This window comes from Dermacentor silvarum, chromosome 7 (genome assembly GCF_013339745.2).
Source record: "Dermacentor silvarum isolate Dsil-2018 chromosome 7, BIME_Dsil_1.4, whole genome shotgun sequence".
Classification (NCBI taxonomy): Eukaryota; Metazoa; Arthropoda; class Arachnida; order Ixodida; family Ixodidae; genus Dermacentor; species Dermacentor silvarum.
The window spans coordinates 92,007,616-92,075,538 of NC_051160.1; the positions used below are offsets into that span (position 1 = coordinate 92,007,616).

Sequence of the window (67,923 nt, forward strand, 5' to 3'; positions counted from 1 at the left end):
GTATTCTCGTCACGTTTCACACGGAATGGCTCGCCGTTTACAAAATAGCTCAAAGCTAATTCCAGACTCGTGCCGTTGGTCTGGGCTTGCGCTGGACCAATCGCGTGCCCCCGCCTCGCAGTCGCGTAGACACACGCCACGGCTACGGCGCGAAACAGGAGCCGCAAGTGACGGCCAACGTGCACAGTAAAATACACCTGCAATGTTCGCGCGCGGAGAGCCTCGGCAACACCAAGGTCGCTAAGGTGAAACTACCAAAGCGCGCGCGCACACAACCTCCCCGCACGGTATGTGCTCAGAAGCAACGTGGCACCACGTTCTCCGCGGATTAATTCACTTAACAGATATAAATTCAGCGCAAGGACCAACAGAGCCCGTAAACACCGCAGCCATTCGAAATGCTATACGCACGCGCATGCAGTTTTAACAAAAAGCACTCACCAAGCTCGAGTTCTCTTCCCGTGCACGCCGGGGCAATGGTCACAATACTCGCATTTGATCGTTGATGGACCAGACACCGTATATTGCTTGCAGTCACACTGTTGCTCATTGCAACGGCCGTGTACAATCCCAAACAAATCCTTGTTGGTACGCAGCTAATATATCCAAATGGCAAAAAAGTAATGAACAAGGCGGGAAACGTGCAACCGTCAAGGCGCCAAATCAACCCATCTCCCATCAAGCGCAAAAGCAACGCAGCAAGAAATATGAAACAACGACGCTGGAAAAATGGCGTCTGCTCTACAATCTTCAAGAGGGAACTCGCATGTCCCTCTAGCGCTCTCCTAGCACGGAAACTTCGCGCCGCCGCGTATAGGTTACTACGTAAGGGTTACGCACTGGTTTTTTTTTTTACGCAACCCATAAAGGGGGTTCGTAACCTATATTGCCTTAGTATGTCGGGTCTTGTAACCTCTAAACTTATCGAAAAAAATCAAAACACCAAAATGAGCACGTTGTATCCTTTATTTTATGAGTTAAAACCGCGTATAAGTTACAATATGTGCTACCGGGCTTAGAGTGTTGCTAGGCAACAGCGCCGAATTTTCTACGGACTTCAGACGTTTCTTCTCCAGCTTTAGCAGCTTCGCTTTTAAAAATACAGAAGGCGCACGTACAGCAGCACCTGCTATGTTCAGCACTTCTCCAAATTTGGCAATGAGTAGCTCAAATATATCAGGCAGCTGACAAAAAAAATGTGGTTGATCCCTCTTATATAGGAATCGGTATAGAACACGAAAGTGAAACGTGTCTTCACAGAAGTAGTGTAATGTTTATTGCACATTTATATATAATGTCTATTGGTGTTTTGTGGCTAAAGCGCCCTTAGGCGTTGATGCACCCACGCTGACGCCTGGTGGCACGTCTCCTCCATCACGACTACCAAAGTCGATGACCATGAGCAACCGTCGTGCATATGGAAGCTGCACTACGCTGCACACGCTAGCACAACGCGAAAGACGAAGCACGTAACTGACACACTAATACAACGCGCAAGACAAAGCACGTAACTGAATCGTCACCGAGTCAAATCAGCGCGTACAGCGCGTCGTAATTGCAGCCTCCGCGATCAACTTCAGAAACATTTTCAGAGCTAATTGCGGAGGCCACGCTCCGCTGTGCTGAGTACGGTGAACGCCACCTAGTAGTGCTTCTGCGAGAACGCGTTGGTAGTGCTTCTTGATGCCAGCGCCCCTTCGAATGCTGGCATCGAGGCGTCGTAGTGCTGAGACCACCGAAGCGTTCACTGTCGGTGCGCGTTAGTGTCATAATGCAGTACTTCTCTTTTCTGCTCGTAGGCGGCGGCACCGCCCCGGTGCCGCCGGTACCGGTGCCGCCGCCAAGAGCGCGGGTACACGGAGGAGTGTTAGATATATAAGGCGCGTCTGTGTAGCTCTCTGCAAATGCGCTTGTGGCGCAATGGGTTAAACGCTCGGCGATCTATCGTCGCGGACCGAGAGGTCGTTGGTTCGATTTCCAAATTTTGCATGTTTGTGGAACTTTTTCTTCTGGTTTCTTTCTTTGTATTATGTTCGTGTATGTTCGTGTGACGTATTTCCGTGACGGAAATACGTCAGTGAAGTCTTGGTGGACCCCGGCATAAAACACTTTCGTGTTAAAAAACTACTGACGTGTGGTCGTCGATAGGCAGGACCCTTCTTAGCGGAATGTCATACAAAGGAACACATTGTGTTTCTTTAATTATTTACAAATGAAAATGGTCCTTAATGGGTTAATTAGGCATTGGCACGTAAAAAAATCCAAAAATTACAGTACCAGTTCTGGAAAATATAGATCTACCCGGCTTTCTTATGGTAGACCTATAGCCACCAACTGAGCCAGAGCACCTGCCCCATGCGCGTGAAGCAGTGGGTTCGACTCTACAGGCCGCATAAAACCCACCGGTTGTTATAATTATTACAGGTGTCCCCACGCCTGGTGCTTCTTATTTTTCTGACCGCAGGGTTCGAAGGAATTTGCATGGTGCGCGCTCATTTTTCACAAACTGTTCAGTCTTATAGGAAGCCGAGTGTCGGGTCCGTGAAAGCAGTGCCTATTCAGTTAAGCGATGCGTAAACGACGACAGCGCGGGTTTGAACCAACGTCTTCCCAGCCACGAGGTGTACAATTAACCACGCGGCCAGGACTGCAATGAAGCTCACGTAGGGCCCCATTCATTATATCCTCGTGAATATGTGTACCCAGGATCCAAAAAAAAATTCATGGTGTATTTCCCTATCTGAAAGATCGTCTAGATTGGAAAGGGCGTTCATTCGTAAAATAAGGTATCATGACTGGTTATAGTGCTCTTGTGTCCATGTCTTGTCTAAACCACCCCTGTGGTCGAAAAAGAAAACATGATCATAAACCGCATTCAAGGACGCAGTTACGGCACCCCGTTGTAAATTCTGGCTATTTGGTACGAATAGCTCATCTTTATTCTCGACTGAAAGCGATCTTCAAGCGCAGTGTCTTTATAGTTTCGCGGTACTTCACCATTTGTTTCATTCCCTCCGGAAGAAGATCCTATAGGCAGGATTTATTACGCATTGTCATAACGTGAAGCACTTGCATGGACGGCTTGTCAAAAACTTCACGGCATTTTTCCTGTGGCACTCAGAAAGTTATAAGTGGCCGAATTAAAGAAAACAAGTACGTCTTTAACACTAATTATAAAATGGCGATATAGCCGAAGGAGGCAAAGTAAGGAGTTATCGCCTAATGTTACTTCAAATCTGTGAAACCTCGCTCTCGTTAGATGTTAATGATAATGGCATAATGGAGTACCTTCCGCGTAGCTTTTCTGCTGATATCCAAAGGACCACTTGCGCAGGTTATTGTGGGGACCCTAATTATGTGACTGCTCCGGCATCACCGCTGGCCTCGTGCGGACTGCAATGGGATCGAGCGTCCCAGCCGTAGTTGCATTCGCGGCCGCTTGGCTGGCCCGAACGGCGTTACTTGCGGGTGATGGGACGTGTCGGCTCCCACGGGCGACGGCGTTCCTGGGGCGTTGCGCACGTTTTTCTACACCGTTCCCAGACTACAGTCTTTGACTGGTGGCGCCACGACGGATCACGCCATTTTTGAGGCACATGGCAGGCCGCACCCTGTCTTTTTATTCCCCGCCGGGGTAGTAATTACCATCACTGGTGGTGTTTTTCGAAAACGCAGGGCAGTGGGCTTCTGCGTGGCCGCCAGGTTTGCTGTCAATATCCGGACTTCCAATTCCCGCACAAGAGTGGGTGAAGGAAGTTGGACATGTAGTGAAGGGGGGGGGGGGGAGGGGGAGTTGATTGCGCTGGCGGTTCACCCAGCAAGTGTCTGGCCACACGTTCCACATTTCGGTTCAGTACATCTGTGGTGCGTGGTGCGGCTGGCGCTTTCAAGCCATTGTCTAAGTGGAAGAGGTTACCGGTGGGTTAGCAGTGCCTTCTCCACAACTCGATTAACTTACCGGCCCCTTTCTTGCAGTGTTACAACCCTTTGAAATGTAGCATCAACGCTGGCGATTAACTTATCGCGGAACAGTCAGCGTGACATAAGCGCTCCTAATATCGGGCTGTTGCCACGAGATTTCTTCATTTTTAACCCTCTTCTATATTTTTATGTATTCCTTCATTACTATTTCTTTTATTTACTCGTGTCTAGAAAGAAAACGTTTCCTACCGAAACCGGTCTAATTCCCAGATCAGAATGACAAAACATACTTTTTTATCTCTTTCAGACTCATACAGCTGTCCAAATAAAAATGACGACTGTCTATATGAATGCATGCAGCTGGGATTCAATGGATCATTCTGTGGGCACCGTCAACCGCACAACTGTTTCTGTAGAGCACATGTTTTATCAGGTGAGTTAAGTACATAAATGGAATGTTTACTGTTCGGTGCAAAAATGTAGGATCCTCTCATACAAAACGCTCAATGATGAGAGAGCTCGTGCGTGCAGTCTGAATCAATGAAACATCTAAAAATGGGCGATGTATTTTGTAATCTGTACGAGTATTTTAGGCACGATTTCCATGTTGTCATGATGTAGTGACTGTGAAAACACACAATCCTCAAAAGAACGGCAAGGAAAGAAACTACTTAGACAACTCACTTCCCACCGGAATAAAAAGTCATGCTTAAGTGCCAACCACAGCGGCAACCGCACTAGACAGTCATGAAGTATAAAGCCAGTGCGAAGTCTGTAGGTAAATTAAAGCTGCGCCGTCAAAATTTTCTGAGCAATCGCTGGCCCACCTACATATCTTACAATGCACGATACAAATGGTATCGTGCACCCTATCTGATTTTAAACACGTGCGTTTTCATTTATATGGTACAGCGTTCACAAAATTTGCGGTACAACATGCTTGACTTTGGTTAGCTGTAACCCTATAGCAAAGAAAAGTTATTTCAATTTGAGCGAGTTTAAATATATATCTTACATTTACTAACTTGTGTGTAATTTTGACTTCGCATTTTCACAAGATCTGTGCCAACCACTCAAACAATATAAGTGAAGAGAAAACTTTAGGAATCTGTAAAGATGCTTTGCGCAAGTTGTCTGAGCATCTGTCAAAATAAAGTAGAAAGCACTTCCGGCTGTAAATTGCATGTTATGTATCCTTTATAATGATATCTTCGTTAACGCGAGAAGCTCGCACTTTAGCCAACTAACTTGTCAACGCGTTACACTGCCCGATTCTATGTCATTTGAGATTATTGATGTCTGCTTTAATTTGTACAAAGACTAGTGAAGAGTATTCGTCCATTCTATAGATATCTGGAATGCCAAGGAAGGAAACCTTACCCCAATCAAAGCACGAGTAAGTCATGTATCAGCAGGCTCAAATATTGTTATAGTATATAAGTACATTTATTTAAAGAGCTACAGGGGCTGTTTTCTCTATTTGTGTATTTATTTTGCGGTCCTCTCTTTCAATCAACGTTCTTGTGATTCACTGTTATGGGCCAGTCAGCTTAGAAACATTTTACCATCGTGCATCTTGCCCTACTTCTCATTATACCAACTGCTGCCGTCTTCGTTACTTCTTGCCGTCAGGATTGGGACCTTATAGACTCTTTACACTTTGACGAATTTGTTACACCACCTCTGTACAGGTGAACATTAGAACAATTGCATAAAACTTGAGAGAACCAAAAGCGAAGAGGGCCGTTCGTACGTCCGTAAATTTCGTGAGGCGCAAAGAGCTCTGTCTTGAACCCCATGTGCTCCTCCTCAACTACCTCACAAATCTCAAAACTCCAGCAACGTGATTGTATCAGCGGTATTATGACATGTACACTTTTCTTTATCTCTTTTCAAGTTATGCAATATGGCACAAGAAAAAAAAACATTATGCAGAAGGGACCAATCTTTTTGAATCTATGGGAAGCGAAGCTTTGTTTACTCATCTTATTAAAAATGAAACCAGTAAAATGCCTAGCAGATTTAACTGCGCCAGTACGCATTCATATCTACAATCTAGCTGTCGCGACCGAAAGCTTCCGACAAAAAATGCAAATATATGAGGGTATTCTAATTTTTGAAGGCTGAGAAAAAAATGACCTCGGCAATTATCTAAAGTCTGCTCAAACTGTTATATTCTAAGATTATTTGTTACCTAGATAAATTAGGTTTTGCAGGAACGAGAGAAAGTTTGGTTTTCTCAAGAGTCCGTCAACGGAGCATGCTGTCTTAAGGGGAAAATAATTTTCAACGATCGTGTGTTAATGTTATATGTATAAATCGTCGAAAAGCATTCCACAGTTTACACAATGATACGTTATTACAAAAACTTGAACTCTGTGGGATAAAGGGGGTACCTGAAAGCTTTTAGAATCCTACTTTAAGTACCGAATCAATAAATATCTATCAACGGCACCTATCCCCTCTGAAATTGATATATGCTGGTAGTCCTCAATTTAGCATCGTTGGACCTCTCTTGTTTAATTTCATATCAATAATGTCACTAACATTAGCCAAAAAACAACTTACCTGCTCTACGCGGAGAACACGATTTTTCTACTTTGCGGGCCCAACATTGAAACAATTCAGTTGAACAGCAATGTTCCAAGGCCCGTTGATACGAATTGATTTAATATCATTCAAGATCCATAGAAGGAAAACTAAAGAAACAATTTTTACTGCTATACAGTCGCCACTAGTTTTCACAGGAAATCCTATGCTGGCTCAAACGCCTTTAGAGATTGTTCAATCCAAGACACTTGGTGCACTTCCATAAGTATATGTCCCGGTACACACACGTTAAACACATTCTCACCAAAGTTTTAAGCACTGTCAGCATTTGGGCTAGATTTTTTAAGCTACCAAATTTCGAAATACTGATTTACAACGAGTTATCTTAGCCCAACATAAATTATCGCTTTCTAGTATGCGGCAGACATCATGCAATTACCAATACTTGTGTGCGCTTGAAAAAAACGGCTATAGGCACATAGCTGGTGTCACTGTTAATATAGCTACAGAGCAACTTTTCAGGTGACTTCATCTAATACCAATTCGTAATTTTTATTCATATAATATGGCTATATGATGTAACCATAGCTTTAGAATCGATAAACATCGATATAACAACTCTCAGCAAAAGCACACTACTCTCTATTTTTGAGACGCGTTCATTATACCATTTCCTCTGTGCGGATGTGGTTGTCTGAAAACTAATACGCATTTCATTATATGCATGTTGTTTTTGTACCCCTCCAATTCCTTGTATTTTCTACATTTTTTTCTAACTACCAATGTCGAAAGAATCACTCGTAGGTTAAATTTTAATGCGAAATGTATCATGTTTTTTCATTCTTTTATGCTCACATAATATTTGTAATGTTGGCAGGTGTACTAATGGTTTCTCCTATTCTATGTCTTGTAAAGGGGACCCGAACCTGTGTCAATTAAATATATTTTAACTTTTACTTCGAGCTTTACTACACTTCAACATGGAAATAAATTCCAATAAATTTCTGCAGCGGGCAATAAATTTTATAAATTTGCCGATTTTATTTTACGCTCACCCGTGCTACACAAAGTGATGAGTCTTACTTGGCTTGTATTCAATAATCGTTTTTTATTTTAAATGTACGAAGCGCTTCATGGCCGATCGTTCGCTGCGAGTGTGTGCCATAGTATATAAATTATAATCACCATCCACCCACGGAAATTATGTAAAAAAGTTAGCAATGGTGTCAGAAAGGCTCTTACGTGACTCGGTTGCAGATCTCTCAAAAACCACACTAGTGTACGAAGTGCTTATGGTAAAATGTGCATCCTATGTTTTGGCTGTTTTATCGACTATCTGATGGTAGTAGTGAAAGCTTTTGTACCTTTTTAGAACCATTACTATGTTATGAGTGCCAGAATAGACTGTGTATAAATATAGGAGGATACTGTAATATAATCTTAATTCAATGGAATACAATTTCCCGCAATCTGATTTTACTCCTCGATTCTATTGATTGTGCAAACATGATGGAAACACCCACTCGTGTCACGTGCCCTTCTGAATTCCTTATGGACTTATGTATTAGGAACAGCCCCATGCAAGATATCAACGCTCGTATCATTGTTGCCGATCTAGGTAATAACTTGCCGATATACGTGTTCTCTATACGAAATAGAACAGGTAAAGCGAGGCTAAGGGAATGTAAATCTTTCGTCATCGAGGAAATAAATCGAAGAGCCATGAGTGACTTTTGAAACCAACTTCAAAGTGTCGACTGGACACCCGTATTTGAGTGTAGCGATGCTGATACGGCCTAAGGTCCGCTCATGCGTATAATAAAAAATACGTACACTAGCTGTTTAAAAGAAACAAAGTAGATAAATCTAGAAAGATACGTAAGCCTTGGTTAACAAATGAGTCTTTAAAGTTAGTCCGTAAAAAAAAAAACAATTATGCTCTGACTTTGTGCAGTCCAGAAGCCGAGATGATCTTTTGCATTTAGGAAATACCCAAACTTTGTAACTAATTTTCTTAGAGATTAAAAAAAAGCGTACCTGGAAAAACTGTTTAGTGATGCGAATACTAAATGCAACTTAGTTTGGCGCGCGCTTATTAAGCTCTTAAATCGTGACACAAATCGTTATGAAGAGCTCGAGAGTACAGAGAATGGGAAGCCGCTAAAGGGTATATAATTAGCAAATCGGCTGAGCGAACACTTTACAAATTTAGTGTCTAGCGCTCACAATATAGATACTCTTATTTGTTTGGTGCGCCCAGTGTAAATACAGCGTTTCGTGAGCCTATGAAACCTGACGCGGTGTCTGACTGATGACACCTGACTGCTTTTATATCACTGAAAAACTGTAAGGCACGTGAGATTGATGGTCTCTAGATTAAAGCAATATAAATTTGCAATACACTTGTTATTGTGCGCTTTCACCCACGTATTCAATATTTTCTTGTCTACTGGCGTTTTCCGGACAAAAATGCAACAAGCAAAGATAACTGCTCCATTCAAATCAGGCGACAGAGGCAAAATGTCAAATTATCGGCCGATGCCAGTGCTCTATGTCAATTCTAAAGGATTTGAGAACATTATCTGTAAAAGGGTTGTGTTGTTCTGTGAAAAATATCAATTATTATCTCCGCATCAATTTGGGTTTCGTAGGGGTCGATCCAATGAATTAGCTGTATTAACACAGAATGATTTAACCGTGAACGGCTATGAAGAAAAATAAATTATCATTAGCCGTATTTATCGATTTTTCGGAAGCCTTTGACAGGATCAATCATATTACTTAACAAAAAAAAACTCGAGCATTACGGATTCCGTGGCATACCCCTGCAACCAAGTGAGAATGCGAAGACATGCGATGTACAAAATAATACATGAAGACAATATTCCTAACTACACAAATATTTCAACCGACAGTAGAATTTAACTAATTAGGCGAACCGGCCATATTTGAAAGTTGAATTACAATTCACATTGTGAAGGCCGACAGTCAAACCGCCTACGTTTGATTTTATTTAGGCCAAGGTTTAAAGGCTTAGTTAATTAAGATAAGGTAATTAAAGCACTGAAATCCACGAACTTTGGTGAGAGGTGAACCCTCAACCTTTGGTGGGAGTTGAGCCCGCGACCTTTGCTTATAATGAGGACGAAGGTAATTAAGCAATGACGAATTAAGGTAGAGTTATTAAGGCACTCCGAGACTAACGACCTTTGTTGGAAGAAAACAAGTAATGGCAAGTAACGCATTCGAATGAAAATGTCATGTAATGAATTTCTCGTGAGAGCGTAGGTTTTCGCCATCATCCTCTTTAGAATATGCTAAAGGGAATCTTTGTCTCATCCGTCCTTCCTCCTCTTCATCTTCAATGCTGCTTTGGCACTCGGTTGTTTCCCTCGGTGCTGACGGCACGGCCGAATCATGTTCACACCCCAACCTAACCTACCCATATGGACCCGATTTCCTATAGACCTATTTCCATGAATTCGATTTTCGCCAAAAATCTGGAGCGTCTTCTAATTGCCGACTTTATTACTTCTTGCACTCCCATAACTTTCTTCATCCCAATTACTACGGCTTTACGAGTGGCCGTACATCGGTCCTTGCATTACTCCCAAAATACTCCCAACTGTGTGGGCGGCCATGCTTCATCTGTGATCTTGGAAGACTCTCCCAACTAAGAGATTGTGTTTTGCGTTTCCGAGGATACAGTTTTGCCTGCTTTATCCGCGTTGGGTGTTTCTGTTTTTACTACTCGCAACCCGTTTGATGCTGCAGTGGACCGTGTACATGTGAACTGCCTAAAAAATGTGATGCTTCCTCATTGCATGGTATCGGTGATGATTAGATGCAGAAGCCTGTAGGTGATGAATTGTTCTACTGAAGAGGTGGTGCTGCCTCAAGGCTTAAAGCTTGCCACATTTCAAGAAGACCCGCCGATACTATTGGCAGTGCTTACAGAACTTTCGGAAACAGCAGAGGCCAGTAACATGTGCTCTGTGGACTCAAAGATCCTTTACATGGTTGCCAAATCACTCATTGACCATAGGCATGACGCGTTCGTGGTGGTCCTTGATATACACTCTTCGGTATTCGACTTCACACAGCACCACGGCCGGCCACCAATCCCTGTGTGTAGAACTCGCCACCGCAACAACACAGAAACAACGCAAACGGTTCGACAAAAACCCTATCGCGTGTAGCCCGCATAGCACAAGATAATCAGTGATCAAGTCGAAGATGCGCTAAACAAAGAAGTGACTCAAGAGTTATCTAACCCTTGGGCAACAGCAGTGATATTAGTGAAAAAGAAAGACGACGGCACGTGGCATTTCTGTGTTGATTACCGACGCGTAAACACCGCTACGAAAAAAAAAAACGTGTGCCCGCTTCCGCGAATTGACGACGCGATCGATTGCCTTTTTGCATCCTCTCATTTCTCCTCAGTTGATCTGAGGTCAGGTTACTGGCAAATTACTATGCACATTGAAAATAAGAAAAAACAGCATTTTAACGCCCAATGGACAATTTCAATTTAACTTCATACCTTTCAGGCTGTGCAACTCGCCCGCAACGTTCGAACGGTTGATCGACACTATACTATATGGCTTGAAGTAGGAAGTTTGCATGTGCTTCCTGGACAAGGTTGTGATCTTCGGGCGACCATTTAGGGAGCATAACAAGCGTCTAGAGTTGGTGCTGGACTGCTTGGAGAAGGTTCGTCTCACAAACCTAGAAGGCTAACACGATCACGTGCTCGGGACGTCTGCAGCAGAAAGGATGTTCCACATCTGCTGCCTAGGTTTGTGAGTGGTTGCACTGGCTAACAATCTCAGGATTAGTTATCTTTGTAAGGTATAAATGTCCCAGAAAGTAGATGGGAAGACGGCGCCGCGATAGATCAATGGTGAGAGCATCGCGCGCGTAATGTATAGACGTGGGTTCATTCCCCACCGGCGGCCAGTTGTTGTTTCATCCATTTTCAGTTTCATTATTTATCATTTCTTTAATTCAAATACTAAGTACAAATAATTTCCCCCTATGTTGTCCTTGATGTCATTGTTTGTTGGCTTCTTATGATATGATTAATAAAAAAATGGGCCAGTCGGTTCTCTTTCTGCTGGTTCAATACAAACCGAGGGCTCGAAACCGGCAACATTAAAGCCTTTAGGTAGCATATGTGGGTTTATTAACCAGCTACCTTCACCCAAAAAGATCACGTGCTCGTGAAGCCTGCGGCAGAAAGGATGTTCCCTATACGCTGCCAAGGTTTGTGAATGGTGGCACTGGCTAACAATCCCAGGTTTAGTTTTAGTTGTAATGCATAAATGTCGCCGAAAGTGGATGGGAAAACGGCGACGTGGTAGCTCAATGGGGAGAGCATCGCACGCGTAATGCGAAGATTTGGGTTCGGTCCCCACCTGCCACCAGTTTTAAATGCGAAGCATTTCTTGGCGAACATTTACTACTTTGACAGTATCTATTTGTCTATCTATCTATCTATCTATCTATCTATCTATCTATCTATCTATCTATCTATCTAGCTGCCTATGTCTTTGAGTTCTCATGGTTGTTTCGTTAACTTGGTATGCACCAAAATTCGCGTACTATGACAAGAATATATGACGAACATAAATGAGATGTCATGACATGAATGTAATGACATTAGTGTCATGTAGGTCATGAAACAGCTGACTACGTCTTGGTGATCTCATGGTCTGCTACCTACTTAGTAGGTAGCAGAATTTACGTCATGGCTGTGTGTCATCTAGGATATGACAATGACACAGCTAACAATATTAACACTCAAAAACTGCTGAAATGGGTTCAGATGTGGGTACTAAGTGAAGGAAACACTAAAGAATGATGGTAGAAAGAAAGTGGTAGAATGATGGTAGTCATGAGCATGCCTCAGCAAAAATGACAATGACACAGTGCAAAAGATCAACACTCAAAAACCATGGAAATGGATTCGGACGTGGGCACTTAGTGAAGGAAACACTTAAAGGATCCTTGTAGAAGTCATAGTCATTAGCATGACTCAGAAGAAATTAAAATAACTGAGTGAAAAAACAACACTCAAAAACTGCTGAAATTGGTTCAGATATGGGTACTAAGTGAAGGAAACACTAGAGTATGGTGGTAGAAGTCGTAGTCATGAGCATGACTCAGCAAAAATGAGAATGACTCAACAAAAAAAGAATAACGTTCAAAAAAAGTGGAATGGGTTCGGATGTGGCCACTAAGTGAAGGAAACACTAAAGGATGCTGGTAGAAGTCAGTCATGACCATGACTTAGCAAAAATGACAATGACACATTGCAAAAGATGAACACTCAAAAGCCACTGAAATGGGTTCGAACTTGGGCACTAAGTGAAGGAAACACCTAAAGGATCCTGGTAGAAGTCATAGTCATTAGCATGACTCAGCAGAAATTAAAATAACTGAGTGAAAAAATTTACACTCAAAAAATGCTGAAATGGGTTAAGATGTGGGTACTAAGTGAAGGAAATGATAGAGTATGGTGGTAGAAGTCATAGTCATGAGCATGACTCAGCAAAAATGACAACGACACAGTGCAAAAGATGAACGCAAGATTAACATTCAAAAACTAGTGGATTGGGTTCAGACGTGGGCACTAAGTGAAGGAAACACTTAAAGGATCCTGGTAGAAGTCATAGTCATTAGCAAGACTCAGCAGAAATTAAAATAACTGAGTGAAAAAAATTACAGTCAGAAACTGCTGAAATTGGTTCAGATATGGGTACTAAGTGAAGGAAACACTAGAGTATGGTGGTAGAAGTCATAGTCACGAGCATGACTCAGCAAAAATGACAATGACACAGTGCACAAGATGATGATCACTCAAAAGCCATGGAAATGGGTTCGAAGGTGGGCACTAAGTGAAGGAAACACTAAAGGGTGCTGGTAGAAGTCATAGTCATGAGCATGACTCAGAAAAATGGCCATGACTCAGCAAAAGAAATTACACTGAAAAACCACTGAAAACGGTTTGGACGTGGACACTAAGGGAAAGAAACACTTAGAGGATCCTGGTAGAAATCATAGTTATTAGCATGACTCAGCAGAAATTAAAATAACTGAGTGAAAAAAATAACGCTCAAAAAATGCTGAAATGGGTTCAGATGTGGGTACTAAGGGAAGGAAATGCTAGAGTATGGTGGTAGAAGTCAAAGTCATGAGCATGACTCAGCAAAAGTGACAACGACACAGTGCAAAAGATGAACGCAAGATTAAGATAGTCATGACCATGAATCAGAAAAAATGAGAATGACTCAGCAAAAAAGATTAACGTTCACAAACAAGTGGAATGGGTTTGGACGTGGGCACTAAGTGAAGGAAACACTAAAGGATACTGGTAGAAGTCAGTCATGAGCATGACTTAGCAAAAATGACAATGACACATTGCAAAAGATGAACACTCAAAAGCCACTGAAATGGGTTCGAATTTGGGCACTAAGTGAAGGAAACGCTAGAGTATGGTGGTAGAAGTCATAGCCATGAGCATTACTCAGCAAAAATGACAATGACACAGTGCAAAAGATGAACACTCAAAAGCCACTCAAATGGGTTGGGATGTGGGAACTAAGTGAAGGAAACACTAAAGTATGCTGGTAGAAGTTATAGTTATAGTGCGTGACTCAGTAGAAATTAAAATACCTGAGAGAAAAAATAACGCTAAAAAACCACTGAAATTGGTTCGGATGTGGGTAATAAGTGAAGGAAACGCTAGAGATGCTGGTAGAAGTAATAGACATGAGCATGACTCACCAAAAATGACAATGAAACAGTGCAAAATGAACACTCAAAAGCCACTGAAATGGGTTGGGATGTGGGCACTAAGTGAAGGATGATGATGAAATAAATTTTTTGGGCCCAAAATATATTGGTGGTGCATGCAGGCACCAGACGGGGCTGTTCCCTAGTTACGGGAACCATATGTTCCCAGCAGCTCCTGGCCCCTGTCCGTCAGTGCGAGCTGAATCGATAGGGTGGGGCTGGATAACAAGGTCTCCCATCGCTCAAGGGCTTGGGGATTGGGGGTGCTGGCAGGAAGGGGAGGAGGGGGGGGGTCTTGAGTTCTGTGCACTACACCAAGATTTGCGGCAGGGTGCCCTTTTCCCTTTCGCAAAAAGAACAGAGCGTATCATGTTCCGCAGGATACATGCGGTTCATCAGTACGGGATGTGCAAGCGATCCCACCGGCGCTCGACGCAGGATGGTCTGTTGTTGCCTGGTGAGTTTGGGGTGCGGGGCTGGCAGTCTGCACCTTTCCTCTCGGTACATCCGGGTAATGTGCCGAAAGCTGGAAACTGGGTGCGGTAGCTCTTCCGGCTCGTGCACTGCCCGGATTGACATTTCTCGGGCATGGTAGTCAGTGATGGTGTTGCCTGCTACCTGCAAGTGAGCCGGGACCCACACAAGCTCTATGGCTCTAAGTGAAGGACACAGTAAAGGATGCTGGTAGAATAAAGCACTGCACGGGCTCGGGCTTACCCGAAAGCCCTGGCCGGGCCGGGTAGGGCAGTTTCTTCATGGGCTCAGGCCAGGCTCGGGCACGTCATCTGCTTTGTTACCCGGGCCCGGGCTGGGCTCGGACTTTCTGGTGGTGTGCATGTAACATGCATCGAGTTATCCTCGCGCATCTCGACTCTGAAAAACATGTTTTTTTCGGTCTCGGGCCGGGTTCGGGCTGGTTTCGAGCCGAGCTCGGGCCGGGCTGGGGCCTAAGATAAAGGGGTGGCGGGCCGGGCCGGGCAGGTAACGTAGATAATTTCCGGTCGGGCTCGGGCGGGCAGCCCAACATGAAAACGGGCCCGGGCTGGACCCGGGCTCAAAAAATCGGCCCGTGCAGTACTCTATGGTAGAAGTCAGTCGTGTGCATGATCAACAACAATGGCACTGACTCACCGAAGAAAAGTAGCACTCAAACACCACTGAAATAGGTTTGGACGTCGGTACTAAATGAAGGAAACACCAGAGGATGGTGCTCGAAATCATAGTCATGACCATGACTCAGAAAAAATGAGAATGACTCAGCGAAAAAAGATTAACATTCAAAAACTAGTTGAATGGGGTCAGATGTGGTGCTAAGTGAAGGAAAAGGCTAAAGGTTGATAGTCGAAGCCAGTCATGAGCATGATTAAGGCTTTCGCCTTAAGGTATCTAAGGTGTAGCTAAAGGGACTCCTGAGGACTCATGACATGAATGCCATGACATGCGTGTCAGGTAGGTCATGAAACAGCCGCTTATGTCTTGGTGCTCTCATGGTCGTGTTGTTAACTTGGTAGGCTCCCCGCAACCTGCTTCGCATAACATCGATTCCCACAGGGCGTGGGATCTGCCGGCCTTTTTTTCATCAGTTTTCACTTGCATGAATTTATAATTTCTTTATTTCAGTTAGTAAGTACAAGTAATTTCCCCTATGTTGTTCTTGGTGTCATTGTTTGCTGGTTTCTTATAATGTGATTATATATATATTGTCACGGGTCAACGCGTGACCCGTGACATATCTGCAACACCAGAAGAGATACAGAAAAGCACAATTTTTGGTAGTCATTTCCATGTAATGTCCACAGGCAAATAACTATGTCTTTAATTGTGTGCGCGCTTTCTATGGTCATGATTGCATATATATTGACACGGATACGTGCTTATCTTTCACCGGTAGCCGCTTTCCACCGGCTAACAAATGTTAAATGTTATCGCTCGGCGCAGGACGTGTCTGTATCGGAAGCTTCTAGAACATTATCGATGCTTCTTTCCATTGCCTGTTTTCACCGATGCTTATGTTATCTGATTGTATGACCGACGCGAATTGTCTAGAACTTTTTGGAAGATCCGTGGGCACCAGGGATTAATCTGGAACCTTCGATGACTCAGGTATAAAAGCCGACGCGTTTCTCCGCTGATCAGATGTTCGACGATCGCCGACTGTGTTCGCCGATATCGTTGTGCTTTGAGTGTAGCTTGCTTTTGTCGGCACAGGTTCGCCCAATAAACAACCAGTTTCGTCATACACAGTTTTACGACTGTTTTCTTTACTGTCACAACTACGTGACATCTGGTGGAGGTGCTAGTTCGTTCATGCACCAGAAGCCCCCGCAAAGCCGCGACCCAAGCCCGAAACCGGAGGAAGAGACCAACGTCGCCAAAGACCAGCGAGCCAGCCGTAGGCAGCAAGGACTTCTACCGGAGTACGGACTTCTTCCCGAAAAGACCACTGTAATCAAGGCCAAGTCAACGACCAGAATGGCAGCACCAGCGTCCCTCATCCTGCTGCAACAACCTCGGGAGCCACCTACCTTTCCTGGACCATCGGCTGTAGACCATGAAACCTGGCTGGAGACATATGAAAGGACCGCGACGTTCAACAAATAGAGCGACGAGGACAAGCTGCACCATGTTTATTTTTCTTTGGATGACGCTACTCGGACCTGGTTTGAGAACAAGAGACCGCCCTGGTGTCGTGGGACCTATTTCGTGAGAACTTCGTGAGGATCTTCACGAATGTCGTGCGAAAGGAAAGGGCCAAAGTTTTATTAGAAACCAGAGTGCAATTGCCGAACGAGAACATCACGATCTTCACGGAGGAGATGACTCGCCTCTTCCGCCACGCCGACCCCGATATGTCTGAGGAAAAGAAAGTTCGGTTCTTGATGCGGGGCGTCAAGGAGCATCTATTCACCGGATTGATGCGCAACGCGCCCAAGACTGTGGCAGAATTTGCTTCGAAGGCCACAACGATCGAGAAGATGCTTGAAATGCGAGCCAGGCAATACAACCACCGTGCACTGACAAACTACGCCGAAGCTCAAGCGCTAAGCGCCGACGACCTGCGCGAGACAATCAGAGCGGTTGTACGGGAAGAGCTGCAGAAATTATTCCCCAGGTCACAGCCGCAGATGACTTCGATCGCTGACATAGTTAAATAAGAGATTCAGTGGCCACTGAAAGTGCCAGAAGTTCCGGCATCGCCTCAACCACAGCCGCAAGCGATGACCTACGCCGCCGTCGCCCGTCGTGAAGGCCCCCCTCCGCGCTCGCGCCAGGGCCCCGTAACGTCGCAGTTCCGTCGTCCACCGCCGCCAGCACGCCCGCCCGTCGCCCAGCGCAGCTACCAGAGGAAGACGGACATTTGGCGCGCCCCCGACCACCGCCCGCTCTGCTATCACTGCGGGGAAGCCGGCCATGTCTACCGCCGATGCCCATACCGCGAGAGGGACCTACGAGGGTTCGCCGTCAACGCGCCGCGTCCACAGATTGGCGAGCGACCACGCGACATCGCCGACTACCTCGCCGGAGCCCAGTGGCAACCACAACGACCCTCACGCTCGCCGTCACCAGGACGTTACCTGTCACCGCAGCGCCGACCATACACTGGCCCGGCCCGGGGCCGGTCAGTGAGCCCCTATCCGGGAAACTAAAAGCAGCAACCGATGGAGGTGCGCTTGCTGTACGACGCAATACCGAAGATCCTCCGCCCCCGACGACGACGATTCGCGCATCATCACAACGAGGCACCAGCACACCGCCTAGTAAGAGCCTTGACGACAACACTTCGCCGCCGAAAGAAGACCTACCGACGCGACGTAGCAGCAGCGGAGCAAGCCGACACAGCCGTGATCCGACGCCACGACTTAACCGCAACGCCAGACGACGGTCTACCGATTTAAACGTGCTAATCGGTGGTCATAGCGTCACCGCTCTCGTCGACACTGGAGCTGACTATTCCGTCTTCAGTGGCCCGTTCGCCGCCAAGTTGAAGAAGGTGAGGACGGCCTGGCAAGGACTCGATATCCGGACAGCGGGAGGCCACCTAATAACGCCGGCTGGAATCTGCACAGCGCGAGTCACGGTAAACAACCACTCTTACCCTGCGAGCTTCGTAATCCTGCAGCATTGCTCCAGGAATGTAATCCTAGGCATGGACTTTCTAAACCAACACGGTGCAGTCATCGACTTAAGGTCCAAGTCGATAACGCTTTCAACGCACAACGCGATACCACCGTATACTAACATCAGTTACCATGCTTTGAATGTGCTTGAAGAACAAGTCACCATTCCGCCTCGCTCCAGCGTAATGATTTCCGTCGGTACCGAAGTGCCTGCAGACATGGAGGGCGTCATCGAGGGCGATCATCACTTACTGCTCGACCGTGAAATTTGCGTCGCTAGAGTCATAGCTGAGCTACGTACAGGGAAAGCAAGGGTGATGCTCACGAACTTCAGCCCTGAATACAAGCACAATAACAAAGGCACCACGGTCGCCTACATCGACGAAATAGTACAAGCCAGCAGTGTTTTCGCCTTCACGGATTCCAGTGCACCAGCAACGAGGACTATAGTACCTGAACCAACTTTCGACGTCAATCAGAACCTTCCCAGGCATAAGAAAGAACAACTAAAAGCTCTGCTCCTGCAATACAAGGACTGCTTCTCGTCGTCGTCAAATGTTCGACAAACCCCTGTCGCCAAGCACCGTACCATAACCGACGAAAATGTCCGGCCACTCCGTCAGAGCCCGTACCGAGTTTCGGCGCGCGAATGCGAGGCCATAAGGCAACAAGTCGACTAAATGCTACACGACGACATCATCCAGCCGTCCAAGAGTCCGTGGGCGTCCCCCGTGGTGTTAGTGAAGAAGAAGGATGGAACCCTACGTTTCTGCGTCGATTATCATCGCCTCAACAAGATCACGAAGAAGGACGTATACCCCCTCTCATGGAATGACGACGCCTTGGATCGACTCTACAACGCAAAGTATTTTTCGTCGATGGACCTCAAAACCGGCTACTGGCAAATCGAAGTCGACGAGAGGGACCGGGAGAAGACTGCCTTTATAACACCAGATGGATTTTCGAGTTCAAGGTCATGCCGTTTGGTCTTTGCTCGGCACCTGCGACTTTCCAACGCGTCATGGATACAGTACTGGCAGGCTTGAAGTGGCAGACTTGCCTCGTCTAACGACGTCGTTGTGTTTGCCTCAAGCTTCGAAGAACACCTGCGGCACCTTGAAACAGTTCTTCAAGCAATGAAAACCTCCGAACTCACGTTAAAGCCAGAAAAATGCCGCTTCGCATATGAGGAGCTCTTGTTTTTGGGCCACGTCATCAACAAGTCTGGAGTGCGCCCCGACCCTCAGAAAACTGCGGCCATCTCCAACTTTCCTCCGCCCGCTGACAAGAAGGCAGTGCGTAGATTTCTTGGACTGTGCGCCTATTACAGGCGCTTCGTCAAGAATTTTTCACGGATCGCTGAGCCACTGACGTATCTCACGAAGGCCGACGTCGAGTTCAAGTGGGAGACGCCGCAAGTCGAAGCGTTTGAAGAACTGAAGCGACGCCTGCAATCGCCGCCAATACTTGCGCATTTCGACGAAAACGCCGATACCGAAGTCCACACCGACGCAAGCAGCGTAGGACTCGGCGCCGTGCTTGTGCAGAGGATTGACGAACTAGAAAGGGTTGTAAGTTACGCTAGCCGGTCGCTATCGAAGGCGGAAGAAAATTATTCCACAGCAGAAAAGGAGTGCCTTGCCATCATCTGGGCTACATCAGTTTCGCCCCTACCTCTATGGCAGGCCCTTTAAAGTTGTGAGCGACCACCACGCCTTGTGTTGGCTAGCTAACTTGAAGGATCCTTCAGGTCGCCTCGCACAATGGAGTCTGAGACTTCAAGCATTCGACATCACCGTCGTTTACAAGTCCGGTTGAAAGCACTCTGACGCCGACTGCTTGCCTCGGGCCCCCGTCGAACCGCCGCCACAGGACGACCAGGATGACGACACTTTGTTGGGACCCATCAGTGCCGACGAATTCGCCGAACAACAGCGACCGACCCCGAACTAAGGAGCCTTGTAGACTACCTTGAAGGGAAGACCGTCATTGTGCCGAAGGTGTTCAGGCGAGGATTGGCGTCGTTTTTCTTGCAAAACGACATTCTCCTAAAGAAGAACTTCTCGCCTCTCTGAGCCAACTACCTCCTCGTGGTACCCTCAGCATTGCGTCCAGAGGTTCTGCAAGCTCTCCATGACGACCCAACGGCTGGACACCTCGGTTTTCCCCGCACGCTCGCGAGGATACAAGAAAAATACTACTGGCCTCGCCTCTCCTCTCTGCCAACATGCCGAGACTGTCAGCGACGCAAAACACCGCCGACAACGCCAGCCGGACTTCTACAGCCAATCGAGCCACCTCTCCGACCATTCCAGCAGATCGGGATGGACTTACTGGGGCCTTTTCCGACGTCGACGTCCGGGAATAAATGGATCGTCGTAGCTACGGACTACCTCACCCGCTACGCCGAAACAAAAGCCTTGCCCAATGGCAGTGCTGCCGAGGTAGCCCGATTCTTCGTTGTGAACATCCTCCTGAGTCACGGAGCCACAGAAGTCCTCATCACCGACAGAGGTACGGCCTTCACGGCTGAACTAACTCAAGCCATCCTGCGCTACAGCCAGACAAGCCATCGCCGGACCACCGCCTACCACCCGCAGACGAATGGCCTCACCGAGCGCCTAAATAAGACCATCGCCGACATGCTGGCAATGTACATCGACGTCGAACACAAGACGTGGGATGCCATCCTTCCGTACGTGACCTTCGCATACAACATGGCCATGCAAAAAACGACGCACATGGCACCGTTCAACTTGGTCTATGGAAGGAAACCGGCAACGACGCTTGACGCCATGCTACCCGATGTCTCCGACGAAGAAAATCTCGACGTTGCCACCTATTTGCAGCGTGCCGAAGAAAGTCGACAGCTCGCCCGCCTGCGCATCATGAACCAGCAGAGAACCGACAGCCGACACTACAATCTTCGACGATGCTACGTCGAGTACCAGCCCGGAGACCGTGTTTGGGTCTGGACTCCGATACGCCGACGAGGACTTAGCGAGAAACTCTTACGTCGCTATTTCGGACCATATAAGATTATCCGACGTATTGGCGCACTGGACTATGAGATCGTTCCAGACGGTATTTCGCAATCACAGCGACGCCGCGCACGACCTGAATTCATCCACGTGGTGCGTCTTAAGCCTTTCCACGCCCGCTGACGAACTTAGGTCCTTTGTTGCTTTGTTATTTTTGTCCCTTTCTGTACGCGCGGTTTTGTTTTCGCTGTCGTGTTTGTAGCATCGGGACGATGCTTTTTATGGGGAGGGTATAGACACGGATAATGCCTTATATATAAGAAGTAGCGCCATCCGCTTCCCTCCTCCTCCGTTCCGCTGTCGCGCTCGGCGTGGCCAGCGAGACCGAGGCGCGATATCGACAGTGGCGCCGCGTACGTCGGGACTGCCGTGGCAGAGGACAGCTAACGCGCTACCAGAGGAAATCCGCGGAAAACTTGGATCGCGCCCTGCGGAGCAGTTATTGAGGTGCGATTTTGCTTCGTCAGTCAGTAACTGGCCTTAATAATGCCGTTTTGGAAGTAGCAACGCGACGATGCGAGACGGCGCAAATACCAAGCCTGCAGCAAGCGTTTGCGCTCGCCGGATGGTAAAGAAAAAAAGCATTTAGCCCGCGCCTTGTCGGTTGCGGCAACTTCAGGCGCAGCAGCATGCCATTACAACGAAGTTCTTGTCCCTAACACGTTTGATCCCTTTGTGCGTACAGCACTTTCGTCGCACAGGCCCGAGAATGGCGGTCGGAGCGCGCTGGAAAGAAAAAAAATATACAGAAGCGCAACGCGTGCTTCTACGTGACACGAATTGGCCAATGGAGGGGCGGAGAAGGCGGGGGCGACAGGAGGCGGCGAGGAGGAACCGCTGGGGTGAGCGCGGTGGCTTCATCATCTAAGAATGACGCTACCTTTTATATATAGGGGTTTTTAGACACGGATACATGTATATCTTTCACCGGTGGCCGCTTTCCACCGGCTAACAAATGTTAAACGTTATCGCTCGGCGCAGGACGCGCCTGTATCGGAAGTTTCTAGAACGTAATCGATGCTTCTTTCCGTTGCCTGTTTTCACCGACGCTTATGTTATCTGATTGTATGACCGACGCGTTTATGGAAGATCCGCGGGCATCAGGGATTAATCTGGAACCTTCGATGACTCAGGTATAAAAGCCGACGCGTTTCTCCGCTGATCAGATTTTCGACGATCGCCGACTGTGTTCGCCGCTATCGTTGTGCTTTGAGTGTAGCTTGCTTTTGTGGGCACATGTTCGCCCAATAAACAACCAGTATCGTCATACAGTTTTACGACTGTTTTCTTTACCGTCACAACTACGTGACATTATACATTGGTGCTGGCGGCTCATTTCACTTAAAGTCCCTATATAAGAAAAGTACCGCCATCCTTTGACAAATGCCGCTTCGCTCTCTCTTGTGTTATACTGTATCTCCGAGTGGACGATGATAGCGCGCGCTTTTCACTTCTTTATATTTTCGTTTCTTCCGCCTCAGAGCCATGTTGAAAGTCCTCTGCGCAGCCGCAGTCGCCGGCGGTGGCGGCGGCGCGCGCCCGGCCTGAAAGCTTCAACGTGGACTTTCTAGGTGTGCCACCGTCGACTTGGCTTTCGCAAGCAAAAAGTAAAGAAAAAGCAAGCGCTTTAGGAGAGGAGGCGGCGGAGGAAAGAGTAGATGGCGGTACTTTTCTTATATAGTGACTTTAATTTTACTGCTGTAGCAGCAGGCTCAAAAAGTCCACCATGGCCCAATTCGCTGTAGAAGGATATGACTACATACTGAACGGGGCTTCGTTGAAACCCATAAATAATGCCTTTTTTCTGAACTCCTGATTTTCACCAGCACGGAACAAATGTGATAGTCGAGATGTTTGTGACGTCTATTGCACGACGCTAGAGAACAGCGGTGGCTTTTGCACGGAAGCAGACGATCCAGAATGCCACTGCTACAAGATGTCTACTTATGGTAAGCTATACTGAAACATTGTGTCTTATGTAAGTAATATGATATTCAATCTAAACTGAAACTGAAAATGGTTTGTACAAAATACTCCCCGTACATGTATCTCATTTCACTAGCCTGTAAGTCATTACCATGTACTGCCATCGGGGAAATGATAAACAGCATTATAATGGTCAGTAAAAGAACACCTTACACGGTTTGCATATATAATCCCGTGCCGGACGAAAACTGATAATTGTTTTTCAGTGATTGTTTTATTTTACAATAAGGGTACATTTAAAATTAAAAGAAATATAAAAGACGTGACGCTGACAACATGAATATTTGTTATGAATAGAAGGCTGCTTTGTTCGCAACAAAGAACCGAAACTGATATGTGCGTTTTCTTTAAAGCGAAGCTTTATATGTCTAAGCGAAATCTTATGTGGCTTGGCGAAATCGCCTGTGCACAGAAAACTATAATCATCAGCATGGGATCGAGCGTCGTCGCCTTCTTCCGCAGCTGGCTCGTTGGCACCCCTCGGGTTGCGCTCGTGCCGTTGGATGGCGTGCCGAGCCCGAGCACCTGCTCAAAGAATAAGAGGTAATTTTAAAGAGATTAAAGAACAATGTCATCAAAAGTAAGGTTTCTCAGATTGGTTAATAGATATGCAGACTATACTTAAAAATTACCTTGAGCAAGGACTGCGGCGTTTCAAGGTAGCTTAAGAGCCTCAGCTCCCGCTTTCGTCGTCTTCGTCTTCTTTCACAGCTGACTGCGTTTCCACTCATCATTCCAGCTTAAAATTTCACTTCTGTGGTCGTAAGGGGGAGTCCACTTTTACGGGGGTATGAGCCATTTCTTAAGGAGGTATGTGCCATTTATTGTCTTAAGTAACGAACAGATTTAATTTTGAATCAATTTAATTTGGGAGAGTTGCAAGCGGTAATGACGGGCGAATGCTGCTAACCACACCACCGAGCAAACTTGAGACATCGGACGCAAGCGACAGTGGCAGACTGCGGGCACACCGTCAGTGACGTCTTCCTCTGCATCGCAGCAGAACGTGTGTATCAACTCATATTTGAAAAATACTTTAATGAACTCTCGGGATTACCCCAATGATAAACACCGGGGCCGCATGCTTCAGCTTCGCTGGTTAACCGTCTTCACGCAGTGGAAGGACCGACGTACCTTAATGAACCCTCGGGATTAACCCCGCGATAAACACTGCGGCTAGCACATGGGGTTGGCTTATGTCGGATCTGCTTAACTTCCAAAAAGAAATGGCCAGAAAGAAACGAAAAGAACCACTTGCAGAAAGAAAGCGGTCAGTTCGGTGACTTCTGATGCATTGTGAAGATTAAAATTGTATCATATGATTTTTTAACATGCCGAGAACACGTGGAAACAGTCCAAAATTAAGCATATAACCAAACATTTGTATAAATAATCCAATTCACGTTATAGAAAAATTGGGATGTGAGGGCCTGTGTCGCTGTCACCCACTGACGTACAACCGTCAAGGGCCATCAAGCTTAACAGCAGTGCCACCACCAGTTAGAACGAAGTGCCTCAGTTCGGGTTCAGGGATAGATATTAGTAAAATGCAGTGTTAAAGTTTGGTGGTAGAGTCGTAGGGAGACTTCAAATGAAGGATAACTGAAAATATACCTAATAATTGCTGGATATGTTTGATGATAGTATTTGTTGTATGGTCAAAATACAATAGGTATCACATTCAGCAAAATAAAAAAAAATGGAGCTTCGTGACACAAGCCGCCACGCCGTTTCAAAAGGGATGCTCGATCATAGCATGCATCCATCCACCCGGGACGCAGAAGAGCTGGGTTGTACAATACTGCCGCGCGAGTCTCATAATAGACGTTGCGACACAAGAAGATTAAATTGATGTACATAACATAATGTGTATATGCGATCAATATCAGATATTAGTGAAAAAAGAAAGGGTCAGCTAAGTGTTGACGCTAAACTAGAACAGTCTACGGGATTCCCTGCGAAATACTACATGGATAAGATCTATTCAGTCATTAATTAACACAGGAATTAAGCCGGAAAATACACAATGAAGATATAAAGAAAACTTATTCATTGACTCGCTCCAACAAACTTGTACATAGACCTTGTCTTCGTCAGCATTGACAATTGGTGGGCCCCATCACTTTTTCGAACAGCACGCCACAAGCTTTTGAGAACAGTGCTTTGTGCTAGATTTCACAAAGCGTATCTGTATGAGATTGCCATACCGTGCAAGTGAAAAAGGTCACAGGCTATCGCGGCACACGCAGCAGTCACAGCGTAAGCTTGAGGAGAGAGATACAAACAGAAGAAAGGGGAAAAGCAGGGAGATCAACCAGATGAGAGATCCGGTTTGCTACCCTACGCTGGGGAGAGAGGGGAGGGGGAGCTAAAGTGACAGGAAAGTAGAAATAGAGATAAAAAGGAGCACAGATACACAATCACAATCGGCCACATGTGGCACAGCACAGTAGCACTTGCAGCACTATAAACATCTGTCCAGGCTACAGCCCCTTCTCCAAGCTGGAGCAGCAGCTCCATAGGAGCTCCATTTTCGGCAGCACGCACTAGAAGGCGTTCGCGGCGAAGTCTCCTTGCGTCTTTTTCCCTAAAACGAACTCAACTGTCCGCCCGGCGTCGACGGCGAGCTGTGGCTTGTGCTGCTCTCTCCAGAGCGGTCTTCTGAGCCCGAAATTGCCTGGTTTCATGCGCGCACGTAGCTTTACGATTCGCTTCAAAAGCGGGTCGTACCTTCCGAGGAGCCGCTTTGGGGAACCAGCGCTGGAGTTTCGAGCTGACACACAGCGCCCCTCGCGGACACCGCGTGCATTGTTCAGTCATACAAATAGAAGAAAATTTTCAGCGGCGGCATACGGTGGGCAACGTGCAAAACCCGTGAAAAAAGTTTAAACGCCATCGTTATCCCTGCGTGGTTAATTGCTACAACTAGAAAAGCCGTAATATAGCCCCATCATTTTATTATTTTTTGTTCATGAGCAACGGCGACGTCGGATTCAGGTAGGTGCGATCACAAGCCGTTTAATATTCAACTATTGCTATACAGCTTCCTCGACATATTATCCGTGTGCATTTTATTTTATTGAAAGCGAAAATGGCAATGCTTCTAGTATAAAAATATACAAATGTTCTTTGTACAAGATCGCACATATACAGCCGGCATTTTTAGGGCTGATAATGAGAGTAATATTAACACCAGCCGGCGTGTAAATTCTCACTGGGTTCGCAGCTGTGCGTGGTGCCTTGTGAAAAAATGAGAAGGCAGCAAATGAGGATGCTAATGGTAGACCTCCAAAGCGAACATAAACGGTGAAAACTTCGTGTTTACTGCAAAAATTGTAGTGCAATTTTCCAGATTGCACTGATATTAGCGTGCACCGGTTCTTGACTACCCGGTGCAACGGTTCGTGATCCATACTCCTCAGTGTGCGGAATGGCGGTTACAAAAATAGACAATTACGGAACGATCTCTTTTGGTCATGATTGGTTGCAGCGGAGAGTGCGGGATTAGAAGACGTGCACCGGGGGAGGGGGGGGGGGGATATTCTGTAAAGGTCCACCTAGTGGACTGTCCACTTCGGCTGTCCCCATTGGCTCCCCCTTCACGAGCGCGAAGGAGACTGGCTGGCACCTTCGCGCTCGTGGAGCGGGAGCCAATAGCGACAGCCGAAGTAGGCAGTCCACTAGTCGTACTCTTACAGAATGGACCCTTCATCTGATTAGTCAAGGCTTGTTCGTTTTCACGGCAGGATGCTTGTTCTGTGCAGTTCGCCAGTTTGTGTCGTGCACTCTTTGTTGTGGTGAAAGTATCATTGTTCGCTGTCCGAGGCATTATTCAGAAAGCTTGATCTAAAATACATCAATTTGCCTATGCGTTTTGTGCTGTGGATCATAGTTTGCAGAGCGCTGTGATTCGCGTAATTTATGCGATTAGCTTATGAAAGTGCACCGAAGGAATATTGATATATGTTACACATACCATATGGAACGCCAAATAATTTTGCAAGTATTTTAATAGAATTATCTGCAAACAGGCTTTCATAGAATATATACTGAATCTTTGTAAATATTGTTTCTTGATTCCTCAGAACTAAAAAAATATTTCTATCAAGGTTTCTGCTACAATACTCCACACGAACCAATTCTTTCGCAGCTGCATTACGGGTCATACTTCAAATTGATTGCCGCCTTAATAATTTCCAGGGGGAACATCCTGGCTGTTAGATTATCGAAGAACTTGGCGACCAAAATCTGAGAACCTCGCTGAAGCTGTCACAAATGTGAGCAAATACTCTCATCTAGGAATGTTTTCGTATGAAACATAAGATACGCACAGAAAGTTATGATGGAAAAATTTTATGTGTCATCATATTATGTTTAGGTATTGACAGCTGTAGAATAAAAAGAAAACTTTTAGTACTAAGTCAATTGACATAGAATGGGACATTCACTGATAGACGACGTCGTGAAGGGTGACATGATTGCGATAAATTAAACCTATGCTTTATCAGTTTTGTGTGTTCGTTTATTTGGTTCCTCGGATATATTACTCCAATAAGCTATTTCATGTTCATTGGTAGAGCAGGAACGTCCTCACGATCATGGACTTCGTCATTGTGGGACATTTTCAAGTTCATTCAAAGGCATGAAGTGATATTAATTTTCAAGAAATTTATGGTATAGTTATGAATACCCAGAAAATATATTAGCTTACCGGGCACAACTACTTTTACATTGTACGAAAAGCTAGGAATATTAGAAGATTAGTAAAAGCTCGCACATTTGTATTATTGCCAAAAAAGCTTATTTGTATTTTCACGTGCGCTCCCTTACATTTCTACACTAGAGTTTTCATGTCTATATCAATTTAACCATTAGTCATTTCCCTTAAAGAGAGTTTTCACAACTCATTCTCACGAGTTCTTCATGCGTATGTGCTGCAGCTGCTGTGAATGACCTTATTTTGATGCCTAATTTGTAGCCTGCGCCCACTCACTCATTTCTCCTGTGTACCTCTAGGTACGCGGAAGGCAAGGGTTGATCAATAATCACTTCACCGCCAATTGCCCTACAGTCATCTATTCTCAACTGATACCTATTCAGGGTGTTCAGTGGGAAAAAAATATGCCTGTTCCCTTCGGGTTCGGTTTCAACGCGCTCCCATTTCGTAAAGCTTCAGTTATGGTTTGGAGAAATACAGTTTTATAACGGTTCGTGAACTGGTTCGCAACATCCACCCAGTTCGCGAACCAGTTCAGCACAGTAACCTTTATGTTGTCCATGGATTGCGACACGTACAGAGTGCTATTGGTTGTCCACATAGTACATGCGTGGGTTTTCTCAGGAGGAGGCAGGAATGGGCTCCCTGGCGCATGGTAGCCGTAGAAATTTAAGGGGGCGTATGAAAGTAAAATTTTTCTACTCAAATAGAATAGGAATATTCGCGAAAAAGACCACAGAATATCTGATTCACCACTGACTCACAATTTCTAAAAAAAAAGTAAACTGAACAGTTTCGTGGAGTCTGTTCGGCAACAAAAGGCTTCTTTTTATTATTTGGTACATGTGCCCCAGATATAGAATAGCCTCACATCCGGTTCACGAAGAAAATAAAAGTAACAAAAAAAGAAGATGGACATGTGCCAGATGCATGTAGTAGGCTGTAATGCTCGTTGAACGAGTTAAATGCAATACTACAGCCCCGTGAAGCGCTTTGAAGAAATCTGGACGTGTTGAGATGGGTCAAATAGTACAGTGCTTTGCAAATCGGGACAATGAATTCACACATTGCCTAAGACAATCAATGCTTAGTCGATGGCTGTTTGAAAGCGTGTCTCCATTTGCGTGTATTTTACCCTGTAGGCTGCAAGAACTGTTGTTACCCTTCATTATATTCGAATGAAACTGTAAGAATTGGCTTTTGGGATTCAACGTAGAACCAGGAATTGGGATGCGGACAACGCCAATAGCGGCCGCAAGATTCCATGTTACACTTTATTTTTTTTCCAAAACACTTTTTGTAAGTTTTTATTTGTCGGAGAGAGTGTGATGCTGACAATGCATGAAAAATTTAAACTCCAAACTTCTATTCTGTATGAAAGAAAGAAGCTAGCAATTGACATCTCGCTCAGCTTTCTTTTTGTTTTTTTAAATAAAAGAAGCGAGGACATTGATGCTTCCGAATGATTCACAAGGACAGTTTGTGCTGAATACCCTGACGTTTTTATGCGCAAGCGTAGATGCCCCGTTTCTCAAATCAGTGAGATTATGTGTGTCGTGGCGAGGGAAGCGAGAAACGGAGGAGGAAAGCGCCTGGAGGTGGTAAGGAGAATCGCCGCGTTCGCGCCCTTTTCCAATTGCGCTTCGACGCCGCGGTGCTCGCTGTGAATGTTCGCGGCGTCTCTTGTTAGCATGTGCAGCAATATGCGCGATCCGTGTGGTACACAAGGCAAGGCGTTGCACCGTCGAGAACGATCTAGCGTCCGTGACCGCGTTCGAGCACTTTCCGTTTGTTCTTCGACTCCCCTTTGCCACTTGTGCGCATTGAGTACGCTACCCTTATATTCTAGTACACTTTACTACGAGTTCTGTGTGCGCTGTGGCCGTGCCGAGAAGCAGAGCGCTGATCCTGAAAGAGGGAGCAGCGACGCAAGCGGCGGCTGGCAGAGCGCGAGTCAAACGACCCCGAAGTCGTCGCCAAGCGCCGGGCACGAGCTGAATAAGTCCGGCAATATAGCGCAGGTGTCGCTTACATAGGAGACTCCAGAAGAGAAAGAAGGAGCAGAAATTGAAAATGAATACTGTGAACAGTGCATTACCGAATTGCTTGAAATAATTAAGATAGCGCTTTTCCTCACAGTGCCTTACCATCTTTCCTAATGGCACTTTACACTTTATAAAAAACGGAAAACTGACACAAAACATTCAAAATAAAGAATAGGCCTTGAAAAAACCGCCACACTTACACACATTCAAAACATTCTTAAAACATTATACGCGCAATGCGCAAAAAAAAAAAGAATAGCACCCATACGTTTGAGCCTATACTCGCGTTCAATAAGACACATGTCACTGTATTTTTTTTATTACAGAACCGCACACCTAGCAGAGTCTGCCACGACTAAGCGTGCACAAAAAAAGTCCGAGCCACGCAAAATTTGCCGCCAAAAATTTAAAAAAAGAAAGAGCTTCGTAATCTGCTTGGAGGCTTCAAATGCACGTTGAATAATCGTGGAACGACACAAAAGCGTATTTTAGGCGCCGTTTTTGCCGCGCACTAAGATGATGACGGCATTTGTATTAGCGACCGCAGTGCTATTCTTACAAGTTGTTCTGAAGAACTGTTTGGTTTTCTTAATTTACCATCTCGAAGGCACCGTCATTTTTGTTGTCCGTGTATCCCGGCGTGTGCATTTTACGGTTAATATAGTAATAGCAACATCCTGACCTATAACGGACGAATTAGGAGCTTCAACAAAAAAAAAAAAAACGGTGATTGTGGTGAACCCCTGAAACAAAGTTTCAGCCGCGGTACAGAACTGCAATCGCCGAGCATGGAAGTACAAGTGTCTCTGCGTAGGTCGATCCCCGTTCTCGCAGACAGCGCATTTCGGGAGTCCTAACAATCTGCTAGGCGGGTGTGCCGATGGAAGAAGTAAATCTTTCATAGAAGCGCGTATCTATTGAGCACTCATACATGTGTTTTCTTCGCAACCGGCCCTTTCACATGTCTTTGCCACACACAGTTCCTTCATCAGATATTGTTTCCACAACTGATGAACTTTATTCGGAACTCATAGTTGATTTAGCGTTTTTGAAAAGTAGTCATGCAGCAGCGATTATTTAAAAAAAAGATTGCATGCATCTAAGATGTGGAGTTGTGCGGCTGTTCGCACAGTTTTTAAATGACAATCAATGATCTTGTATCAAAAACTGATACTTTGTTCCTCATAGTTAGCTATGTCTCTCACTAATTTCTACAGGCGTGGTACCAAATTGTAAGATAATAAAGATTCCTGCTATAAATACAAGTATTCTCGTTTGACGATTGGATACCCACTATTCGTATTCGTTTCGCATTCAAATAGCTGATATTCGCGCACATTACCTAAGACTGTGAACTATTTCAATAAGATGTTCAAGCGAATTGATATACACCTGCAGCGGCAGCAGCATCAGGGTCGCATAAGAATTACGTAGATGCTCGCGTCTACACGAGGGCAGGTGCGGCTGGCACGCATCGGCACGGGCTAGCGTTCCGATACCGATTAAAAATTCTATGCTAAGTGATCGGGCCTCGGGTCTTTCTCTGCCTTGGAAGGCCGAGACTTTGCCGGTCTACGTGGTCGCTCGTCGCCACAGTTTGGTGACCTCGGACGTGATACTGCCATACGCTCCTGTGGTATAGACGACCAAGGAACAGACCAACGCTACGAGTGCTCAAGGCCAGAGCTCTTCCGAGGAACGCGATGAGCGCTCCTGTTCGGCCATCGCCGCCCGCCTCCCACTGTACTGGGACCAGCATTCCTCGGCGTGGTTTCGCAGGCCAAATCGCAATTTCAAGTCGCTGGTATCTTCTCTCAAGCCTCAAAGTGTCATTACGCCGTTGTAGAGCTTTCACCCGCCGCCATTGAAGAAGTAGCAGATTTCTTGAACGCCCCATTGTCTACCGCTGCCTATGACAATCTCAAGGCAGCCCTGCTACAGCGCACAGCAGCTTCACGGCGTTCTCGTATCCAGCAGCTTCTGTCCGCTAAAGAACTCGGCGACTGACGCCCTAGTCAACTTCTTCGCCGAATGGGGCAGCCGCTCGGAGACAACAAAAGTTCCATCGACGACGTGCTGTTGCGCGAATTGTTTTAACGCCGTTAAGGGCGCCGTGTCACAGAGAATCCGGCGTCTGTGTCAGCTTTGACGCCCGCGGCCGAGAAAATCATCCCCAACCACGCAGGCCCTCCAATATATTTCTGTATGCCACACCATTCCATCATTAATGTTGCACATACCTTGTGTTGCATTCTTCGCAAAGCTATTCCTCTGAATATTGAGAATGACAATTCACAAACAGATGCCATGAAGCAGAACACCACAGCGCATGTCTTTTATGTTAAATCTTCTCAGACTGAAATATTAAAAGCACGAAACAAAAACGGATACCTGAAAATTCAGGATTTTTTTGGCGCGGCTGTGCAATATCTCCGGGATCGCCCCACGCAAGAGGCCACGCTTCTACCAGAAAGCTCGCCTTCGTGCATAGCGTTCGCCATCAGTGTTTCTCGGTAACCATTACGGTTGCTTAAGCTGCAGTTGTCGGGAAGCTTGAAAAGCAGTCAGGGATCTTTGAATGCTATCGCGTTCCACGCTTAAAGGCGAAGCTTAAGCATCCTCCCAATTTTTGCAACGACGCCCGGATAACCTGCAGATGGTCCTGGCGAACGCTTCTACCATAGATCTTACCGGACTTGCCGCGTTGGCTGACAAAGTCATGGATGCAGCCACCCCCACCATCGCAGCGACGACATCGCCTTCGGTTGGCAATACACCCTTCCCTGCTCGTCAGCAGGGCCATTTCCGCTCGAATCCTTGTGTGAGCGCCTGGAACGCATCATCTGTGCAGCGGAACATCACCGCACATCATCTCGTCGCCTACGAAGTCGTAGTCCCAGCAAATCAAGACGCACAGGCACCCACCACGAAACATCACCTACAACGTCTGGTGTGTGCTACTACCACCGCCGTTTCGGAAACGACGCTCATCCCTGTCGGCGTCCCTGTGCTTGGCAGGGAAACAGGCCGGCCGACCTCTAACAGCGACGATGGGTCCGGCCCTGCACACAAGTCGCCTTTTTTACGTGACGGATAGAGTTATGGGACACGGTTCTTAGTCGACACAGGAGATGACGTCAGCGTTATCCCCGCCCAACACTCCGACCGAAAAGCGACGCCTGTGTCGTTTTTGCAAGCCATCAGCGGCACCAGGTTTTCAGTTTTCTCGTCACGCTCCGTCAAGCTAAAGCTTGGCCTTCAACGAGCTTTCCGCTGGATTTTCCTAGTGGCAGACGTCCGTCGTGTAGTCATTGGAGCAGACTTCTTGCACAACTACGGATTCCTTGTCCACGTTCACTGATGCCGTCTTATCGACTCCGTTACCCAGCTGTCCGATCTTGGCACCCCATTACCAGGTACATCGCCGATCGCGCCGATCGCGCCGATTTCAGCCATGTTGGACGTACCTTTCGCCGCGCTCCTAGGCAAGTTTTCCACTTTGATGCGTCTGCCAGGCTGGACGCAACCGTTCCAACATGATGTGTGCCATCACATCGTCACCTCCGGCACACCTGTCTATTTCCGACCCCGAACTCAAGATCGCTCGCGCGGAGTTCGAACACATGCTGCATCTTGGCATCACCCACCCTTCCTCCAGTAATCGGGCATCACCTCTTAACATGGTGCACAGATTGGTGCCCATGCGACGATTACTGGACACTAAACAACATTACAGTTCCCGATAGCTACCCTCTCCCGAGCATTCAGGACTTCACGGTAGAGTGGCACGGTGCGGGGATCTTTTCTAAGACCGATCTCGTTCGCACCTATCATCAACTACCGGCCGCTGGAGAAGACATTCCCAAGACTACCATCACCAAACCCTTCGGTCTTTCTGAATTTGTTCGCATGCCTATCAACCTACAGAACGTGGCCCAATTGTTTCAGCGTTTCATCGATTCCGTCGCGCAATGACAGCTTTTCGCTTTCGCATACATTGACGTCCTTGTCGTCGCAAGCTCTTCCACAGAAGAACATCTTCAACACTTGCGGTTGTTGTTTTCACGCCTTCCCAGTAAAGGAATTGTCATAAACGCCGCCAAGAGCGAATTCGGTCAACAGGAACTTTCCTTGTGCACATCGTCAACGCTAACAGCATTCGACCACAGCCGTCCAAGATTCGCGTCAGCGAAGACCTTCCCTGAGCAACAACACTCACCAACTGATTAATACCCGGTTGAGGACTACTTATGGCTCCAGTAGATGCTCTGCTGGGAAGCAAGCGTGAGCAAGTGCTTCAGTGGACTTAAGAGGCCACGGCCGCTTTCACAAGGATTGTCTCCCCTTGCCGACGCCACGCTGCTCAGACACCCAAAGCCAGACGCGCCCACTGTCATGACAGTCGCTTCAAACACCGCTGTTGGCACCGTTCTGCAGCACTTATTCCACGAAGCGTGGCGTCCAATCACCTTTATTCTCCAAGAAATTGAAGCCTGCATAGTCCCGCTACATCGTGTTCTGCCGTGAATTACTCACCGTTTACCTGGCTATCAGACACTTTCGCCATTTCCTCGAGGGACGCGCATTTACTGTCTTCACAGACCACAAGCCCCTTGCGCACGCAATTAACCGTTCGGAGTCCGGTTACTGGCCCCGCGAGAGTCGACACCTTTCCTACACCTCCGAGTTAACAACAACGTTCCGTCACATCAAGGGCGTTCCGTCACAACAACGCTCCAGCCGACGTTCTGAGCCGCGTCAATGCTGTTTCCACGTCGACTTCAGAACCCTTCATCATCGATGCCGACTTACTTGCCAGTCAAGAGCGCGACGACACCGAACTTCGTGCTCTCCGGAATTCGTCAACGTCCCTGATGGACGTCCCGGATGGTACGTCCATCGTCTGCGACACTTCTACCGCACCTCTCGACCATACATTTCGACATCCCTTCGCAGACGTGTATACGAAACCGTGCACAACCTGTCGCATCCTGGAATAGGTGGGACACAATAGCTTCTTTCCAGTCGTTTCGTTTGGCCTCGGCTAAACGCGCAAGTTCGCGTTTGGGGTGGCTGCTGTTTGTCGTGTCAACGCTCTAAGATCCAGTGTGACCCCATTCCTCCTGCCAAATCATTTCTTACACCGGATACTCGTTTTGGCACCGTACACCTGGACCTCGTCGGCCCTCACGTGCCTTTGAAAGGTTACTGCTACATGCTGACATGCATCGACCGCTATACACGGTGGCCAGAAGCTACACCCATATCTGACATCTCAGCGCCCACTGTTGCAGCAGCTTTCGTGTCTATGTGGATTGCAAGGTTCGGGTGCCCATCCACAATAGTCACCGATCGCAGTCGGCAGTTCGACTCGGCACTCTTCAACGAGCTACTAAGCCTTCTCGGAACGGCAGGTTTTAGCGCGCCTGCTCACCACCCGCAGTCAAATGAACTTGTCGAACGTTTTCACCGGCATCTCAAGGCCTTCCTGATGGCGCATGAATCGCCGGAGAAGTGGGTTCTCAATTTGCCTCTCCCCTTATTTGGAATCAGAGCTGCACTCAAGAGCGACCTAGGTTGCTCCTGTGCTGAGCTAGTCTACGGCACTCACCTACGCCTTCCATGCGATTTCTTTGCCGCCACCACCAAAACACGTAAGCCATCGCCTGCTGCCGACTACGTTGCCGAATTGCAAGGTTTCTTCAGTCAGATACGCTCCATGCCTACACGTTCGCAAGAAGCAAGGTCTCTATAAGTTTCTCCCGCACTCACCTCTGCTACCCTCGTTTTCGTGCGTAATTGTGGCGTGCGGAAGCCTTTGTAGCCACACTACTCCGGACCACATTCTGTTACCGAGCGCCGTCCGACAACTTTCGTCGTCAACGGCCTACCAGACGCACTTGGCCTGGAGCATCTGAAACCCGCCTACACTGAAGCACCCTCGCCGTCGGCCCCACCAATGTGCGACGCAACCCTCTTGCATCCATCTTCGCCGCCTCCGTACGTGACACCCAAGACACGCCGCGTCACCTGGACTTTCCATCGTTTGTCGAACTTTCCTCCTCTCTAGGAGGGAGGCCTCTGTAATGGCACGGCTGCTCGAAAGGTGCGGCCTGCCGCTTCAGTCGGGCTGCAATGGGATAGAATGTCTCGGCCGTAGTTGAATTCTCGACCGCTTGGCTAGGTTGAACGGCGCTAGCAGACGGTGTTGAGACTCGTGAGCTTCCACGCGTGACGGCGTTCCGAGTGTGGTCGTGACAAATGTTCCATGCCGATGCCCGGATTTTTTATGCTTTATGTCCCCGGCTGGTGCACCACGGCGGATGAAACAGTTTTCGATGCACGCAGCTTTTTTTATCAAGCGGCCGTGGTAGTGGCAGCAGCATCAGCGTCGCATCAGAATTACGAAGACGCTCCCGTCTACACGAACCAGGTGCGGCTGGCACGCGCCGGCATGGGCTATCGTTCCGACAGATTCAAAATGTTACGCGAAGAGATCGGGCGCCGGTAGATTCTCTCCTTTGGAAGGCCGAGACATTACCGGTTACGTGGTCGCTCGTCGCCACACGCCATTTCGTATTATCTTGTCAAGTTCACATGCTAATCCCTGTCTCGAGCAGCATTGGAAAAAATATATCAGAAATAGGTCAACTATACATAATGTTTCGTTCGTTTTGATATTACGGTCAATTGTGAAGGACAAGCAGCCAGGTCAACGAATGTATTTTGGGCGATGGTAAATTGTCGAATGGTAAATGTTGTGATACTACTTTATTATCAGATTCCTTACCTTCCTTCAGCCATGGCGCACTCTTTCTTTTTCTTTTCCTCCGTTACACTATAATTTTATCGATAATTCCCCAAGGTAAACCCAACACCCTTACTCTGCAGTCCTTTTAATTGTGCTAGGTACATTTCGGTACAAGAATATCGACACCATGAGGGCGAATTTAGGCACTGATCCGACGGGAAAAACATAGAGTCCTTGATTTAACATTGTCGCGCATATAACAATCGCACTAACCGCTTCGCTATAAAAGCAATTATTGGGAAATATAGCAAGAAGGTTTATTGTATTTTTTTTATCACAGTTGTTTAAAAGGAAAGAAAAAGCTCTTCTATTGAAAATTTCAAGGGCGGCATGGTTTGATTCTGAGTGCCGTTGCATGGAGTCAGCGTTTTCTGGAACTATGAGCGATGAATTTATCGAAACTTTATCATGTCACGCCAGAAGCAATGCTGAGTAAGTTTTTACAATTTGCTGAGATTTTTCATTTCTCTAGAACAATAACAATCTTTACATTATTCCTAAGTACTACGTAGGGCGACCATTGTGTAAATATATAATGCCTATATATTATTCTGATATTTGTCAATAAAAAGGTTCAATTTTGTTAGATAAATTCCCGTCCTACGTGCTTGAAAATGCAGACCTAAAGGTCCCCCTAATTTGTGTTGAGTAAAGTATGCATAGATCAAAATAGCAATGATGTATCTCAACATTAAAAAAAACAGCAATTAAACATTGCCTAACGATGCACGTTGGGCTTGTTGGTAAACATGGCATAGCGCCAAACATGGTTGTAACATGGTATAGCGCTAAACGTGTGTGTTGTCTGTGTTCTTCCTCTTGTGTCCTGTTTCTGATGCGCTACGCCTTCTGCCTCCATCATTAAACATTGCGACATTGAAAAAGGTGAGAGTCCCTAATCGATATGCATTAATAAATCGACTGCCAAGCTCCTGCTTAGATTATGGCATCCAGAGTGAATATATGTTGTAAATGTTTTAGTTGAGTAGTTGAGTACAGGGTCATAACACAATAAAAGAAAGTTTCCTCAGTATGTTCCAATCATATTAATGGAACACATTGAAAAAAATGAAAGGAACAGCTGGTTTCTATGTGTCATTTAGTATGTCTTAACTTGAAGAAATAAAACATGCTTTTCGCTTGTAAGGAATAATAAAGGAATTTATTTAGGCATAATGAATTATTGGACATAAATGATCAAGAGTAAAATGAATTAGGTCATGTCTGAATACACCTAAGAGACGCGGGGCTTTAAGAATATGTATGAATATGCATAATAATATACATCGGATGCATGTAAAAAATAAATTAGGTATTGTTTTATTTTCAATGTAAAAATGTTCCGACGTTACAATATTCGAAAAGCTGCTGAAGGGGTGCGTATATAATCAATGCAGTGGCGTAATTCTCTAGCATATTTTATAGCACCAAGGCACCTATTAGCACTTTTTACAATGTAAGAACTCCGCAGCGACATTATAAAGAATACATAACACACACGAGCCAAAAGAAACTATTGCACGCTGCTATGGTGAAGAAAAATAACCACCTAATGCGTAATGCAAATGAAAATCCTAACGGCTTTGTAAGAGATTAGAAAAGTGGTCGCAGTTTCACCTGAAAGGTGAAGCATCAATTGCGATAGCAAATTTGTAGAGAGCTATACGGAGTAATGATAGTAGCTTTATCAGCTGTATAAACTTGGACATGCAGCAGCACCGCCAACACGCACAACTGCTGTCGACGCCGTCGGCCTTTCGCTAGCGTTCGCACAAAATGCGTGCGGCGTTGGTGACTGTTGCCGGAGCCTCTGATATAAATATGCACTTGGTGCCGCAGCTAAACGTCGCCCCCCTTCCCTCCCCCCCCCCCCCCCCCCCCACGGGGTTTCGCGCGTCGGAAGAAGACGTGTTTGCTCTACATATATGGTGATTGTAAAGGAGGAAAGAGATGCCTACTCCTGCAGCCCTTAAGGGAGCACGGGGCAGAACGCGCGTTTGTTCTCCGCTGTGGGTTCAATCCCCGTGAAAGCGCGCGTTCCTCGCGCCCTTTCACTCTGACATACAGCGTTCGGCGGCGCGCGGCGACGATTTCATCTCCATTGACGTCATACGGAACCTCACGGCGACGGCGACGACGACGGCGACGCCGACGGAAGAAATCTGCTTTGGAGTGTCCATATAATTGCTATCGCAATAAAAAAGAAAATGGCATCAGAAGGCAGTGAAATCGCCAATACACTTGTTAGTCAGAAAAATATATTTTGCCAAGATACTAACAAAAAAATGTCGCAGTTTCGCCCGAAAGGCGAAGCATCAATTGCGATAGCAAATTAGTAGAGAGCTATTCGGAATAGGGATAGTAGTTTTGTCGGCTGCATAAACTTGGACGCATTCGCTTACTAACTGAATTAACAAGCGTGGTGTCAGCGCACACAAGCAAACATGAATAGATCACACTGAATGGCCGCAGCTACTTCTAACACCGTGGGCCGCAGACAACGACTGTCAAAACGCTGGCAGCAAGCGCACCCGCCGCAGCGGGCGAAGGTTCGTGCAGTCTATGGCTTCAACGGAAATTGAGCGGCGAATGTACAGCGCATACAAAGGTCAGAGCCGTGTGGAGATAAGAGACGGTGCGGGCGACCGCAACAGTCGGGCAAAGTACGAGCGAAGTTGTTGGCAGAGTAGAAGCTGCGCCCCCCCCCCCTCCCTCCCGCGCTGCCTTCCCGCTTTCTTGCTTTTGCGTGGGAGATTAAGTGGCAAGCTACCCTTGCACCCGGTTGCAAGATACGCCTTAGGTGCCGAAGCACAGCGTCGCACCGCCTCCCTCCCTCCCATGCCCCCACGGCCTTTCACGCGACGGTCGCGTTTGATTTCTGCCGCGCGTTCGCTCTCCGTGATAGCGCGTGTCTCCCGCGCGCTTTCGCTCGCGCATACGGCGCGCGGCGATGATTTTATCGCCCTTGGACTTTATACGGAACCTCACGGCGACGGCGACGACGAAGCCGACAGCATAAATCCGGTTGAAGCGTCCATATAACTGCTATCGCAAGAAAAACCTATCATATGTTCCATGAAAACAAGCAAACCCTTCTACCAAACACATAACCCCAACGTACTATATGACGTACACATGCACTCATTTTCATGTGCCGATTTAAACTTTGGTTGCATTAGCAATGGAGGCAGTTAATCATTCACTGTATTTTATTTATTTACAAATACTACTGTCTCTATTTCGAGACATAGCAGGAGTGGGTACAAGATTTTAGTACAGACGAAAGAACAAACACTAAGATTTTACGAACAGATGTACTTTTTGTGACTTACACACAGTTATCAGCTTCGCTAAGCAAATATGAAGGACGATAAAAAAGAAATTGGCTGAGGTTTAACTATTGTAAACCTAGTTATCACTAGCGAAAGGTCTGTTAGACTTGGTATTAATGTGATAGCGTTAAGGACCACGTGTCTTAGAAAATCAGGCGTTGGCGTCGGTTTCGGCGTGTGCGCCGCGGTCCGTGGCGGAGAAAATAATCTCGAACTACCCTGACCACGCAGGCGCTCCGCATGGCGCAGAGGCGTTAGTGAGCTAATTGAAGTTCTCAATGTAAAACCCATCAGAAAAATTGTAAAGTACCACTTAATCACAACGTACAGACATGATAGCGGTGGGCTGTAATTCGAACATATGAGAAAACGTGATTGTGGTACGAGGAAACTCAAACACAAACCCCTTTCCAGCGTTTCTATCGTCGATGCAGCGGCGCGCCCGGGTAGGCTACTTGAAGAAACACCCTCCAGATGGCGCTCGCTTCCTCGGCCGCATAAAACGGCAGCGGCAGGCCGAGGCGAAGGTGGAGAAAAAAGAAAGATGCAGTTGCCGGGAAAGCTGCAGCCTGACAAGCATTCAGGGATCTTTGAATGCTATCGCGTTCCACTCTTAGAGGCAAAGCTTAAGCGTCCTCTAAATTTTTGCAAAGACTATGCACACACTATTTCAGTAATGCACGCTTCTGCGTTTGGTAAGCTTCTCTATAACGTACTAAGCTGGCCTCCCTTTGCTCCGGTGTTTCAGCAGCAAATTTTGTCTTTTCTTGAGATTTCTCAGCCTGCCGTCTAGCTATATCCACTGGATGATTGAATTCACCCTGTCGCTTTCCCTGAAACGCACACACAGATGACCCAGCCGGCGCGCCATCCATGGCGAGATTGAGCGACCAACCACCGGCTAAGCAGACTGTCGCCTAGTCACGTGGTACCGCAGATGCGAGGTTCCGTGAGAGCGCAGCTGCGACGCCTCTCCGCAGCGGATCACGTGGTGCGACGTCACACCTGCGACACTTGCGCTCCGACGCTCAAGGTCATTGCGACGCAATGAATGAATTTGCGAAACATGGCGTACTAGAGTTTCGCTCTAAGATATACAGTATGTAAAGGCTTTATTACAGTAATATACGGGCACGGTAATACCTACTAACCAAAATTCTCCAATTTTGACCATGAATAGAACAAAGACATCATGCACTTCAGAAAAAAACTACAACCTGGCCGTCTTGACAAGACGCTTCTTATGTTTGTTCTTTAAATATTTAAATTACAGACAAAAATGAGGATGAAGAAATGAGAGCATGTGTAAACATTGAATTGTAGACCGACTAGCGTGCCCGAACTACTATGCATTCACTGCCACAATCTTCTATATAATAATTTCTGCACTTCATTCGACAACTACAGTAAGCGGGATATCTTGTTTCGGCAGGCAACTTCTTATTTCTCAAATAAAAGATTTATGTTCCATATTCGTATGCATCAGAAAATGTGCATTGGAAACTCGTGTATTATTTAAAACACAGCCTCGAAGACTCAAAAACAGCCAACGTGCAATATTCGGCATTACCATGTATAGTGAGGTCAACCAAATATACTTGCCTGGCTTTAAAGTCAAGAGTTTGCGGTTCGGTGAAAAGGAATTTTTTTTTTTATTTCACACTAAGAAAACAATCAACCCTCGTTCTTGGAAGAGATAGGAAAGATAAAAAACAAACATGTCTGACAAGTAAAATTTCCCACAATTTCGGAAAGGCACAAATATAAAACATAGAATATTAGCTGTCAGAACGTTTTCATTGAATAAATGAAAGTCATCTTTTCTGAGTCATGTGCACAAATTCATTGAAATATATCTTCTGTTTTTATAGAAGTGAGCCTCCTGCAATGACTAAAACGTAAGTACGTTTTCTGTACAACATAAGCATACAGAATTAGAACAACGTAACAAAAGATTGAGCGCCATGACTACCAGTTGTTGCACGCTCCTTAAAAATTATTAGAGCCCCCTCTGCTAGAACTAGTACAGCTGCTTTTATATATATTTGAACCCGTTGTGGCTGTTCAGTGGTCATCGAGTTGGGCGGCTGAGCACGAGGTCGCGGGATCGAATCCCCGTCACGGTGGCAGCATTTCGATGGGGGCGAAAAGCGAAAACACCCGTGTACTTAAATTTAGGTGTACGTTAAAGAACCCCAGGTGGTCCAAATAATTCCGGAGCATCCGCTACGGCGTGCCTAAGAATCAGATCGTGATTTTGGCACGTAAAACCCCATAATTAATTAATTGCTCCTTACTGATCTCTTCTTCCGAGCAAGCATCTCCCAGAGGTTATTGCTTTCCATGCCAGTCATCCTGCACCTGCACCCCTGCCTTAGTTCAACGGGCCTGTTCTGGGTCCTTCCGACGCTCCTACTACCATTTCATTGGGATAGCAATTATATGTCGAAATTCTGCCGTCGTCGCCGTCGCCAAGAGGTTCCGTATAAAGGCCACTAACGAGAAAATCGTCGCCACGTGCCGTACTCGAGTGAGTGGCATGTTCGAGTGAAAGCATCGTCAATGCAGCCGTCAGTCACGGCTCGCGCACACTAGGGCGGGAAGCTTGAAGGAAGCGTAGTCTTCCAATCGCGCAGAACACACCAGAGGGAGGCTATAGAGGTGGAGGGGCCGCGATTTACTGCGGCTGCTGATGCCGGCGGGATGAAAGGCTCCGGCGGGAAGGGGGGGAGGGGCATTCTGCGCCGCGAGCGCCCGCCGGCGCAGCTATAACTTGAAAGTCATCTGCAGCGGGGCAGAGTCCGCCCTCCCTGCGGCTCTTGTGGCTAAGATCGCGTTGATGTGAGCACCGGCGCGGAGCTCCATTCGCTCGCTCTTGCTGCTGCGCTGACGCTTTCCAGCGTTTTGACAGCCAGTTTCCGCGGTCGTCGAGTGAGATGCGTTCATTTTGCTTGTGCGCGCCTGACACCATCCTTGTTAATTTAGTTAGTGTGCCTTTCTTACGAAGTTTATACGACCAATAAAACTACTATCCTTACTTTGTATAGCTGTCAACTAATTTGCTATTGCAATTGATGCTATGCCTTTCGTGAAAACTGCAACTTTCTTGTAATAATATGTTTACTCTATCTGGCCTAGAGGTGACAAATGCTAGGGTCAACTACAGTGTTTTGGTGACTGTGGGATAAGACGATATCCGATGAGCTCCCTGTGGCTATTCGTTGGGGAATGTTATCCGCCGTATCCTCTGACACTCGTAACTGGTTTCCTGAATGAAAAAAAAAAACATTTTATTGAACAAAATAAGAAAAATTACAAGAACGCACGCAGAAACGAAACCGTGAACAACGAAAATGATGCCGCAACAAAAGGACGCACATTTCGCTCATTAAGCAGGGGAGCGCATGTGTACGTTAAAACAGAGCACATTGAGTGCGAGCGTCCCAGGTGTTGGGCACGCAAAGTGAAACAGGTAGCAGAAACCAATTAAGCGCGTGAACAAATAAAACTTTTTTACTGTGCGTTTGAACTCCGCTGGCTGTGAAACAGCTAGTGCAGTTTTGACAAAACACCATAGAGGACGCCAGCCCACGCCTAAAATATCGGAAAACAAGGTTTTGAGGGATAAAATGCGCAATCCCATTTAGAACATAACACGCGCCTTAAGATGTCCCAAAGCTGGAACTGCATATGTAATATGTAATAACATATGTAATAACAGTAACCGTTGTACGGAACAGCAATGTTTCATGCGCACGGCGTCTCAGACAAATTGTATCGGAGGCGTGCCATTCGAATGGCATTTGCGATTATCACTGAAGCCATGCTAAATTTAGTGACGGAGGAATCGGCGCAGTAGACATCTTGCTGTAAGAGATTAGAAATTAAACTAGAAAGTTTTTTTTTCTCATTGCAGCCTGCGCGAAGGGGACACGTCAGTGGCAATAAACATATCATTTTTCCTACAAAGCACCACTGGGGTGGATTCTGACGTATTTTCTTATTTTACAATTTCAGCACTGCTGAGATCATATTCAAGGTGCAAAAGACAAATGGAGAGACTGAAATCAAGCTGAGGGTTCTCGATGGTAAGATAAAAAGCATTCGGCGGAGACACTTACATTGCTTGCATATGAGAATGCAAAGTCATTATAGCGGGTGTAGACTTCGGAACGTCATAAATGCGCTCATTGCATGCATCAACGTGTTCATGAACGCGCTGATTAACGCACGCACTAGGTCTTTTGTCAACCAGAATCATGGAGCCACCGCGGTATCAGGGAAACATTCTCGCCTCGCACCCCCGAAGCCGGATTTCATTCCCACCAGGACCAAAATCTACGAAATTTTCTTTTCAAAGGCATTATTTGCTTTGTATACAGCAACCTCCCTGAGAAATGCCACGTGAATCCGAGCATTTTTTTTCACCTGTTTTTACTCTTTGCGCCGAGGGCCATTTTTGAAACAATTTTTGTGTAACGCCGACGACGAGTGATTTTCGCGTAAAGCTGTCGCATTAAGAAAAATCAGGAAATGAGGTTTTTGCACACAATTTGTAAATAATAAAAAATTAGTGTATTTTTATTATAGCACTATGATACTCAGAACAGATGGGTCACGGCTCATTAAAAAAAATCAACTACATAACAGTTGTGTGCAATATCACTCAAGTTATTACATCATTAGGCTTTCTGTGAAGCATGCACAGCTGTTGATTTATGTTTTGGGTTCTTCGTTTCAGGGTTTGATATTTTTGAAATTTAGTGGCTAAAATTTGGGTGTTACTTTGGAAGATGAAAGCCGCGGAGAAATTGGTGTTGTATGTTGTCTTGCCGGCAAATCGGGGAGAAATTGCGGGCTCTGCTGTCTGGCTACCCAAAGTTCGGGATTTTCGGCAACATGTACGAACAATTAGCTCAAGCAGTTACAGCCTTTTGGCGCTCACTGCTTAAATAAGCAAAGCTACTTAAATTACTTAAACAAGCAAAATCACTCACAGAAGCATGTAATAAGTAACGGAGCTGTCCGCAAACTATGTGATTTACTCAACTCTGGCAAGGCTCATTGCCACGCATTATAATTACGTTCAAAAGAAATCAAGTTACTCCAAAAACAGAAACAAATATATCCGTGTTTTGGGATCCATTATTTACCTGGTTTTCTGCTTTTCTAACAAAGAAAGAAATTACAAAACGCTGTGCACACGGGCATGCGTCGAAGGAGGTGCGATGTTTTTGCGTACATTGCAGGCTCTTGTTGACATACATTATCTTTCTTACCTTTTGTCGTTCTGCCTTTACTGGTTCCCAAAATAGGCCATTGCAAAAAAAACTATTCATAAATTGTGGAATAGCGCTGTTTTGAACGTAATCTAGTTGGGTCAACATATTCTCAATGACACGTCTACTTTTTGCAAGGCAGAGCTAGCGACGTCAGCGCGGCGTCATTTCGCTTCCAAGCGTATTACTGTCGTTTGCATGTAACTGACGTCCGGCAAGTGCGATCCAATGGGCCACTGTCGTATTGAAATAAAAACGGCTACTAGAAAAGTAACAAGTTTGCAATCACAAAATGGCCATAGGTGCTGGATATATTGTACGTTTATCTAGGTCAATCATTGCTTCTGTGTTAGCTGAAAACCGGAATATAACATCTTTATATCTTCTTATTACGAATATATATATATATATATATATATATATATCACAATAGGTCAATATTGTAATATATCTTAACAACTGGCTCACAAGAGGTGTGCCGCGTTCATTGGTTTCATAACACCTGTATTTAATATCATTATTTATGGAACGGCTGACTTCAGCGAGAATTTGGGTTTTGCCCGTTTTTAAAACTTTCGTTTGGTGTGCAATAATGGACCAATATGCGGTTATAGAGTCTCTAGAGTATGCAAAGGAGTACGTTTATCTAGGTCAATTACTCACAGGGGACCCTGATCACGAGAACGAAATTTAAAGAAGAATAAAATTGGGTTGGAGTGCATACGGCAGGCATTGCCAAATCCTGACTGGGAACTTACCACTGTTGTTGAAAAGAAAAGTGTACAACCATTGCATTCTACAGGTGCTAACATATGGGGCAGAAACTTGCAGGTTAACAAAGAAGCTCGAGAACAAGTTAAGGACCGCACAGAGAGCGATGGAACGAAAAATCTTATGACTAACGTTATGAGACAGGAATAGAGCGGTGTGGATCTGAGAACAAACAGGGATAGCCGATATTCTAGTTGACATTAGGCGGAAGAAATGGAGCTGGGCAGGCCATGTAATGCGCCGGATGGATAACCGGTGGACCATTAGGGTTACAGAATGGATACCAAGAGAAGGGAAGCGCAGTCGAGGTCAGCAGAAAACCAGATGGGATGATGAAGTTAGGAAATTTGCAGGCGCAAGTTGGAATACGCTAGCGCAAGCCAGGGGTAATTGGAGATGGCAGGGAGAGGCCTTCGTCCTGCAGTGGACATAAATTTTAGGATGATGATGATGATGAGGTATACCCGAAACGAACCACCCTCTTTATATTGAAAGCATATGAACATAGGAAATGCTCAAGTGCTGTTATAGGCTGAAGATAGAGACATGCAAGAAGTTAAAATAACAAATTCTTGAAACGTATGGGAACTATATATGATCAGAGAAGTGGAAGTCAGCCAGTAATTAATTTAGACACTCCTGGCTGTGAAGTTATAATCCATAGGCATATAAACGCGACAGAAAGTATGCCCGCTTTTGTTTAGCTGACTTGTTAATTTATAAGCATTTTCCTGAAATACATTCGCCGACATCAATTACGAAAGAAGGCTTGCAGTGATCATATTTTCATTTCACTCTCTACATTGTGTACGGATGTATCAAGCCGCGTGATATACAACAGCCGTAACTATCCGGGCTAGTCGTGGTTATTGAAACGTAGAAGTCATTGTCGCAAAGCTTGTAACTAAGGTTTCGAATGCAATGCGTCGGCGTTCAAATACGGGGGGAATTTCTCAATGTAAGGTCTAACCAGGTACATTGCGTCAACCACGTCAACCAGGTACATAGTGCATATATATATATGCATATATATATATACAGGGTGTTTCAGCGAACACTCTCACAAATTCTTAAAAGTTGCCTGTGGCAGATACCACAAGTCTAGTTCATCCGCTGGTCTTCTCGAAGAGGCGGACATTACTTGCACAAGAATTGAAATGCATAATTGAATAATTACCAACAATTCACTAATTTACTTTTTAACTAATTACCTGATGGCCCATACTTGCAATTTACAAATTGTAAGCGTGGACTTCGCAAGGCGGATCAACTTGGAACGAATTCTCGAGATGACACCAGTTTCGAAATATTAATTCCCGAACTTTGCGGAGAAATGCATTGGCGTTCCAGTTAGTTTCTTAATAAAACGTCGCTTTATGCATTGAAGCACAAAATTAACTGGAACGCCAATGCATATCTCTGCATAGTTCGGGAATTATTATCTCGAAGCTGGTGTCATCCTGAGAAATAATTCCAAGTGGATCCGCCTTGCGAACTCCACGACTACAATTTGTGAATTGCAATATGGGCCATCAGGTAATAACTTAAAAATTTAATTAGCGATTTTTTGTTAATTATTCGGTTAAGCATTTCAATTTCTTGTGCAACTAATGTCCGCCTCTTCGAGTAGACCGGCTCATGAACTAGAATTGGGCGATCTGCCACAGGCAACCTTAAATAAATTTTGGAAGTGTTCGCTGAAACACCCTATATATGACCTACACGCGAAGTTACAGTGTTCAAAGATAACAGTGTTGGCGAATGTACGCCCATTTTTGTGGTAGCTTTTACTTTGATTCCAATATTACTGAACATGACCTACAAGGCAGAAGCCAAAGAAGGTACCTCCGATGCGAAGCCAAGACCGTTTTGTCTAAACAAACGGGCTGTGAGAGCGATAGGAGGGAGTTCGGAGAAACTGTCGCTTTTCACTGTGTGTGGCACGCAGTATCGCTTGGGCAAGCATTTATAAAAACAATATCGAAACGGCTAATCGAAGGGCCTGACATGATTAATCACCGCAGCAATAAGAACGCACCACAAAAAATACGCGTGGAGGTGTGACAAGCGCTTGACACATGCTCACTTCATTTCTTTCGTGGTTTGTTTGTTTTTTGCACTCTTTAATAAAATGAAGCGTGCGCCAGATAGGCCTTGTGAAAGTCTTCTTGAAGTAAGTGCTCTTATAAAATACTCATTCTGGTCATAGGTTGACTCCAGTCTTGGGATCTGCACAGACGCAATACATAACAAGTACGGCCTATTTTAACTTTACACTCTCCCTAATACTAGATGATTTCAGAATGTTGAAGTATGTCTGCCTATAAATTACCATTTCAGAAATCTGAATTCAGCTTTAGTACCTCCATTTTTATGAAAGCATGAGGGAGAGTTGTCTGGAGTCTATGCTATTCACTAACAATGATTGCATTCAAAAGCGTGCAGAGGAAAAACTTAACCACCATAGAATAATGAAATAATTTGAACTACCTAAAATATGGAGCTGGTTAAGTAAACTCGATATAAATAATGGTCACCAAAAAAAGGTTATGTAAAAAGTAGTCCACAAGGTTTATCTTTCACAGAACAAGCCCCGCTGCCTTTCGACTTAAGAAGAAAATACAAGGTCCTGGCTGCAACGTCAACATGCGCTGTTTTTAAGATAGCCGAAACCATAACTGGTAAGTTATGCAGGCGACTGATCATAAAAAAAGAAAATTGCAGTAACAGGAAGTGCACCAACTTGTCAGCAAGTGCTTCGTCTGCAAGGCGACATTTTTCTTCCCTATTACCTGATTTCCGGCGCAACCGCAGTGGCATGTACATGAACATTAGAATTGTGAAACTAAATTCTACATAAATAGACCTGAGAAAAAAAAACGAAAATAGGCTACATTTAAAGCAGTGCCTGTTTCTTCCGTAATTAAAAAAATGAAGCTGGTGAAAGTTAACATTACCAATGACGCTTTTTCTTCCGGGAAATCAGTGTGGGACATTCTTGTGTTCGAGGATGCATTCTGTTTTACGAAAAGTGTTACTGTCCTTGCACATTAGGTTTATAGACATTATGCTACAAAAATTGTTGTTTCAAACTTAAATAAAATGGTCCCGTCAGGCAGCTTTGCTGAAATAATATTTGGAAAAAAGGTGTGTCAAGGATCCTTTTCAGTAATCATTTCTGTACTGCATATATCTGGAACGATCGAGGTGTTTGTTTTTCTTCCCCCGCCATAACGTAAATTGAAATCCATATTCTTTCTATATATGAAAGCTACAAAACTAGCGGGAGCCTAATTTTTTTCATAGATGAAGACGCAATTGCTTGCTTATTCTCTGCCTTAAAAGAAGCATTACTTGGGTCATCTGCTTCCGTCTACTTGAATAACGGGACGTGAACATGGACGAATTTGTAAATTATAGCAAACTTGCAAAAGTGCACCACCAACAGGACTGAGCCAATAAAACAAGTTCAACAAACGCATCGTTACTTACATTTCGCATTGATTGGAATGTTGACAACATATATACCACCAATCCAAGACAATCGGACACAACGCACTGGTATGTTTGCAAGACATTTTGAGGGTACATTTTCAAGTTACGAACGAGATGCATTTATTATAGCTCCTCTCGACTAATTTCAAATGTGCAGGGTATAGACATATCCAAGCCTGTTATTTTGAAATAAAATAATTTATGTAGACAATTTTTTTCTGACGTCGAGAAACCTCAGTGAATATTTTGGGGGGTCCGTATTTCAAAGCCGAGTTTTTGTTGCCTGTTCATTCGACTTTTGCACTCATGCTGCTACTTCTGTCTTACTAATTTCCCGGTACCAGACAGTTGAAACTAGCGCCAGATAATATGCAAACTATAACGCACACAGAGGCTGCCCGGCGGGGCAGGTGATCCACGTAAGCGTGCATGAAGGGGCATCGCAGTGCGCAGCACGCGTTGATGAGCACATGCTACGGCATTCCCCGCAGCGTTTACGTGAGATCAAACAGAAAAACGGCGCGGTGTTCATGCCGTCGTTATTATTTCGTACCTTCCTTTGACTGTGATCAGTCCTTTGTATTCATGCCGTTGTCATTGTTCCGCCGTCTTCAATCTGTCGTCGTCACGGCGTTGTCACGTCGTCAGCAGGCGGGCACTATCACGCCTTATCTACATTCCGGCACCATTCTCTGCTTCAATGCACCCGTGCAAGGTTATATAACATTCAAAAATTATTATAAGAATGTTATCGGATTGTTTTAATGTGATTAGCATTCTTTCACTGCTTTAGGTACCCGCCGTGGCGGCTTAGCGGTTATTGTCTATCGCTGCTGAGCACGAGTTTGTGGGAAAAAATCCCGGCCGTGACTGCCGCACTTCGAGGAGGACGAAATATAAAAAAAACGCCCGTGTTTCCTGAATTGGAAGGGGGGGGGGGGGAAGCACGTCGAATGTCCCCTGGTGCTCAAAATTAAGCCGGAGTCCTCCACGACCGCGTGCCTCATAATCGAAATCATGGTTCTTCCACGTAAAATCTCAGAATTCAATTGACTACTTAGGGTGTTTCGAGCCGATCTATCGACCTATACTTTATCTATTCAACTTTTTATGTACCATCTTAAGCCAACCCAGTGACAAAACTTGTCTAGTACTTAGCGGCCGTACGCGTTCGTCGTCCTTAAAGCTTCGTCATCTGGCTCTTGTCATGCACTCTGCCGTTGCTACCATACGGAGATTCAACTTGCAGGCCAACAAAAAAGATCGAGAAACACACACAAAAAAATGTTTGGCCTACACAGTAAAGGGAAATAACTCTCAGGTGGGAGTATGCTGCTTGTCCTCTAGCGACCCCCGGGTTGGGAGTTTATTATGCTCCGAATGATCGGAGTATAATTTTTTCTCCGTGCGGGCGGAATTTTGCGTGGTGTCACGGGAGTTTTTTTCCGGTCATCGTTATTTTTCTATTTCGGGCTGGACGGAGGTTTTCGAGCTGCACCGGAAGTATAAAAAATGCCACGCCAAATTGCGTGCAGAATTTTATATGTAGAGGTTACGGGTCAATTTCCGAAATATACGCACTAGAATAAGCCAAATTCTGCGAAACAAGTGAATGAGAGCAGACAGACCATGCCATACACAAACACATAAACATTTGAGAAACACCCAATGAAGAGCTCTGAAAGACATCCAACGGACACGCGACACATTACAAGAAGCAACCCTGCCAGTATATATAGCCACGATAATGTGTGCCTCGGAACGGCCTAAGGAGCAGCTGTACTGTTTTTAGAATAACGACTCACTGGCTCGTACATATGAGATCTGCCTCTGAAAGTAACATGAAACCTAAATCCACTCGGAACTGCTAATTTAAAAATATTGAAAAAAAACAACGTTCATGGCATAATTTTTCAAAATTAGAATGCCATTCTGTGAGCGCTGAAGCCACTTCGCACACTGCTGACGTCCGCGGCCAAAAAGTAGTGTGTTAGTTACAGGTATACGCATGAAAAATGTACGTGCGCGCGCTTCAAGACAAAATTAGCTTCGTGCGAAAGAATGGTGGCGGGACAATAATTTATTACATGTTAGCATGACCCGTACCAGCCCACGTAACACCGAAAATTGCGTAGTCATACATTTTTTTGACCGCACTACTTGCTCCGCGTCCAAGCAATGTCTTTCGGTTGTGAAACGGAGCTATATCGCTGATGTGGCAAACGAATCCTCACGCTCGGAGCCAGCAGGTATGCTCCAAAATCATTATCTTTGATGGAGCATCATGTTAACGCAATATCCGAAGCAACGACGTGATCAAAACAAAACTGCGCGATAACAATTCGATTCACATCGCTCAGTAAGAAGCCTTATTCACAGTACGTACTTACGTCCTACCGTATTTCCTGGGCGAGGATATCCGTACACAGGTTCATAAAAAGAATTTCTTTCACCACGGTCTTACTTACTGGCAGCACAGCACAGTAACGAAGTCGGAATATGGCATTCATGTGCGGCTATCACGGACGTGGTCCCTCGAACAGTGGCTGCTGTTGCCATTGCTACGCGGCACTTTACACCGGACGTTGTCAGCATATACCCAAAAGAACATAAAAGTGGTATTTCACACACTGAAGAACACAAGTCAAGGTCAGGCAACACAAAAGCACAGCCAGAAACCTGAGCCGACATCACGAGTCAACCGGCAGCTTCGTGGTCATTCCTAAGCCTATTTCCGTACTTGAAATTGTTGCTCTTGCATTCATCGCTGCCAGCAGAGTGATCACAGCTAACGTACATAAATGTGAGATACAGTGAGCTTCAGGCACGCCTATAACACTTTCTGGAAGGAAGTATAGGAAAGAAAATCGGCGAAACGCTGGCACGGAACAACACTTCACAGATGTAAACAAACCGTCAGCCACGAGCACCGCCGACTCCGCCGAACGCGGCCGGTCGCTGGCGCGGCGCACACCCTTATGGGAAGCACCACGTGAGCAACCTGTTCCGGCGGGGGAGTTCTTTAGAACTCCCCGTGCGGAGTTCCCGCAGAGAAAAAAATTTTGAAGGCGGAGTAAAATCACGTCACGTCCGCCCTTATCCTCCCGCAGGTAGTGAGCGGAGTGAAACGGGGGAATGCCGCTCTATTCCTCCCATACATCGGAGTAAATATTCAACGATGGCAGTACATAGCGCACATCACCTTGTTATAATTCCCATGTGGGGGTATTTTCGTTTACATTGTAGCGTTAACGGCCCTGTAGAGAGCAGTGTGGATGAAGAGCAAACGGGGATAGCCCGTATTCCAGTTCCCATTAAGAGAAAAAAAATTCACCGATGATTACGATACTCCCTAATGCGAAATTTGAGCGCAGCTCTGCGCGTGTTTTCATTTCGCGATATACGTATTGTGGCATCGCGCTGATCCCCGCACCGACTGGCAGAGCCGCGATGCGCGACGCTATACTATATAGACCGCCCACACCGATGCCGGGCAGCTTATGCAACCGTAATCTTCACCTGGAAACGCTTGCTGCGAACGCTATGCGAGAATGCGAACTGTCTGGTTATTTTTTTTTCCCCACTCGGCCGGCACCGCCGCTGCCGCGGATGCGTAGACGGCGCCCGCTTCTGGCGCCATCTCGTAGCGGTATTCGCCCGTCTTGCGCGGCACCCCGCATTTCTTCTCACGCTGCGCTCGGCGTTCTCTTTCATAGTTCGCGGTGATCATTCGCTCAGTTACGCCTAGGGACAACGCCGACGCTCGCCGCAGCAATGGGTGCCTAAGAGCTGCGCTCTGAAAAATGGAGCTTTTCAGGCCATGTAATGCATCGGGCAGATAACCTGTGGACCATTAGAAGTACATAATGTGTGCCAAGGGAAAGGAAGCGCAGTGGAGGAGGACAGAAAATTTGTTGGGGGTGAAGATTTTAGGAAATGTGCCTGAGCAAATTGGTACCAACTGTCGCGCTAGACACGGGTAATGGGAGATCACTGAGAGAGGCATTCGTCCTGCAGTGCAAGTAATAATAGGCTGATGATGGTTTTACAAGCCCTAATTCGTATTGACAAAGTAGACGGAAAGTGACATTATTAGAAAAAAAATATTCCGGGGACCTCCGCAATAGTTTGCCTCATAATTATATTGGTGTTTTGCCACGCAAAATTCCTGAATTTACTGCGGAGAATAGTGCCTGTTGCCCGATTGTCTCTAACGAAATTGTTAGAAGCGAACTGGAGTCCATGGTCTGGTATTTGTATAAGAGAGTTGTAACAACTAAATTTTTGTACAACCTTCGTTAGAGCCACAAGTGTCACAACGTGTTATTTCCTGATAACGTTTCAGGGGTGCGTAAGCTTCAAATCAGTCGACAATGAACAAAGCCGTGTAAACTATCACTGTTAATATTCTGCGTTCTTTTAGCATTCACGCACAGCGTGACAATATTGATTGGGACAATAATAAAGAAAAACGTGCGCAAAGTCAAACAATGGCATCCTCGTACATCGCGCTGGAGACAATAAATCATCTAACCTGGGGAGGTATTCTGGAAGAGTCCACCTATTTGGGCAGTCAATTTCGTCTGCAGCTGAAGTGCTGATTGGCTCGTCCCTCCTGCTAAAGCGCACTCCAGCCCTGCCAATGAGAAGTTCAACAGCAGACGAAATTGACATGTACACTAGGTGGACTCTTACAGAATCCATCCTCCGTACTATTTTCACTTGTCCGAAATTTTAGTGCAGGTTTACTAGTGACGTCATTGTATACTTGGCACAAGTTTGTCATACAGCTTTTGTGTATAGGTATTCAGACTCACAGTGAACCTGAGCAGCTTCTATTGTAACAAAACTCGTATAGTTTCGCTCTTTGGTTCAATGCATTCGATCAGGCACATCTTAAGCTTTCAATGGGCGCAAATTGAACTTATTGAGTTTACAATAAATATGGCTTCAATGCAGATTGATGCATTAAGACAAGTAGAATATACGCGCTTTTAATCGATGTGGTGTAAAAGGCGAGCTTGGTGCCTTTAGGGAAATATGCCAGCTCCTCGTCGATTGGTAGAGAAAAACAATATCACAGCATTTGCAACAAAGTGTTGCACAAATGTTTCTTCCAGAACCGACTGTCAGGAATTATACAAGGCTATGTACATGAGTCCGGGAACCCACCGAAGATAATCACGTGTACATTTGCATATGTACACAAGTACTTCGAATTCTCCGAGAACAAATACAGAACTTTACAGTTTCACAGACGGGTGCACACGCCGTGCCTTCATCATACGTATACCTAAGATACCATAAACATTTGCCAACATAGCAATTTTCGACATGCATCACACATTTATCTATAACAGAAGGATGGTTTATTATACACATAAGATACGGCTGGCTCATAAGATAAAAAATTGATGTGCCAAGCAATGTACTCTCAGGCCGCGTTGTTGGCCATGGTTGGAGAAATTTCTTAAGGTTGAATGGTCAACGCTCTAATATAATTTATTCTGTCCTTACTGTTCGCCTTGAAATTTTGTTCCTTGGGTACTCGAGAAGATGGTGTACCTTTAACTATCGCTGATTATCCCCGCTTAAGGACACTAAAATGATGCGTCATGGACGCTCGCGCGATATAGTTAAACATGCGAGAGGCCATACATCTTCCTGTGAGTTGCCACAAGTACTCTGCAGATTAGGGGCATTTTTTATCCTGCAAAGAAATGTAACGCATAACGCTGTATAAAGCCTCAGGCGATTCAGTAAATGCTAAAATTTTCTGTCATCTCTCTAGGCTTGGCGGATATTCGCAATTTTTTTCAGTTGCCTATACATTAAAACTGCGAAGTTTTAGGACGGCTAGCCAAACTAGTTTCTTTTTTTTACCGTGATGGCAGGTTATCTATTTCGGGGGCCAGCGTAATTCACTAGGTGCAAGAAGAAGATTTGTTGTTGCTTCCAACTCTGGCGCCCGATTTGCAGCTGCACACTCAGCAGTGTTTCCAGGAACATTGTTGTAACTAGCTACTATTACTCGCATGTGAAAACTTGTTTTCGAATACAAGATGGAAGCACTAGCCATTACCAGATGTGTAGGACTGCTAGTAAGAAACGCTGGCAATTTCATGATTTTTATTTTTCTGCCGTAGTTTCTGCCGAGTATGAACTTTTGCTATCTCCTTGTGAAGAGGCTGTTAAGAATAACCGACGCCGCATATTGGGGGTTTCCATTCGTCGCATAAAGTACACTTATATATATTAGACAGTTTCTTGCTACGAGCAAGCATTAACACTTTTGTATTCTCTTTTTTTTTGTGCGTGTGTGACTGGTGACTTGTTTTAAGGAAATACCTGTCGCTCACGTCGCGTTGCGTGAATTTAGAAAATAATATAATGAGTAGCAGTTTGAAGTTCGATTTAAAATTATAATGATTGCCTCGTTCTCATGACTCTTCGCTAGTTCAAGTACAAACTAAAGTATCATCTTTACGCAGTGCAAGCCGGTTGTGCTGTACGTTTTCCCATTTTTACTGCGTATTTTAATTCATATTTAGCAATTTAGCAAAGCAACCCTCACTATTCCTAGTAGATTCAATTACATAAATATCTACAAAGCACCTACGAAACGCACACTATATAACTCCATTGTCAAACATTGTATTGCTTTTGATATACACTGATACGTTTCCAGACATTGCAATTTCCCCCAAGTCTCCCGCAGTAAATTTTCCAAAAGTTTGGGAATGCAATTTGTTTTGTGATACCGCAATTTACACGGCTGGTTTACAAGAGGGAGCTGCACCTATCTCCTATTTCCAGGGTGCAATAATGGTTGCGGACCTAAGACAGTGTGCCAACCGTGTTGAAAAGCCCCCCCCCCCCCCCCCCCCCCCCTACTCCTTCACCTAAACTGTAAAATAGGTTTGGCTCTTTCCTGCCCTTGCCATTTGCTTACCAGTGCTGGAAATTTCCTACATGTTGTGTTACAAAATTTTTTGGCCGCAGTTCAACAGTGCTTCGTCTACACAAGTTCACTATTCCTGCTATTTTATTGCACCATGTTCATATATTATGCGCCCATTGCTTAGGAACTTTTCTACAAATAATTATTCGTGAAGAACTTCATGAATGGCTTTTTTCGATTGTTCTCATCTTGTCCTGTTGCCGGGCATTTGCTTTTATATATCGCAGTAAGCATGTAGTTGTTTCAGGTGAGTTTGACGCATATATTAGGCTGCTAGACCTACAGTTCTCGTGCTTAGGAAAAGTGGTGGCTCAAGCTATTGGTACACCATGCAAAATACGTGGTCTTAAGTCATTTTTTAGGCATCGTTTCTCTACACAATGTCAAATTAACGAATGAGGCACGTTCGAACAAGGCTTTAATTGTGGTATATGCCAAAAGTATCATGGTAGCGTTACTGCCGTGAAAAGCAGGAGAGCAGAACATTTTAATAATTCTCACGTTAACCTATATTCTCTAAGCATTTTTAACACGAAAGTGTTTTATTCCGGGGTCCACCAAGACTTCACTGACGTATTTCCGTCACGGAAATACGTCATAGAACATAATACAAAGAAAGAAACCAGAAGAAAAAGTTCCACAAACATGCAAAATTTGGGAATCGAACCCACGACCTCTCGGTCCGCGACGATAGATCGCCGAGCGTTTAACCCATTGCGCCACAAACGCATTCGCAGAGAGCTACACAGACGCGCCTTATATATCTAACACTCCTCCGTGTACCCGCGCTCTTGCTCGGGGCGGTGCCGCCGCCTATGAGCAGAAAAGAGAAGTACTGCATTATGACACTAAAGCCCGGGATACATGGAGCGAACTTTCTCGACGAACTTCACGCGTCAAGTAACGATGCGGCGACACGACGCAGGATGTTTGCTGTGTTGCAATACATGCGGCGAACGCCGCCGCGCGTTGGCCGCCGTGTTGGCGGCGGTCCCGGCCGCCCGCTTCGAACTGAATTTGGCGTTGTCCTTGTAGAATTCACTTAGTTGGAAGCAAATGACTGCGTAAACGGCTTTCGCTTAGTCTCAGGCCGCTTCGACGACAGAGTATTATGGATAACCTTGAGTAGTTTTCGAGATCGCTTCTCGTTTCGAACGCGTCTAAGCCTAGCGAAAGAAATATCCGATGCCAACGCCATCTATCGGGGAAGTCGGGAGATAGGCATGACGACAGCATGTGGCCTCTGAGATCAGAAGATTTCTGTTGAAGGTTGTTGTAGAGAGCTTGCACTGCTTGTCTGTTTCCTCGCAGATCAGCGGATATGGGATGTACAAATACAACGCGATTCCTGAGAGATCATACTAGGAACTACTCAATCGGTGCAGAGACATGCAGACACGGCAACACCAACGCGATTGCAGACGACACGAAAAGGCGCGCGCGCGCGAAACACCAGCATGCATTGCGACCGGAACTAGTGCCTCCTGATTGGCTGTCGTCCACCGCTGCGCGCTAGACGCTTCCGGCGGCGGCGTTCGCCCGACGAAAATGTTTGGACAGGCAGATCGGCTGCGGACGGCAAATTTCTTGACGCCGGCCGTCGGACGTTCGCCGCCCGACGAAGTTCTTCGCTCGGACGCCGGTTATTCGCTCCATGTATTCCGGCCTTAACGCGCACCGACAGTGAACGCTTCGGTGGTCTCAGTACTACGACGCCTCGATGCCAGCATTCGAAGGGACGCTGGCATCAAGAAGCACTACCAACGCCACCTAGGTGGCGTTCACCGTACTCAGCACAGCGGAGCGTGGCCTCCGCAATTAGCTCTGAAAATGTTTCTGAAGTTGATCGCGGAGGCTGCAATTACGACGCGCTGTACGCGCTGATTTGACTCGGTGACGATTCAGTTACGTTCTTTGTCTTGCGCGTTGTATTAGTGTGTCAGTTACGTGCTTCGTCTTTCGCGTTGTGCTAGCGTGTGCAGCGTAGTGCAGCTTCCATATGCACGACGGTTGCTCATGGTCATCGACGTTGGTAGTCGTGATGGAGGAGACGTGCCACCAGGCGTCAGCGTGGGTGCATCAACGCCTAAGGGCGCTTTAGCCACAAAACACCAATAGACATTATATATCAATGTGCAATAAACATTACACTACTTCTGTGAAGACACGTTTCACTTTCGTGTTCTATACCGATTCCTATATAAGAGGGATCAACCACATTTTTTGTACTACATATTTTTCACGGCTCTCACTCATAAGTTAACATAGGCGCGCTCAGCGGCGTATACATTACTGAAGCAGGGTGCACTGTGTATGTTTCGGCACCTGTATGCATTAAACAGATAATTATAGGACGCCTACATTGTCAAGGCAAGAAAATGGAGGTGCAATATTAAAACGTGCGTAGTTTTATTTGAAATGGGTTTAGTGTTCATCAACATTTAAATATAAATAAGGGCATTCTGTATTTTTTCGTTCTGCATTAAATTGTTTCGCCTTGATTGTGATTTTATGCGTACGTAGGATAGCCCACCTAACCGTAACCAAGCTGGCCAACGAAAAAAATGTTAAAAAAAAGTTGTCGCAGTTTCACCTGAAAGGCGAAGCATCAATTGCGATAGCAATTTGTAGAGAGCTATATACGGAGTAATGATAGTAGCTTTATCAGCTGTATAAACTTGGACATGCAGCAGTACCGGCAACACGCAGAACTGTTGTCGACGCCGTCGGTGTTTTTCCCGCGTTCAGACAAAATGCATGCGGCGTTGGTGACTGTTGCCGGAGCCTCTGATATAAATAGGCACTTGGTGCCGCAGCAAAACGTCGTCTCCCTTCCCCCCCCCCCACGGCCTTTCGCGCGTCGGAAGAAGGCGCGTTTGCTCTACATATATGGTGATTGTAAAGGAGGAAAGAGACGCCTACTTCTGCAGCCCTTAAGGGAGCATGGCGCCGAACGCGCGTTTCTTCGCCGTGGGTTCACTCCCCGCGAAAGCGCGCGTCCCTCGCGCCCTTTCACTCGCACATACAGCGTTCGGCGGCGCGCGGTTGGCGCTGAGCCGTGCTCCCTCAAGGGCTGCAGAAGATAGCGCCAACCTTTCCCTTTCCCTCAAGAACCACTTATCATCGCGCGGTGACGATTTCATCTCCATTGACGTCATACGGAACCTCACGACGACGGCGACGACGACGGCGACGCCGACGGCAGAAATCTGCTTTGGAGTGTCCATAACATAGCTATCGCAATAAAATGAGGTGGAAGATACGATCCTGAGACCTACTGTGTTAGGTTGTCATACCTCTGATGTCCGAACACCGTAGGTCTTATAAATGTATCTGGCACCGCGTTATTTTATTCATTTTTTTCTTTGACTAACATGGCTAACGTTAGCTAGGGTACACGGTTTATCTGTTGCTGTTATGCAAACAGCATTAAAGCCAGTCGGCCGGTGTATGGTAATGTTACGTTTTTCACGCCTAATCTGCTAAATTTTGATTATAACTGGCCCAATTCCACGTCGTTATGGCATTCGAGTATTCTGAAGGATTCAATTGTGATTGGCTTACTATGTGTATTTACCTTTTTTTCATGCTGAACTCTAGGGGAATTTCTATGTGCCCTATGGGGAGTTGTGGACGCCCACCACAACGATGAAGATGACTGCTTCAACGCAATTGAAAGGCTATGTCTGCAACCACTTACTGATCTATTTCACGACAGAGCCAACTGTGGGGAACAGTTTAATATGACAGAAGTGCTGAACTGAAGAGGCGAGATATCCTTGCCATTTGGCTCTGCATCTTTTATTTCTTTTCATAAACAATAGGACATTGCATTTTTAAAGATGGCCAACGTTGTTTTAGTTGGAGTAATAAATGTTCTGGTCGCTTTTAAGTGGAGACTTGTTGCTCAATTGAATGCTGACTATAATTTTTATATGACAAATGTTGCTTTGCATTATGGTTGTATTGGAGTGTACCATCACATTCTAAATATTGGGGTCATTTATGCGAAATAATAACTCTACAATAAAAATGGTGAACGACATGCACGTACGATCGATTGTTTTAGCGCAGCTTTTGAATAATTGCACGATTTCTGTTATTATTAACCGCGTACAATCTTAGTAGACATGCTGGAATTGTGATCTAATAGGTTTGAATGGTGACGAATACTCCAACGCAGTAGCATCGTCTACTGGGGGGTCCTATAACGAATGCACAGCAAGCAATTTGTTGAGGCAACTGCTGTGTGCCAAGCAGCCTGCCTACTATATATATATATAGGGATCTTATGGAGCGCTCGATAATCGACGCATAAGCGCACAGAGCCATCTTTTTTCTTTATCAGAACCACGGAAGAGGCCCCGGAGCTAGATGAAGGTCGTATTATCTTCCGCGGAAGCATCGTCAGCAACCTGTTCTTGAATACCTTCCGTTCGGACGGCGATACACGATAGGGGCGTCATCGTATTCTAGCGGAACCATCTGTTTTGATGAGGTGTGCACCACAGAACTTTGGCTCAACAAAGGCGAACATCTATCGAAACAGGCTTTGTGCTTCGCCAAGACAGCCAGTAAGGCGTCGGACTGCGTGGCTGTTAGGACAGAACCAAGGACGGCTGGGGGAGTGAAACAATCATCCACGGTCTGCACGGTCAATCATGCGCGATCTCATGTGGCGCATGTCCTGCTGGTGCATTTGATCGGGGGGGCTAATAAAAAGGCGCCGCGATGTGTATAGAATTATATTAGCTTGCTTGTCAATACAATGACAAATGAGCTTACACAAAGTGAATCATAAGAAGGCGCCATAATATGTATAGAATTATCCTATGGCCCTCGTGACTACAAGAACAAATGAGCTTTTTAAAAGTGAAGCTTTCCTTGCCTACAAGCCAGATTTGCTGCTGGATGGTTCAGTGGGGGGACTGCTTTAGGCGGAACATTGAGTTTCTCAGCGGTAAGAGGTCTATGACGTGTGGGTTAAGGCAAAAGTTGATGTCTGGTGGTATGTGTGATATGGAAGCCACATGCGGTGGAGCGCGTTGTGCATTGAGCAGCTGTGAAAAAGGTTACGCGTGGAAAGTCGGTATAACGTTACTGCCTTGGGACGCCCGGTATATGCCTACGAAGCGTGCTGGATACTTTTTCTGAAAGTATAAAGAGAGTCCTCCGTTACGCAGAGCGTCACGTGCAACAAATGCATGGCTCCAAAACGCAATCCAATGGCGTAAAAGACTGACGGACCGAACGTGCTCCACGCCTAGATAGCGCGGATTTACTACGCCGCAAAGCATGGCACCGAGTGTGCATACGCCTGCTTGCCTCAAAGCACGAGGCCAAGTGTTGCAATATATCTGCTATGGAAGCGACTCAACATGAAGCTGCGCGCCAGCGAGACAAGAAATTGACTGAGGTTTAACTCTTGTAAACCTAGTTATAACGAGCGAAATGTCTGTTTGGCTTGGCTTTGCAAAGACTATGCACACAGGGTTTCGTTATTTCACGCTTCCGCGCTTGTTAAGCTTCTCTACAACGTGCTAATCTTCCCTCCCTTTGCTCCGGTGCTTCAGCAGCCCACTTTGCCTTTGCTTGAGATTTCGCAGCCTGCCGTGTAGCTGTATATACTGGATGCTTGGATTCGGTCTGGCGCTCGCACTGAAGTGCACGTACAGACGGCCCAGCCAGTGTGTCATCCATGACGAGACTGAGCGACGAAGCGCCGGCGAAGCAGCCGTTAAACCTTCGCGTAGTCACGCAGTACCGCAGCGGCGAGGCTCCGAGCGAGCGCATCTTCGACACCTTTCAGCAGCGGATCACGTCATGTGACGTCATACCTGCCACACTTGCGCTCCGGCGGCTCAAGGTCACGGCGACGCGATGAATTACCTTGCGAGACGTGGTGTAGTAGAGCTGTCGCTCTAAAACAATACACCAACAATTTTGAAGCCATGATAACACAACGCAAAGCATTGTTTTTAGCGAAGAATGTAATTAAATAACGTTCGTCCACGTGGTTTCACGTGGCTACAAGGTGAGCACTTAGTTTCTCGTCTATATAAATTGGCTAGTGTTATAGTTAGTTAGACCAATTCAGCAGACTGATTTGCGAATAAATTAAAAATTTGATAGAATATGATGGATATGACCACATGATAGAACAACGTGGCCAGCTCCCTTCATCTAGGTGAAAATTAATGCTACTTCATGTATAATTTGTGTTTGAATAGCACCTATTTGAAAGGATCCAAAAATCCCTGTCTCATAACAGAAACAAACAGGTGTCTTGGACCTGTTATCATTATTAATTACTTAAAATATACTGAAATTCCACTTACCACCATCTTAAACTGCTGTTCTCTACTTGATCTGCACGTTCTTTCCTTCCACATATTGCCTATAAGGTGGCTCGGGAGCACCATACTTGCGGACAGCTAACTGAGGCTTTGGACATTTCATATTTCCATGCTTCGTAGCTTTAGATCACTGCCTTAGTTAGCATTTGTGTAGTCGCCCTGAACTGACGGCAATAATCTCTTGACCATCGCTTCTGGGACGTTCCATGGACAAAAGGTGCGAAAGTGCTTGGAGAGATTAAAACAGGAGGGGAATATTGATGAAGCGATTACAACAAAAATTTATAGCTCTGTCGAGTCGACTTAAAACATATGGCAACCGATCCGGACAGTGTATTTCGGTTGAGGGTAGTGCTACATCTCGGCTGGGTCGCCGCTACATGTCATTCTACACAACAACGAAACAATGACTTTCGGGGCCATATCCTTATAACACATACAATAACAATTCTGGCAGTAATCATTTCAGGATGGCAGTCAACTTTGTGCAATAAGCAGGAAGCAATGTAACAACACACCGTATTTCGATCGCCGAAAGAGGTCATGTATGACACATTTATTGAAACTATAGTCTCCTTTCTTGCTCTTTTCACAGAGCACGCTGCGCCCTCTTGCGGCGTCACCATAAAGTTCACGGGGGGGGGGGGGGGGGGGGCGTGCGTCAATATAGTATATGTTCCCAGAATAATAATTCGATAGAGTGCATACGCTGCCTTCATTACACCCAACACAAAAGAAACAATAAATGATTATTCTTAGTTGCCTAAAAGCGGTAAATACCCTGTTGGACATACCTATTGACCCAAGTTGGCGCCAACAAGGTCAAAAACGAAGAGGCTTCTCGTCATGTATTACTTTGTTTGTGATTGAATAGTTACGAAAGAGGCTTCTGGTCATGTTCTTGAATAGACAACTTAAACCACTGCATACCTGCACCACGTACGTGAACATTATTGAGTGCCACTGGATGAACATGTGCCTAAGGGATACGGATACGGATAAAGAAGCAAGAACGAGAGGCAAGAAGTGAAAATGTCGGCAACAGAAAGTTGAAGTCAGCCACAAAGAAGTGTTAAAGTAGGCATCAAAAGTAGCGGAATGAAGATAAATAAGAAAAGTTTGCAAAATGAAACCAGAGTGTATCTTGATTGAGGCGAGCTGTGCTACAGAGAAGTGAAAAAACCTTCTCTAAAAAGTTGGCTCCAGCGAAACAAAAATGGTAATAGGGTATGGTGCTGTATTTCTCCAGTGTTAATCGTGTATATGGTGAGGCCGCGGCCTGTACTTCTAATGGCCTAAACGCCTAAAAATTTAGCAGCTTTCACAGCAGTCTAGGATGAGAGCGCCTATCTGACCATCTGTGTTGTAGTAGTCAGTTGCCTTTGCGTTACACTTCTGCGAGTAATTGGTGGGCGTTGGTGCAGCGTTGTGTACTTTTTTCGGGAAAAAGCGACTGCCGCGTGTAATATTGATTGATACGCAACTGTGTAAGTGAACTTGTCGCGTGAAACCGCCGCGGTAGACCAGTGGCTACGGCGTTTCACAGGTGCCCTTGAGGTGGCGGATTCGATTCCAGCGACAGCGGCTCCACATCAATGCAGAAACATTCGTGCACTGTGACTTAGGTGCCCGTAAAAATCACAGCTTGCGAAAATTATACCGGAGGCATCTTAATAATAATATCGTGGTTCAGGCACCTGAAATCCCAGACAGTAATTCTTTTTTTATTGAAACAATACTGATACTCAGGACATACTTGGTCACACTCGGCACATATACTTACGTCGAGGACACCAAGCAGTTCTTATGAGTTGTGATTGGGAAAGCATTAATGTCCAATTGAAGACCGCTGCGCAGTCCATCGAGTTACGAACTCCTCGTAGGCAGGGGAGCGCGTTCAGACACTTGGCCAAGGCCTTCTAGATAGCACAAGGCTGGTGCACTTCGATCTGTGACGTCATAGACTGTAATGAGGAGACTCCCGCTTTCCACCTTCATATAATTGGAGGTGGAAAAAGTTTATCCGACGTAGCCCAAAAGTATTCTTCGGATAATATAGAAATCTGGTGCGAACTTTACTGCCACGCATGTGAATGTGGCACAAATTCTTTGAGGCAAATACCATGCGCACGTTGCTATATATGGTTGTCGTTTGCACAACTAACTCTAGTGCCTGAAAACGCCTTGAACACTTTAGTTATTGTCAAGCTTTTGGTAGCTGAAAGAAGACACTGAAATACCGTAGGAAAGCTCGCTTCTTACTTCCGATGGCTTGTACGAGTAGAAACAACTCTGGTTTCTGCTCTGCAATGCACGTTAGACTACTCATAACTTTACGTGTCATTTTCTATACATTTCTTGTAGCTTATAAGGCTCGCCTGCCTAATTGATGCCTGCATGGTATATTCAGGCATTTGAAGAGCTCTAATGGTATGGAAATTGGCAAAGGCCCATTTCGCACCCAAACCCGTCTTGGTCTCACATCAGTTATAATAGAATTGCGTCTATAACCCATATCTCGGCGATACTAAGTGCTCGTATTCTCTCTCGTTCAAGTCATCAATTTTTGTCCTTTTTTGTCAATAGCTATATTTGAGCAACTAGTCCTACGAGGAATGCTCCTACCTACAGTGACAGTCACGAGGGACCTGTCCTTTTCCTGCTTATCTTTGTATGAATATCATTAAGCACCCATATTTAACTACCTAATTAATTTTATGTATTACCGCCTAGGACACAGATAAATGCTAAGATAACTAAAGAAACTGCAACTGCTCATAAAATTGTTACCAACAGCAGCAACAAATATAAATGTACATTACATGAATAGAACATTCTGTAGTAAAACAATAACTGTGTTGATTTAGGCCAGTGAAAAAAGGGTAAAACTTATAGATGGATAAAAATAGGAGCGTCCATAACATAAACGCGGTCATATAGTTGATGTGGAGGAGCACAAGTTTTCATGAAATGACGAGTTAGCTTCTTACAAAAAAAGACGTGACAATATCATATGCAAATCATTGTTTACCATTGCAGTGGGGAAAGAAGTGTGATTACCACTGAGGTGGAGACATTATTACATGCTAGTGGGTGACTGTGGTTCAAGAGAGCAGTTGGTCTGTGGAGTGGTCTCGGCAGGACTTGACGTGCTGTCGGTGATAACAACTATGTCTAGAAGGCACATGCGTCTGGTTATGCGGCGTGGTCCAAGCAAAAAATGCTGATTGTTTGTTTCAATGAAGTGATCTTGATGTTCGAATAATGTTCCCAACAGAGCAGGTGGCACGATTTTATATGGCTTTTCAAACCAGTGCTTAGGTATTACTGATAAGGTTTTATAGCGCATATTCTAGTTTAGGGACAACAATTCTACGGTTTTAATTTGAGAGATGATGTTTTTTTAATATCGCTGAAGATGCCCAATGTTACGTGAAGCATGAGCAATGGTGGTTTCAATGTACGGGTCTAAAAAGCGAAGGTGTGAGATATACTCCGATGTATCATAACATGACGTGGTTTCGAAATCAACTGAGTTGATTTTATAGCGGGCAACTGTGTGCATGGAAAGAATGAGATTCACTTGCGCTTACTGAGGTTTAGGACTGTGCGCCACTAATTACGTAACTGAAGTAAGGATATCAGGTGACCCTGCTACAAATGACATGTTATGAAATTTCAAGCCATTGGACATAAGCAGCGGGAAGTAATCATTTACTTTGTGCCTTAAACATTACGGGCGCCTAAACCACCTCTAATCGTAAAAAGAACAAGCGTTTCAGGAGAAGGCGAAGCAATGCAAGCGATTACAAGGCTTATCGTTGCTCTCCATCTCTTCTTACGTCATTCCAACAATGCGCGAAAGCCACGTGGCCCGACGCAGCGCGCGAGACACAGCAGGGACAAGGCGTGTCACAACGGTGGCCCACTGAGGAATGCTAACAGCAGCGTTACAGGTGTGAAACGTCTATGCACACAGTCACGCAGTATGGACGATTATATAGCGCACGTAAACGTCACCCAGAGTGGGAACTAGTGGAAACTGCTGGCCTTGTTCGAGCTGAGAAGATTTGGCAAAGCGTTATCATTCATTGACTTGGTTTCGCCGCTGTTGCACGGAAACGCACAGCCCGTCTCTGTAGACATTCGAACCATCCCTGCTCGTGCCACGCACCCTCCGTCAGTACGAGGACCGCATTACGTAGACGACTCCAACAGTGGTGTCGAATGCGCGAGAGCGCCTAGGTTGTCTGTACAATTCTTATCGCTATAATGCTTCCCTGTCTATGCTCAATCATTTAATTTCACTGATGTAGTGAGTGTTGCTGTGCGATAGCGGCGGCAAAAACGGGTAGCCAAAAGAGCGCATAGACTAATAAGCGAAAGCGGACGAGGCTTCTATACAAGGATATAGAGCGAGTATGTCTTTCGGCACTGACATAGTGTCGGCTCGTCTTCTATAAATACACGTGACAAAAAGGACAGATTGCCATTGAAGTGCGTCATGAAGGGGAGAGAGGGAACCCTGTTTTAGCTCATCTTTATTTACTGAATATTAGCTGCGTTCATATGTTTGGATGTTTGTTAGTGTGGTACATTTATGACATTAAGACTCACACGTCACTATGAAACTATTAAGGAGTCCATTTTGCATTACTAATACACTTTTCGTTAAAAATCGTTTTTTACGCTTCTATAAACGAGATGTTGACTCGTGGTTCACAGTGACAGTGGCAAGAACAT

The 67,923-nt window shown here is 45.7% G+C and overlaps 1 protein-coding gene across 2 annotated transcripts; it reads left to right on the plus strand.

The window, feature by feature from the left end:
- The first annotated feature begins 23,256 nt into the window (after window positions 1–23,256).
- Window positions 23,257–60,675, plus strand: LOC125946866 (uncharacterized). Of its 2 annotated transcripts, XM_049670977.1 has the most exons (7): window positions 23,257–23,376; window positions 27,614–27,690; window positions 37,267–37,418; window positions 42,190–42,216; window positions 44,336–44,406; window positions 48,954–49,049; window positions 60,425–60,675. In XM_049670977.1, the coding sequence occupies exons 1-7, from the start codon at window positions 23,364–23,366 to the stop codon at window positions 60,586–60,588; spliced, it is 600 nt and encodes a 199-aa protein (XP_049526934.1). In that variant the 5' UTR covers window positions 23,257–23,363; the 3' UTR covers window positions 60,589–60,675. The 2 variants fall into 2 exon arrangements, with proteins under 2 accessions (XP_049526934.1, XP_049526935.1); XM_049670978.1 differs by lacking the exon at window positions 48,954–49,049.
- The last annotated feature ends 7,248 nt before the right edge of the window (window positions 60,676–67,923 follow it).

Excerpts from the sequence above, each read along its gene's own strand:
- LOC125946866 (XM_049670977.1), top strand. Across the intron at positions 37,419-42,189 it reads CACGCCAGAAGCAATGCTGA|AAGTGAGCCTCCTGCAATGA; the intron begins GTAAGTTTTTAC and ends CTGTTTTTATAG. Across the intron at positions 44,407-48,953 it reads CAAGCTGAGGGTTCTCGATG|AACAAGCCCCGCTGCCTTTC; the intron begins GTAAGATAAAAA and ends TATCTTTCACAG.